A 72089-nucleotide genomic window follows, 5' to 3' on the forward strand; every position below is an offset into this window, starting at 1 on the left:
TGACAGTACTTAAATGTAATTGCCTTAGGAAATTTTTAAAGACAATAGTGTTTTCCCCCTTGATTTTCATTCCCATTACATATAATTTACTACATAGATAGTTTGTCTGTTAGGGTAATAAGGTTAGACTACACATGTCACAAACTAGTTTTTCTTTTCCTGAATACAGGAATATTTTTTTTATTATTATTATTATTTTCACAAGGATCATTACAACTGTATAAGGATTTTGGTTTTCTGTGATCTAGTTACAGTCACTGCCAAAATAACACAAAATGCCCTGTCAAAATCTTTAGTAGGCAATGACTTATACAAATGCTTTTATTTATTTAAAAAGAATAAATAGCCCCATCAATAAAAACTATTGACATTAAATTACTGAAATATTTGTAACAGGTTTATGAAAAGCTCTCCAATGCAATTTTTTTTTTAAAGATACTATTTCATGAAAGAAATTACTTGACAGGGCTGTTTTGAAATTTAATGTTTTCTAATGATGGAAAAAAGTATATTAAGGAAATGTTTCCCATGATAAACAGTTTCCTTTGTCATATTGGCAAGAAAATGACTTTCCATGATTAATTAATTTATTCAATTAATTTAAATAGAAATTCTTCTGGAAAGATAAACACTGATTTTAAAAATTATATGTATTTTCATTGTACATCACTATACACTGTAGTGTAGATTTAAGTCAGTATCTTGTAAGATGTCATGAAGTAGCAGATAAAATTAGATAAATTGTTAAAAAAGATATGTACCATGAAGCTAGTCACCTATGACTACTAAAACGTAAGGCTTGAAAAAACATGCAATTGTTAAAGGAATGTATAATTCCTGTATTTTTATTTCAATACCTCTATTGGAGTCCTTCTGAAGAACAAATTTGCAGTCCAAAAATTATCTATTTTCCTTTACCTGAACATAATTATACAAATAACTAAAATATTTGTGATAATGAAACCATCTCCCCTATGGAATTTACTGTCTTTTAAGTTGACATCAAACTTGTATAATGGCTGAGGTTAGAAGGGTCTCTGATTATCCAGTCCAGCTCTCTTGCAAGTCTGTCTTTGCTCCGGACCTCCCCATAGGTCTCAGAGGCCTAAGGCTTTTGGTGACAAATCTTACCAGTAAAGACCAAGGCAAAGGAACAGGCCAAGATAGTCAATGATTCCAATTCCTCTGTCACCATCTCCTCTGCCTCATTCAGCCAGGGGCCCACATTTTCCAAAGTTCATTTTACTGCTGATAGACCTGTAGAAGCCCTTCTCACTGTCCTTCACAACCCTTGCCAGATTCAATATCAAATGGATTTTAGCCTTCTAAACCTCACCACCACATGGTCAGACAGTGTCTCTGTATTCCTCCTGCTTCCACATCCTGTTTTTTTTTCTTGTATTTGACTTCAATGAGGATGTCTTTTTTCATACATGCAGACCTTCTGCCACCTTCATGTGATAACCTAGTCATCATGATGGACCATTCTTGATCTTGAAAGTAAATCTAAACACACACACATGCAGGCATACACACAAGACCAAAACTTGAAGTCCAGAGCTGTGATACTGCTATTTATCTTTTTCCTTCCTGTCAGGGTTCTGATCTTAGGCCCTTGAGGCTGAGGGGTTTTAGAGAAGATCCAGTCAATCTCTGTAGCACCAGACATGAGACCATCTGCTGATCTCCTCCAGCTTCCTTATTTCCCAACAGAGGTAGTACACCAGTATGCCCACCTCCTGCAGACAAGATATATTCCTCCTTGCCCCAGCAGGAGGCCACAGACACTCCCTACAGCTCTACTGCTGTAGAGCTGTGTTCTCCCCCAGAAATTCTATGCAGGTCAAAGCCTCTGATGTTACAGGCACAGCTGCTTGCAGTGACTGCTCTGCAATACCTCATCACCATCACCAAGTATATATATGCTACCCTGAGCAGAGCCCCTGATCCCTTTCTGCACTGAAGGCTAAATGTTCCACAGATGCTTCCAGGAGCTGTGCTCTAGAGCAGCTCTTATATGGCTCCGTCCCTTGCATCTGCTGCAGGGATGCCTGACTATTCCTTACCAAGGGTCTTCTGGGACAAATCTGACTCCTTTTGTCAAGGACATATGACAGAGCTTGTTAGAAGCTGCTAGAGCTTGGCAGTCACAGCACCCCATGGTAATCCTTTGCTGTCAGCAGCAGGCAGTCTGATGTTTCTCAGAGACCTCCCGTAAGTTTTCCAGTGATCTTGGACAAAGTTCCTGGGAGATCTAGAAGATTGCAAAGCAGAGCCCAGGAACTGCTCCACAAACTGCTGTGCTTGTTGGCTTAAAAGCCTTAATTGCCTTAAATTTAGGATGAAGATATATAATGACCATCGAGATCAGATATGATTCCTGGGATGCACTGCAAAGAGTTGTCATTATTTTTAGAAAATCATATTGGAAACTTAGCCGATGATTTACAACCCTTATTAAATAGTTTTGGTTTTTTACCTCGTGTACTGAAACATAATTAGAAAATAACAAATATTGTTATTCTCATTGTTACGGCCACATGTGAGTATATAACAGAAGTAAATGTCTGGTAAAACATGATGATGATTAGTTTTGGAAATGAAATTATTATTCAAATAAAGGTCAGATTTCTTATCTATTTCCTTCATATAGATGAGAAATGTCAGGTTAAACAATTAGTTGGTTATATGGTATACACCTCAGGTCATAACCTCTAAATGCTGTTTGGAGCCAACACTCAATATTATTAACCACTAATGAGATGACACTTTAAATCTCATAACACATTGTACAGTTAGAGAAAAACAACCAACGCGTACATACAGACATGCACACACACACACACACTGATGCTAGAAAAGCAGACCACTGAATTAGTTTTCTAAGATTTTCTAAGAGACACAGATACACCACTTAATATCACTGTACACACTCCTGAAGAAGAATCACCCTCAGCGTAATTGGATAAAAATTTTGCATTATAAGTTATTTTAAAAATTAAGTATTATAAGTGCAAAGACCCTAATACAATTAGGTAAGATGTAATTACTGGTGGAAAAATAAATATTCTAACTGTAAGTCTAACGCACTAAAGATGGCCTGCAAGACTTCATAAATTAGCCAGGAAAAATAAACCATTCTTTGAAATATCTTATGTTGCTATAGAAAAAGATGATATAGAACATAATATATTTTAGATAAAATCTACTATGTTAGGATGAAAAAAAAAGAGGATACAGAAAAGAATATATTTAAAATAAAATATCTAATTGTTGTTAAAATAATTACATAATACACTTGGAACCACTGACACATTCTCTCCTGACATCATTTCAATAACTGACATCATTTCAATAACTTCCAATGAAGCTAGGGCAGCAGAGAATTTGCTTCTTATAACTCTTATAAAGCAAGGTGAGAATTAATTCCTGCAATGTTTTTGCCAGACATTCAATTTTCAGCTTATATATATATACACCTTAAGAAAACACATCCCTAAAAACTAGAAGACAACTACTAAACACAGCTACATAAACTTAAAAAAACTTAAAATGTAACTTTTGATTTCTAGATATAATTCAATTAAAAGTTGAAGTACAATTAGTTAGTGGTTTTAATAATATTCTACCTATATAGTTTTATCTCTGTTTGGGGTACTTTCTCTGGTTGTTTCTCAGTGAATTCTGTCTAGTAATTTAAATATCATTTGGCAAATTTTTGGTTGGTTGGTTGGTTTTATAGATACTGCACAAGCCTTCCTTTTTTCCTTTTCTAGTACCTATGCCGAAAACTTGACAAAACTTCAAACAGTCTTATGGCTCAACAAGAAAAATAATGAAAAATAACTAAACCCCCTGCAGAGTACTTTTCTTAGCACAAGCCTACCAGCTCTGGAAAGGCAAATTATTCTATACAGAAAGCATTGGTGTCAAAAATATATAAATAATAAATAAAAAATAGTAGTTCATGACATAGATATCTAAAGTCAATAGGGTCTCCCTGATCAGCCCCTCTGCTACCTAGGTTAGACTTCTGATAAGCCTGTAGTTTCTCTACCTGCTTCCTGCCAACATTTTTTCTGAGTGACAGAGACAGGGACAACCTTCTAAATCTTCAGGAGTCCTATCTGACAGCTATTGTTTAAAATCTAGAGAAGTTATCAGAATATTGATTTCACTGAAATAGAGCTGACACATTGGGCTTAATTCAGTTATATAAATATAGTAACTAGTGGCATGTGAGATCCCCTTGGTTGTCCTATCCGGCCTCTAGCTGTCATTCTAGCACAATACAGCTCTCCCGAAGGTTATGAAATTCTGTGAAAAACATGAGATATCTCTGATGATCGACTGCATCTCAAATAATGGTTAGTCTGGTGCTACTAATGCCAAGGTTGTCCCCGTTTACTTAAGAGCTCACAGAAAATGACGTCTCATAAATAAGCATGCTCTCCATTTCCTTTTGTTGAATGAAAATCAGATCAAAGAAAGTCTCTGCAGCCCTAATATAGCATTGATATGAAATTATGAATTTCTAATATCTGAAAAATTTTTACACTTCATGTTAAATAATTTTTTTATTTAAAAAATGAAATATTCTAAAAGACCCATGTGCTGTGCTAACACCTTTGTTCCCTTTTTGGGAACTCAACTCATGAACCTCCAGTCATGTCACATCCTCTTATCCTCCTCTAACTTCTGCATTTGATATCCATGGAATTTATACTACAGTGTTTCCCTCAGTACACAGAGACATCTAATTTTTAATTTCAGGCTCCAGGAGTATCTCTGCTCCGGTGCCTGGAGCACATCCTCCCCTGCTTCTTCACTGACCTTGGTGCCTGCAGAGCTATTTCTTTCAGATATTTTCACACCTGTCCCCAGTTGCTGTTGCACAGCAGTATTTCCCCTTCTTAAATAATTTCAACCGCCTTTGCTCATGGGCTGGGTCTTCTCGGAGCCATCTGATCTATTGGATCTATTGGACATGACAGAAGGTTCTACACAGCTGCCCGATAAACACAGAAGGATGTAGCAGTAAATGCTTTGCTATGGGGAGATTTCCATCCTTTCTTAAAATCAATGCACCTCTTCTCTCTTGGTACCTTATTGAGGTACTGTACTCACATAATATTATGTTTGTTTCCTGCAGAGAATTTTGATTGGGAAAGATCTCAATATGTGGCTACTTCCAAACTTCCTTGCAGCTCTAGACAAGATAAAGTCTCCAATTTTTTTCTTCCTTTATTTTTCTCTTCTTTTTTCTTTTTTTTTTTTTCCTTCCCATGAGTCTGAAAATTATAGAGGGTTGAAATAGCAGATTTGTTACTTACAGGAAGTAGAATGATAACACTACCAAGAAATTCTGTAAAAATTATAGGCAAAATAGCTTATAAAAAGAATACATTAATTATGGACCTTATTTATAGCTTTAATTAGAAAGTCTAATGTTTTAGGATTCAGTGAAATAAATTTTCAGCTATATTTTCTTTATCAGAGGGCAAGTGAGCAATGCTAAATTTTTTAATTAAATTCACACAGAGTGTCTGTTTGTTTGGCTCAGGCTGTCTCATGTTCTGCCCCCAATTTATTTATTTTGACACTTATGTTAAAAGAGACACTGGGAGTTATAACTACTGAATATTCCCTGGATGAAGGAAAATAGTTACGTCCCTGAGGTTTCTTGGTTGGTAACAGAATAGCACATTGAATTATCGTGTCTGTTAAAGATTTTTTTTCGCCTCATTTTCAGTACTTTGTGTTATTACTGTTGTTTTACTGTCATCAAATAGTTTAATATTTTCATTACTTAAGGTGTTAATGCCACTGGTTTGTATTAAAAATACCAAACCTCAGATTTCAGATACGCTATTATGTTGACTTATTTTATATGAATCTCCACTTTTCTCTACCTAGCAATTTTACTTCTGTATTTTTCACTTACTTCCTCAAAATAAAAAACCCAAACAAAACCCCCTTTTTTTGCAAGTGAAAGCCTAATTTAGAGAAAAAAAACAATACTTGCTTGCCTGGAGCATGTTTATATTCCAGCTGTGTAATAGAGTACAATCTGTTTCCATGACCACAATTTCACTAATATTCATTCTGTCGTGTCTTACGAATGTATAGATTAAGTTGATTACTTATTAATGGTAAAAATCAAAAATAACCCCCTTTTTTTTTCTTAAGAATTATAGATTTGAGTACTTTTCTTTATTGGAAAGTTAGCAATGTGTTTTTTTTGTTTCCCCACACATTTTTCAGTATAAAGTTTTGCTGCTGATTGAATACAAGTGTTCCTACTGTTGGTAAAAGAATGCCATGAAACTAAGCTAATGTGGAGAGTCACACAAATTGTTGGAATTTCATGATGAATTTTTAATGTGTTTCTGTTCAGAGAATTTCATGAGTATTATTACCTATAACTAAAACTTCTGAAGAAAATCTGAACTACTTGTGTAATAAGTAGTCAAAACAAATGGTCGTGCCAACACTAGTTAAACATCTCAATGAAGGTATGAATTGCTAAGTGTGGATATATGAAAGATTTCTCTCTCTCTCTCTCTCTTTGGAGTTCTTCCCTGATTAACCAGGTATATTAGGATATTCTGATTTTTAAAACAAGATCTAGCAGTATTAAACTATGAATTAGAGGAAGATAACATAATTTATTCCTTCCTATGTATTTCTGACCTAAATAAATATTTGGACAACTCTTTCAAGTGAATCAATGAGATGATATTCAAACATAAGAAGATGATAAACAGATCAATAAATGAGAGATAAATAGAATAGAATCGTATAATATCCTGAGTTAGAATATTCTGAGTTAGAAGGAACACAAAGGATCATTTAGTCTGACTCCTGAATATTTTAGATATTAGATATTTTAGGTCATACCTCTTCCTTAACCAGAGCTCCTGAAGATAAGTTGCTTATCTGAAAAGTGTTTTCATACTTGCATTGCTGTTTCTTTGGCAGAAGCTACAGCCTGAAAACTGTGTAATTAACCATAAATAAAAAGACAGCAGGGGCTAGATGGAAAAAAGTCTAGGTATCTTTAATGTAATTTGCTGTGGAAGCACCTAAGTCCAAAAATTCTGAAGGAAAATGCCATTCAGTCTCTGCCATTCCTGAGATCAGTTGTCTCCAAAACCTGAGGCCAGAAGCACTTAGAGACCACAGATAATACTTGAGATGATCACAGCTCAAAAAAATAGAAGTGAGATCACTGATATTACAAAAGTCTATATAATAGCTTGTTTCTAGATGCCTGGAGTATTATAAGCCTGAAAGTGACAATCTCTCTGCAACGATTTTCTTTCTTCTGGTGACTGTTTGGAGTGAGGATCTCTATTGAGGGACTCTTTCTGGAAGATTTGCCGGTGTTCAGAAAAGGGTTCAGAACTCTTGGAAACCAAAATAGTTTCCAACCTGAAGCCCTGTGTCTCAGGGTCTAACTGAATTCTGGGTTCTGTTGTAGAAATCAGCATGTCTGAGCAACAGGCTAATGCAACTAGAATCCTTTAGTTTAATTCTTTATATGTATATGAATACAGATATATTTGCTGTCAATTAAATTAGCAGAATATTAAAAAAGCTGCTTTTGTTTACATTTAATTCACTAAATAAATTACATTATATTTTGTTGTTTTTACAGAGACCTTTAGAGCAATTAGATGTAAGATGAAGAAATTTTCTAGAGTAAAATACCCATGGTATTTCTGTCTGGTTTTTTACTCCTGAAATGATTTATGTCAAAATACTCCACAGTTCTTTTGAAGAAGAGACATTTAAGATCTTAAACATGTATTCACAAGTCTCTCATTCAAGAATATTATTTCTCCTTACATTCTCTAGCAAAGACTAACACAACTCAAAAGGGGAGTTTACAACTTATTCACAGAATATTGCTCTGATGTGACTTTGAGAGTGATTATGCTACATTTAAGGTACAAAAAATCAAAGCAGTATACCTGTCATGTTTGAGTGCACCCATAAATAATAAAGTTCTATTCTTGTAGAACTAATTGGTACAAATGTGGGCTTGTTACAAAAGCCAGTACAACATATTCATAATCACCAAGGATTATGGAACTCAAGCATAAGAAATCATATCCGGTATAAAAAAAAAAAGTTAATTGGCTTCTTGTATTTTCTTTCAAGATATGAACCATTAACACTGAATAAGAAGCATCTTATGCTACCTAAATGGTGTTAACTAGTTTTTTTATACTTTTCCTTATGTATTTGTGTCTCTACAAGTTGGTTTATAGATCCTGGGGTGAAATTGCCCTTTCTGGGGTGAAATTCTCAAGTCAAAGCTAGCCACACAAAATCTATATTCCATGAGGGTATAGAATCTTTTGTCTAAAGTTCTCAACAGCCAACTTTCTTCTGCTACATAAATTAACCCTTAGGAAACATAAAAAGAACATTTGTTGTCCTAAATTCTACCTTTCTTCAGAGCTTGTTGGTGTCATTTTTACCCTGTCATAAGTTTCTACAGCCTGACAAACAGGGAGTTGTTTAAAATCGTAAGGGTAAGGCAAGCGTTGATACACACCGTCCAGTGTTCATGTTTGACAGCGAGTGGTTTTCTACTAAGCGGTGTGTGACAGTAATTGCTCCTTTTTCTCCGTGTAAAAAAACCCAACCAAACAAAAAAACCCACCAACCAATTCTCCATTAAAAAAAAGTTTCAAACTGACACTCCCAATCTTACACTCATGTCTAACTTAGGGCTCTGGGAAATACAAATTATGGAGATAATTTCAGCAAATATTTTTTAATAATTTAAAAACTTTGTTTTATGACTTAGTCTTTCTTCCTTCCTGGCTTTTGGGAGCTCCACTTGTATTTACTTACTTTTTTTTCCCTGTGATTCTAAGAGGGTAAGAGTTCTTAGTCATGATTTCTAAGTTATGAAAGTAGTACAAAACAATTCTTTCCTTTTCAAGTTGTCTGTAATTACATGCAAGTTAATAGCTAGAGGTGCAACTTCTTTCAAATTTTCTTCTGAGATGTTATTTGTGACTTTTGGAAGCCATTTATCTTCTGTGTAAATGTTAGAGACAAATATAAACAATTAATTTTTTGTAAAGTAAAATGAATATGTTCACTTATGTTTTTCTTTCCCCCTTTAGTAACTTCTTACAGACTATTAGCTCAAGTAGTATATGCATGTAATCTAAAGAAATGCCAGTTCATTATTATCATTGCTATCAGTCCATTATATCTAAATTTATCATTTTTAATAGCTTTAACAATATAATTATATGGCTATTTCTATATATGAAGCTTATTAATTATATTGTTAATGATAAATGAGTAAATTATACCTCTTATATGTATGAATAAAAGGTCTAATTTAGGTCAGTAATAAAATATTCATACATTTATATTATTGAGAGATACATATCAATTTTTAACTTGCAGAACAAAGCAGTTCACTTTGGTAACAAGGAAAAGGAAATGCACTACATTGACATAAGTAAGTATAGGTAAATTATAAACAGTTTTTAATTAGGTACAAACATAATTTTAAACATTTTACATGTTCTTTTAGCATCTCACTTTCTTTGGTCCACTTGCACAATTCTTTGACAGATTCGGTTGTCTTCTCTATTTAGGTGGAAAGAACAGTATGACTATTGATAATATGGCAACACACCATAGCACTGTATATTGCTTTATTTAGATGATGAAAATTCTTTTCTAAAGAAATACATTTTGGGGGGATTTGGGATAGGTTAATCATTATATTTTTCATGCATAATAGAACAGAGAGAAAACAGATTTTTTTCATGGAACATATATAAGATGAATTTCATGTGAATCTGTTACGATTCATTAGCTAAATTATCTTTTGAATATGAACAAAAAAGTGAGTTAGGGACATTTCTGCCACAAAGATTGTTATGATAATAAATGACCACACAAAAGATGAATATGATTTCAGAACTGAGATATAAGCCTCCTTCAGTTCACTAAACTCAGTGATTCAAATCCAAAATGCACTCACCCTTGAAATGTATCTCAGATTCCATTTTATTCCAAACTGCAAATTTGAGAACAATTGTGGTGCCTTGAATGCTGAAGGAGAAGTAATGAACAGACATTATTTTTTTTGAGTGTATATAGAGGCCTCCGTCAATATAGTACATGTTCATAGTAATTCATTGTTTCAATACATGTATTATAAAAAGGTGCTCCTCAGTGTACCTTCCCTACTTTCCCTTAATGTACATTCAGATGTCTTGATAATATGCCAGAATAATCATATGAGCACATGTAAAATATACTTGGACAGCAATGAGGTTTGCCCATTCTGATCTCCAGTTTAAAAAAAAAAGACACCAACATAAAAAAAAAAACCAAAAAACTGACAAAACCAAAACAACCAACAAAGAAAATCCCCAAAAAACAGAAGAAGAAGTTCCAGATGTCAAACCTTTTCATAAAAAAAAAAAATCAATCCTTTTACATCCAAAAGGCTCACCTCTAGTAGTAAAACTTACTTACTTTAAGGAGGAATTTGGTTTTCTCTCTCCTCTCCCAAAACGTGCACTGCTCTCGAGCTAACTATGGGCAAAGAATTCTCAAGTAAGAAACTCTTTGAAGGAATCTTTGCAGCAAATATTTACTAGATTGTATTACTTGAATTATAGAAACAAGAATCTCTTACAAGGAAGGACATTATTCTGTTTAGTACTACAACGAGAAACCAAGAAACCAACAAATCAAATACACATGAGGGTGTGTCTGGATACTGCAGGTTGTTGATCATAAAAGGAATTTTCTATTCCCTCTCCTGTCTGAGCAAACTGAATATGTAGAACCTTTTTCCTGTCTAAATGATTGGTCACAAGGATTTGTCCAACCTTCATGGTACCTGATACCAGCAAACCTGCTGAGAATGTTGTTATTGAAATCACTGGAATCACTATGGAACTTGCATATTGGAGGACTTTGACTGCTCAAAATTTATCAGGAGAAAAATGGTCATATCTGTGGCAATCTATTTACATGCATCTGCTGTTTAAACAAAATCCTTCTGTTCATCAAGTTTTTGCGTAATTCAGTTAATAAGTAAATTTGTTTTAAATTAAATGTTTTTGAAATCAGCTTATCCCTGACTGTGGTAAACCCTAATATGAAGTTAGTGGAGCTTAGACATCTATTAGAGATCATTCTGACTGGTGTCCTATTCACCAGACACTTCCTTACACCCTAATGTTAATTCAGAATTAATCACTGGAATAACGCACGGTCATCCATTGAGTGAGTTAGTTTAAATGAACGACTAGGATGCTACTTCTAGGTACTCAGCAAGTCTTTGGATGTCCCTTCAGTATGTTAATGCACTGTATTCTATCCTGGTTTCTCTCTCATGGCATACGTCATTATGAAATTCATTCTCTATGGTTTTATATCAACCTTAACTGTACCAGTGAAACTGTCAGCATTGAAAACAATTACCTTTTTGTGTTGTGCTGAAGGTAAGTTAGCAATTGTAATTGACTGGTATTTTGACCAGCTTACCCCATATTGTTAAGCAAAATGGAATTCTATCAGTAATACTGTAATGACTGTTATGATGAATTATTAATTCGATTCTCATCATTTCAGTATTGTCTTTAAAGAAGAATGTGGAAAAAACATGAGAAGAATTATATTGTCTGCTTTGTGAAATATCTGATCAAGGAACTCCTTATCCTTATGCTTTAAGGATAATGAAGCCTCAGGAAGAAGTATAGAGCAAGTTATTTAGGACATGGATCAGAATCGGGCATGGTCTTTTTATTCTGTGTTTCTGTATTGTCACAGGCTCCATGAAGATGGCTTTTATGTGTCAGTTCAGTACCAATGATGAATAACAATTATAACAATATAACATTTTATACATATTCACTGAACAACCCCTTGCCCCAACCCCTCATTATCTTATAAATAACTGACTATCCTTTACCAAATGAAAAGCACAAATTTTTGAACTTTTTTTGAATAGTGGATCATAGTTTACCTGACTTGGTATCACGATTTTCAGAGATCAACTGAAAACACTAACCATACTAGTTAGGCTATTAATGTCCCAGAGAATGAGTAGAGTAGATACTAAACCACAACCTATCTATAAGATTTATTTTGTACTCAAAACTTGTAATTTATTAGCCCATTCATAGGATCTTTGCTTCAACAGCTACTTCTTTTAGAAAATTTGGGATGTACATCTTTCTCATGTAAAGAAAGTAGACAAAACAAAGAAATGTAAAAATTAAAAGGTTCATGTTCTGAGATCCAAAAGTGAGAGTGATTAAAACCACAGGGACAGAAAAAGCAATATATAGAAAAATAATATTCTTAAATTTACATTCACTGTTTATGTCTTCTCACTTATTTTTCTATTTTCTTATTGGCTGTACAATTGTCAGTATTCCTTTGTTTTTCAGACAAGCTTTCAGCCTTTTAGATTTTCTATTTTCTTTTGGTTTAGATTTGCACTTTCTTTATTAGTAGAGCAATTATGCAATTTAAAAGTGACATATTTGATTTTGTGGTATCTTCTTATAGACAAATAAGAAAAAAAAAAAGAAAAACTTTTAAGAGAGAAGAAAAGATTTAACACTTTGTGCAAGTTTATCTATATAGCACTTGGAGGATTCATCTTGCCTAATTTTGTGATCTGAATTAGGAATGTTGCATAAACCAGGCTCCTTCAACAGTTAATGATGTTCCAGTATTCTGATTTTCACTATTTAAGACACAAGAATAAATGGGTTTTTGTGTTACTCAGAGTCAAATATGTTTACTTAAAAGCATAGATTTGAAGTAATGAGACAACATAAAATACCCAAATTCATTACTAAGTTATAATTAACTCTAAATATAGTGGTTGTTTTTTGTGCCTGAATGGGCATTTCTTACCATTCTTCTGGCCTAAAGAGAATATCTTGGTAGTTGAGAAAAGCATTTCTAATTCCTGCTGCTATTTGTTTAATTTTTCCATCACTTTCTTCTAGAAAAAGATGGGAAGGAAGGAAACAAGGAAACTATGTTCTCTTCCATTTGTTTCTCTCTTTCTTTCTTTTGTTCCTCTCTCTCTTTGTTACAGCCTCTTGTTGGTGAAGTTTGTGTAGCAGATTCATAAAATATTTTTGATTGTTACATGAGGGTTAAAAAGAATGCCAGAGAAGGAGGACTGCTTCTCTGGGTGGGTGCTTAAACTGGTCTATACTTTCTCTGCTGTCCTTGAGGATTTTTTTAATTTCACAAGAACATTTTCTGAGAACTCCCCATCTTCTCCTGAAAGAAATGTGTTTGAATTAGCTGTTCTTAGTCACAGTGACAAGACAGGGAGACACAAGACATGGGAAAGTTAGATAAAAGGGTAGTCTGTTTTTATCTAGATCTTTTTTAAAAAGGAAATAAAAGTGAATGTGAAGCCCGATTACCCTTTCTAACAAGGAGTTGAACATTTCAATCTTTGATGAGAATTCTGAATGACAGATCCTGAATTAATAAAGGCTGTAACATATATGCTTCTTTCAGATATCTAAATTCAGACATGAACAGGATTTTAGTTGTTTTGAAACCTAATGTCACCTTTCATTCCCTGATCATGATATAGTCTTTGTCCTAGGTAGTTATGCAATTCCAGCCACTGTAATGACACCTTGTGTCCCAGGAACATATATCCATTGTGGGATATAGACATAGGACTGTATCCATTAATTTGACACGTTAAAGATTATACCAAGGGACATGGTATTAGTTCAGTCTTTCTCAAGATTATATCTTAGCTCTTCCTTTTTTCTTTTTTCCTAGCATCATGCTTAAAAATTTAAGTCTAGACATAAAAATTTAAAATTAATTCTAGTGTCATATTTGCTGTTGCTGTATCTCTTAGTTTTACTTGTGAGGGAGAGAGATAAACTTATAACCATGCATTATCTTTTCTATTTTGCATTTGTGCTACTAGTAGCTGCTTGTGCTGTAAAAGCGTGCCCTGATAAAAGAGATAATACTATACATCTCAGTGGATTTTTTGTATGAATATGTTTACACAAATATTAATATGCATACACATTGTAATTATAGCTCAATAAAGTAAGTTTCATTTTAGAATCTTCATAAACTAAAACTCTAGGACAAAATTATTTTAATAATTGTAGACATTTTTAGATATTGTTTTAAGTGCAGCATGAAACAATGTCATTAGCACAAATACTATCTGTTCTTTACATATCTTGACTCCAATAAATAAATAAATAATGGAGAGTTATCACCAGAATTTAATAGTATTAAATACTATTATTCAGTTGATACTACATAGCTTAAGGAAAAGTACAGTCTTAAGGAAAAACAACAAATCTCCAAAGTTAAAGTAATCCCATGTCACAAAAAGACATTCCTTTGGGAACCCACAGGTATATACATATATATGTACATATGCCTATTCCGATTTCATATAAATTTTACCAAGCAAAGCAAAAATTAAAATAAAGTAAAAAATAGAGAGTTGACCATTGACAGTTGCTATTACAAGCTACAAAAATCTCCAAGCAGCACAAATCCAGAGTAATCCTGAGGTCCTGTGGTCTGCTACAAGCAGTGCCAGCATCTCAATTTCTGCGACTACAAGGGCACACAAACCTACCTATAATCTCTACTCTCTTCATGAAGAAAAATTTGGATTGTTTAAAAAATATCTGGATACCTACAAATTCTTAATTTAATATGGTGCCAAGTAACTTGGTTGGAAGATGCCTAGATTCATAATCACAGACATTTAGGCTGTATCTTGGGTACACTGCTGTCTCCATGACACAAAAAGTCACTAGGGAGAAATCTGTTTGGGTTTCCAATTCACTTTTCTTCTAAAGGGAAAATAGTCATCTACATTTTTCTTTTAAAAATATGCTTTTTACTGCCTTATATTCAAATTTAACAGACCATTCACTATAAAGGCATAAAGACACTTGATTAAAAAGCTGAGCTTCAACAGAACTCTATCAGCTCTGTTGGACAGTTTATCTACAGAGTATCCTGTAATATTTGATAAATGGAAACTGTGATATAAAGTTTTAAAACTTGAAAACAGAGATGGACTTCAGCTGCGAATCTATAAGTTTTTGCTACAGAAATGTCTTTTTGACCCAGTTGAACTACTAAAGCACAAGTTTCAAGCAGTGGTAGCATGCTGCTGCTGCTACTTTGTTCGCTTTTATGGTTAGAGGACATCAAAGCTGTAATTGAGAAAACAGGTCATCCTAATTTTAATGAGAAAGTGATCAGATTGGATGAATGGAGTGTGGATATCAGATGCGTGCACACACACAGAGACTAGAGAATTATTTTGGTTAATTTACTGTTTACATATCTTTAATTAAAATGCTATCTTTGCAAGACAAACACTGTACATAATCCTGGGATTATGTGCTACTGATTTTTAGATTTCTTTCTTAATCCATTTCCTTTATTTATTAAAGACAAATGCTGATCTATTACTTTGTGACCTAATAGTAATTTATTTCAGTAAGATGTTTTTCCTTCTCTAGAATCATAAAAAATAATAAAAAAAAATCTTTTCTGTCTGAAAGAGGATAAGAGATAGATGTAGTATATTTTGCCAGATAATAAGCTTTATAAAACTTTCTTATTAGACATTTTCATAAGCAAATGACTGCCATACAGTGTAGATGGTTCAACAGAAAGAGATGCGCATTTACTGAGAAACCTCTATTCAAAGTGTAAGGAAGAATTATAGGATATGTTATGTGGATTTTTACAGGGATCGGTTTTGGACCAGGCAAATTTAGTTTTTAAATTAGTAATGAGAAAGAATGGATAATACTAAAAATGGAAAGCTTATAAGAACTTCAAAAGACATAACTGGAACTTGTCACCATATTGAAAATTAAAGAAAAATCTGCAATAGTTAGGATACAAATTAACTAGCAGTTCTGTAAGATATCCAGAAGACATGAATCTAGGTTAAAAAAAGCCCAACAATTATTTTTCAGTATAAAGGTCTCAGCTGGGTCACTGTTCTGTACAATTTTATGTTAAAAAAGTTTTTGCCATTGAGAAGTTTAAGCTTCAAAAAATGGTATAATAATAATTTACTTAGAAGTCTAAAGGTCATGGTGTATAAGAAAGAATGAGGGACCTAAATTAGTTTAATACAAAGACTACAGGAACATGTGACAGAAGATTTTTTGTGTGTAGAAAGGGTTAAAACAAACCAAACAAAACCAAACCAGCTCGCTAGATCCACTGGAAATAAAATAGGAAATTATGTGCTTTTGTGCAGTAAAATGGTACTATTACACTTTTTAAAAAATGTTATTGATAAAGGCTTAATGATTCTTAATGATTTGAAGAAATGCTAATTATAAATGTAACAGCTGGAACTTACATAGACTTCATGAACTGATGCCTTTCTATAACAGTGAAAATTCTGAAGTCAAACTTGCAAATCTGAGGGTATGTCTTTACTGAGATATGTATACTGTACTTGTATAAGTACCATATATTTACTCCTTTTATGGAATGATCAGTTGTATTTAAAAAAAAAAAAAAAAGATTGTGTACCTACATTTTCATTCGTGTGGGTAATAGATGAGATGAGATGAGAGCAGACATTGTACATGGTTAGGAAAATTTAGCTTGCAATGACAATGCTAACTGCATCTGGGCTAGCTTAATTCAAGATTACAATTAAAATCTGTTCAATAAAAATTCCCATTCTGTATTAGAATTGAAAATTACTTGAATTACAACCAACTTTTAAAGTTGCATCAGTAAGGAGATATTTTCTCAAAGATAAACACTAAATAACAAGGTGCACAAATATATTAATCCCTGAGTTTTAAGGTCTCCAGATATAACACAATCTTGACTTAATTATATTTTTACAGCAAACAACTGACCTTTACTATAAAAACTGACGTTAGAACACATATTAGTAAAAAGTAATATCTCACCAAATTAGGAAGCAAGTATTTTGATTTCAGTAAAGTCATCAGTTATGTAATAAATATTTCAAAAGAAAAAGTTAAATGTTATTGCTTTTAATCATTATTATAAAATATTTTTTAATGTAATGGCATCAGTTCTTTTTTGCTACTATACAGCCAAAATATTTTATTTTGAGCCTTTAATAACAAACCTTATCTTGTTAAAATGTCATTTTCTACTGAATTAACAGAGTATTTTTTCTATCTTTACATTAAGTTCAGCAGATGTTATTGAGTTCATTCCATTTTTTATATAAGATGATGACAATACAATTAAGATTTTTTTCAAAACTGTAATTGTAAAATTGACCTTATTAAAATTCTACTTCCTCCATAATTAAAAAAAACCTAATTACTCCTAGTAATTGGACCAGAAATGACATTTTCAGTTCATTAATATTCAACAAATTGTTTTTGAAGATGTTCTTGCATGGTTAGTAGTCAGTCTTCAACATTTCTGTTAATTTCTTATTTAAAAGTCATTTGGAATAATAGTTTGCATTTTAATAAGACAAGGTTTTCTGAATTGATTTTATTTATAAGGTTTTTAATTGCTAATTAACGTGTGAAAATATCTGCCTCCTGTAATATTTGTAACACATGAAGTGAAAGGTGAATGTAGTAGAACAATAATTTGCACATGCTGCATCGCTCTAAATAAGCATAAAAGATACCACATTTCTCACTCACAAATTTTCATTATTCTTTCTAGAAATGTCAAAACCAGGTTTAATATGTCATGGTACTGTGCACCTGAATAAAATAGTCAGTTTATCTAACATCATAAAGTAGAGGCAAATCAAAATAATGATGCGTGAACAATTTTATGAACCAGTAAAACACAGCTGAGATCATTTCAAGGTGTATACTGCTTATATTATTTGATGTAATGACATTTGAACTGATATCATAGATGCACTGTAATTCTTCTTATACATTTTTGAATGTATGTGTCTATACATATAACCTTGAAGTGCAACTCCTCTGATGTCCCTGAAAAAGTCAGAGCTCAGACAGGGCTCAATCACAGCTGTGAAGAGATTTCCCTTCTGATAAGCCTGATCCATGAGCTGTAGTGATCACTTTTAAGGGTAAGTGTCAAATTGCCAATAAAAACTGTCAGATGAAGTGAAATGTGAAGTAATTTTGAGTGACATGTCTGCAACGGAGGCTGAACTGAAGTGATTGTGTACTTTCTTTTTGTCAGGCAAAGAATCTTCATGTGATTTTGGAGTTTATATTTCCATAAGTAGATATAAATTTTGAATAACTCTGCTTCTGTTTCTTAAACTTCAAAATCTTCAGATATTTAACCTGAATGTAAGAGTGGAAGACTGCAGGTCTTTCAGGAATTTTGGGAGCTTCTGAAGTTAGGTTGCATCTGAGAAAGAATTTTGAGGATGACAATATTGCACTGAAAGACATTTTTAAAAATATACCCTTCAGAATCACCTCCAAACCTCTTGTTTTCGTGTCTCCTTTTTTTTCCCATGGACCTTTCTTTACTCTAAGAATCCTTCTGTCAGGCCTTCTCAATTCCAGTTAATGCTTTTCCAGATTAAAAATAGATATACTCAGTAGATATAAAAAAAAAAAAAGGTTTTTGATCTGGGGCAACCAATGTTGTATAGAACCTACTACAATTTAAACATCACCAACAGTTATTTAAATTTCTGAGTAATTTCCACTTTAGTCTGCAGTATCATAGAAGCAGAAGCAGAGAGAGTTCACAGCACTCGGGACTAATTACCAGACATTCTGCAATTGAAAGGGAGATTTAGGGCTTGACTACTCTAGTTTCAAAATAGACTGTTTATCACAACTTAAATTCCAAGTGTGGTGATGTCCAGAGTACACACACACATCTTGCTTGAAGCATCGCAATCAACACTCCTGTGCTTTCCAGAAGGAATGTACAGACAAACCCACTCCCACAGAAACATTTTGAGTTTGCAGATGATTAAGATTTATACAGCAGGTTTATCTCTTAGTTTATAGACTGTTGGAAAGCATCAATTTGAAAAAAAAAAAAGTAATACCAAATCAACCTTTTTCAGGAATCTGCTTCTTCATTGCAGTTTCTGAAAAAAAGGATTCAGGAGATTCATGGCTGCAAAACAAGGCCAGTAGTTTCCAGTAGAATATCAGAGAATGAGATGCAGGTATCACCCTTCCACCTTTGAGATTAATGTCCTGTGAAACAGAAGAGAAGTCCCTGTTCATGGAATCATCATCCCCTCATTTCATTCAGGTAGGGATTCATATTCAACTACTACAACTGAAGTTTCTCACTAGCTGACACTCACAGATTTGAATGAGAAAAAAACACCTAGATAGGAAGGAGGCATTCACATTTTTAAAATCAGAACATGATTTGTTTCCTTATTACATATAATTTCCTGGCTGTATCCACTTAACTTTCATGGTAGTTCAAAAGAGCTGTTAAGTAAACAGATGTCATCACTGTATTTCAATGGCTTCTTTTCTTTCTTTCTTTCTTTTTTTTTTTTTTTGTAAAATGCTAAAATTCATTGTTTTTCAAACTTCTGGTGTATGCAGACGCCTCACTTCTTCACAAGCACATCAATATTTTCAGCTCAGTCTGCTTTAGTGGGAATATTTATTAGAATATTCAAACTGATTTGTAGGCATGTATAGTAACTCTGGGGTAAAGGAAAAAAACAAGAGAAAGAAGAAAGAAAAGAAAATGATAGCTTTCTTAGGTCTACAGTTCCATAATAGGTCTAAAATACTAGTTCTGGCATGCAACAAGAGAATTATTTCTATCACAGTTTTGAAATAATAATGATTTTTCTCACACAGTTAATTTCCACAACAATCAATTACATTAATCATGATGTAGTTTATGTACAATATGTATACTTAAAATTTAAACTGCTTGTCGTTTGAATAACATGCTGCAGTAGCTATATATTGCAGGCACCATGTTTGATGGCTAGGAAAAAAAATTAATCTAATGTGTCCTTCATACTCTATCAGGAGAAAGTGGGTAGATTTCATAGTCTTCATACTCTAATATTTATATGACATTCAGAACCACATTTACAACAGGAACATAAAATGGGCATTTTGGAAAAGCAGTCTAATTATAATAATTTAAAATCATTTGAAAAAAAACCAACAAACAAGTAGATACTATGGTCTAGAAGCACTATTTTGTGGAATAAATATTAAAAACTGTGAACTGTGGATATTATGTTCTCCCCCCTTAGTCCAAAGAGATAAAGTAGTGGATTAAATCTTTGAAGGTTTTGAAGGGATATTAGGAAGTCATAGTTCATGATTTTTATAAAATAGCTTGCTATTTTTATTAATTTTATTGAAATCACATGTTAAATTTTCTGGTTGTATTAAAATATATATACATAATATTTACTGCCCAAAAGGCCAAGGCTTGCATGATTTCCAATGCCTGTGACTTTAGATTGCTGAGGAGAGGCCTATTTACTATGTTTACAAAGGTTTCAATAAATTATTAACAATAATAGCAGTAAAGGCATATCTGAAGATGACTGACATTCTACTAAGAAGGCAGAATGGAAGTTACCCTGTGCAAGCCATGTGCTGAGCAAGAATCCAAGTGCCCTCCATGACTGAAGGTGTGCAGCTCATTGCAGCAGACCTCAGAACAGTGTTGCACTGCCTTTATATCAGCGTCCTCAATGCTGCTTCCTTTTGTGCCCCACTGGCAGAGGCCATGATGTTCCTTGTAAATTCTTGTCAGGATGAACAAAGACACCAAACCACGTGTCAGGGGACTCTTGTGACTTTATTGTACAGTCACCATAACTCCAGCAACCAATCCACTGTTTAGATGCACAAGCCCTTAAATTCTTACAATACACTTCTACAAGTGGAGACTAACAAGCCCTTAATTTTGTAAAATATACTTAAATAAGCCCTCAACTCCTCACACGAAACTTAAAGGTATGGCTACTAAGCCACAACACACTGCCACAAGCTCTCCACTCCCACAGCAAACTTCAGTACAGGGTACAGGGTAGAAATGATAGCTGGGCTTTGCCCAGGCAAAACAAGGGTGGAGAGGAATAAAGACAGAAAAGGGAATGAGAAACCAAAGAATATCACCAGTCCTTAGATCCTGAGTTGATCCTGCAGCACAGACAGTCCAGAGTTGAAGTAAACAAGGAGTGATAAAGAGAAGAAAAAAAAAGAAAGTGGGCCCAATTCACTTCTTTTTATAGTTAACCTGGTGCATGCCTCTTATGTAAACTAGATTTTTTGTGCCATTTTGTTCACGCATGCACAGCCAGCCCTTTTAGCCTGCTCCAGGAAGCGAGTTGGGGGGAAGCTGAGCATGAGTCTCAAGGTAGAGTAGGAATTTGGCTCAGAACAGCCCTGCCCATCTCTGTGGGACCCTCTCTTCTGATCATCTTTCCTGTCACAACAGTCAGAATGTTTGATACATGGTCCATCACAGCGACATTATTCTTTGAATCCCTTCCAAAGAACTTTGTAAGTGGGCCTAGTCCATTAGCTTAGTTTTATTCCCACTTCTCTTTCTTAACTAATTTTTTCATGTGTCAAATGCAGTCACAAGCAGATTTTATTCTGGTCAGTAGCTTTATTTTAAAATTCTGCACTATTGCAGAGTAGTTACTGCTCTACATTCTTATGCATTTATATTTTGTCGTGTTATTTACTCTTTCCACATAGCATTTTCATACTGCAACCCCCGGCCTCTGTTCCATGTAGATCTTTTCAGTAATGCCAGATAATACATTTGCTGCTTCTTATGAGTGTTTCCATTAACCAAGATTACTGACTGGAAACTTGCACCCGGCAGTTCCAAACTAACCTGTACAGTGGTAGTTTGCTCTCCCACACAGCTTTGGAAACAGAGCATGTACTCCTCTGTGCTTATATCTACTGCTCTATCAAAGTGAGTGTATCTTTCATGAATCCACCCTTTCTGATCAGCTGATCTTCAGAACCAGCAGGAGGTCCAGGAAGATTATCTGAAATAAAACCTCAACTCATAGTAGCAAATATTTTCCATTACTTATAGGAAACTGACCTGCTTCTGAAAGTCAGGGAAATTAAGTACAGCATAGATCTGTTTTAAGCAATTATAGAATATATAGTGTTTTTCTTCATTACAGTATAATTATAATTTACTGTATAAATTTATATTGTTCAGGTCTTGAATTATCCAAGTTACTCATCCATTTCTGTTACATTGACCCACAAACTTCACTCTAACTGCCTGTGGTGCAGTACTGTGGAGTGCACAAACACACCAACTTTAATAGCTTTCTTCGCTAAGGAGGTCAATAGAAATAGCACACAGTGACCCATAATTGAATGCAAGAGATTTACTGAAAGTGATTAAGCTTTCAGAGTCACGCACAGGTAGCTGTGCTCATACATCTCAACCACGCTGTAAGTGCACATCTTTCCTCATACTGACTTGCAGATTTAGCAGTCATGTCCTAGGTCAAAGAATATACTCACAATAGAGGAACCTGAAAGTGCCTGGATGAATAATAATAATTACAATTAATAAAGTACTTTGCACAAGGGATGGCTGATGGCATTGCCAATCTTTCAAAATATGTTGTGGTTGATAACAATTGCTTAGGTCTGCAAATCTTCTCTTCAGTTAATACTGTAACTTAATTTAAAATGCAAAGTCAAACTCAAAGTATGGGGCCAGATCCCAGGCTGTTGCAAACTATTACACGTTGAGTGACTTTACCACTTAGTAGGAAGCCCAATTTCTACACTAGGCTTTCAGCTTTCATATAAAGTAAAGACAGAAATAAACAAGAAAAGAAACTTTGAGTTTCTTTTTCAAAGTGGGTGTTTTTTTGTCTTTTTTTTTTTTTTTTTTTTTGGACCGAGGAAAACATAAACCACAGAATTTAAATAACTGTAAAACAGAAAGCATTTAAAATGTTTCCATTTTCACTGAGGGAAAAAAATCCACGATGCTGTCTATCTTGAAAAGTCACATTTGAAATAATCAGAAACCAGTAATGACCCTATTCTGAATCAGGTACACGGTAAAAATAATTACCCTTTAACAACATCTAAGCAGTGAGGGTAGAATGGGCTTTGTATAAGCCATGGCCAATTCTAGTGGCTAATGTGTTTTAGATACTGAGATCTTTCTTTTACTCAGATTAAAATCTGTGCTTCCTGTTCCTCTATGTTCTGTTTGTTTGTTTTAATGGATTTGTGATACTTAGATTTAGGTATCTAAAATTCTGATGTCTGTGTCTCCATATGAAGTAGTTGTTTTGTAATTCTTTTTCTTCTTAATGAAAGAAAATTGACATTATTCGTCACACTGATTATCTGACAATTTTTTAATATTTACTTCAAGGTAAGATGGGTCATTCTTGAAACTTTATTGTCTGAATCTTCAGTGATTGCACTGAGACCCTGAGGTGAGAAGTTAAATGCAAATATCCAGACTTAGGAAACCTGTAATAATCTCCCATAGTTTTTCAGATAGGTCATCTATATACTCCTTTCTTGTCATATACCTGTAGAAGTGTGGACTCAGAAAGCAGTTGCACAACAAGTGTCTTGCCCTCTTTTTCTGTCTATACACTTGGACAGTCATAAAGTTTTCTTTAGTTCATTGTTTACCTTTATTTCACCCTGTAGTATCCATTGGGAAGCCTTGAAGATATAAACAACTTTTCAGTTTAAAAGGTAAAAAATATTAGTCACATTTTGCTACGCTTCTATTAGACTGTGTCATAATCAATAGAAGGTCAAATGCTTATAAATAATTTAAATCTAAATCGAAATCTTTTTGCAATCATATGATTGTTGTGGGTTGACCCTGGCTTGATGCCAGGTACTCATTACAGCTGCTCTCTCACTCCCCTCTGCAACTGGACAGAGGAGAGAAAAAAAACCAGCAAAGGACTCATGAGTTAAGAGCTGAGAGAAATTCACTTACTGATCACCATCACAGGCAAAACAGACTCAAAGTGGTGATATTAATTGAATTTATTACAAACAGTATCAGAGCAAAAGAGTGAGAAGTAAAATAATCTTATCCCCTCCTTCCTTCCAAGTTCTCCCTCCTCCACCCCAGTGGTGCAGGGGGACAGGGAATGGGCTCTTAGGGTCACTTGTTGTTTCTGCCGCTGCTCAGGGAGAGGACTCCTTCCCTTGCTCCCATGGGGTCCCTCCCATGGGAGACAGTCCTTGATGAACCCCTCTGATGGGAGTCCACCCCACAGGCAACAATTCTTCCCAAACTGCTGTCCCGTGGGTCACTCCTCCATGGGATGCAGTCCTTCACAATTGAGCTGTACCGATGTAGGTCCTCCACAGGGGCCACAAGTCCTACCCAAGAAAAATCTACTCCACCATGGGCTCCTCTCTCCACGGGCTGCAGGTCCCAGGCAGGACCCTGCTCCATCTTGGGCCTCCCACAGGGTCACAGCCTCCTTTAGATACCCCCCTGCTCCAGCATGGGCTCCTCCATGGGCTGCAGGTGGGTCTCTGCACCCCGATGGTCCTCCATGGGCTGCAGGGGCACAGCTGCTCCACCATGGTCTGCACCACGGGCTGCAGGAGCCACAGCTCTGCCACCTGGAGCACCTCCTGCCCCTCCTTCTGCACTGACCTTGGTGTCTGTATTGTTGTTCCCATGTCCTCACTCCGCTCTTCCCTGGCTGGAATTCTTTCTGCGCAACAAATTTCTGTTCTTAAATATGTTATCACAGAGTCATTACTGTTACTCCTGATTGGCTCGGCCTTGGCCAGCGGCAGGAAGTCCATCCTGGAGCTGGCTGGCATTGGCTCCATGGGACAGGGGAAGCTTTCAGCAGCTTCTAACAGAAGCCACCCCTGTAGGCCCCCTGGCTACAAAAACCTGGCCATAGAAACCCACTACAATGGTATACTGAAAATGTTATGTTAATGTAAATATTAAGAATAACTACTATGTCTTTACACTTTAATCAAGCATTCTGGAAGAATAAGCTTCCTTTCTGCAACAGACTCAAACTGTATATTATTTTACAGTCTCCTAAGAAAGGCATTTGCAAGAAGGATGCATCGTGTCCGAGACATTTGTATAAGCATTTATATAAAAGTTTTCTACACTTTGCAACTTGCTATGGACTTGCAATTTATCTTTGAATTTATGCCTGACAAAATGGGCACAGTAAATGAAATTCTTCTATGAATACATGAATCAGATAACTTACTCTGTTGTCAGTATAAACAAAATTGCCTTTGGGTCTAAATAATCTGAGAGATTAGTAGTTTATTAAGTATCCTTTATTTCTAATCCATAAGTATATTTCTGAATTGTGGTGTATCTTCTAAATTCATACGTATTTTATCACAAAGAAAATTTGCATATATAAGCAAATAGTGACATTAATGAAATAAGCCTATACATCAGAAGAGATAGAAACTAATAGATCGGTTGTTTTTAAACCGAGTTTTGCTCCTGTTAGAAAGAAAAAGTATTAAAAATAAATTACACTGCATCTAACAGGTCTGCCTGAAGTCTCTTTGTATGTATGGGCATATGCTTAGATCTAAAATGTGAGTATCTATGCCTATATATGCTGTGTTATATAGTATAGCATAACACATATTTTATTAAATTAATTTAATAAAATATAGATTATATTGACATCAATATTTAGTAGTCACATATGTTTGCCCTATTCATGTTGAAAACTCATGATATTCTCACAGAACTTTATGGTAAATCTCCTGTTAGAAATGCATTGTGCAGGCAATATGAGAGATTCTTTAATTTATGAAATAAAAAATGCCAAGTGCCTGCTTTTTGCCTAACATTACTGACATAACCAGCATGTACTCTGGAAAAGAGAATTATGAAACCTTCCAACCCTTCTTTCATTGAGATCTTGAGGTACCAAAACACTTCATTGAGTTACACTCAGAGTAGAATATAGAATAAATAGAATAGAGCTTGTGCCCTAGCTATAGAGTGGCAGAAGAAGGTTTTGTTACCATTCTCTGCTTTACTGAATATGTCAATGTGAGTTGTGAGTCACTGCAGATGTTCTGAGATCTTCCAGCACCTTCATGACTTCATTCACAATCAATGAACTGTTAAGGTTAACATCTAAATTTTCATTGCTAGGTTCCAAAGTGACACGCACCTGTGGCATTTCATATAGCTCAAAGCAATAACTACAGATTTAGAAACATTCAAATTCCAGTAGCAGCATTATTACTGGCTACTTATAGGTTCAGAACTGTTGTTTCAAACAGTATTTATGAGAGGCTCCTTTTTTAAAAGATTCCGAATCTCTGGACTCAGCTTTAAGGGGGTTCTGTTTTCTATCAGTCATGTGAGATCTGGAATAAAAGGTCCATTATTATTATCCAGCATAAAATCCTCCCCTTTCTTTTTTTTTTTTTTTTTTCTGGTAAGTAGCATATAGCAGTTTCAATTATAGCTTATTTTTTACTCTGACCTGTACTTTTTATGCTTTTCCTCTTTCAACTCTCTCTCCCCATCCCACTGTCAGGGAGTGATGCTTAGTTGCAAGCTGAGGTTAAACCATGACACTCTAATAACCCTTTCGGTGGTAGCTTATTTTTTATTTTGACCCAGTTAAAGACAGACCCAGAGCTTGCCATACATGTTGTTAGTTTTAATTCAAATAGATATCACATAGAAATGTTTTAGTTGAGTGTACTGTGCTTTTTGTAAAAATTAGGAGCAGGACTTTTGAGGCTCTAGTTTCATATTCTTTGGTAATTTAACCCTATTACTTATGTAACAATACAAGATAAAAAACCACTGGGAAAAAGGAATTCAAGTGTTTGATGCTTAAAACACTTGATGATCTAAATACTGATTATACGGAGTTCTTCATAATTACTATCTATCTTTAATTTAATTTAATTTAATTTAATCTCTTGATCTCCTTGTATAAACAGTTCTTCTAGGTTGTGATTCAGAGCAACAGTTCTGAAGCACCCCCTAGATGAATTGAATTCCAGGGTCCTCTTCTTCCCCTTTTTTTATTTTTGGCCTAAAATTTATGTGAGAAGGTTAAAGTCCAGTATACATGAATGGTTTTTCAGATTTCTAATAACCATTTAGTTCAATGTTTATATTTGACCCTTTTTATTTGATATTAACAAAATGGAATGAGAATGTTATTTCCGTGATCATAGATATCAGAAAGAGCAGTCCTGAAGGATGACCTGTGAAGTGTGAAGATTTGTTAGCAAAACAAACCAGTTGCTTGGTCTTGTTTGTTATTTGACATTTACCAGTCTCCTGAAGTCTTCAGTCAGTTTTTCAAAGAGCAAAAATGCCATGTCACAAAAATTGCCATAAGTCTTAGTGCCTTGCAAGAGTGAGTCTTTAGGGAGGCACCCAAAAGTCAGGGTTTTGTCTGGCTACACTTATTGAACAATGATGCCTTTCAAATATATTTATACAAATCAAAACCTATTTGTGAAATAAACAATTCTGTAACTCCAATATATATAATTCAACCCACCCCAACTAACTGAATTGCCGCCTCACCTTTAGAAGCTGTTCCACCACACCAGTGGTGGGGCACAATGATAGAATCAATTTGAGTGGCTTTCCCTGGTGCTGCTCCTGAGCTATTTGATCAGCAATCAAATATCTAAAATGTTGCTATTATTAATGTTAATTGCATAGCTGTGGAGGCCAAGTTCTACTCTCTGTTTCAATTACATAATCCCCTGACTTTAATGGGCCTTTACAGGTAGGAGCGAGGGTAGCACCATGGGTGGCACAGATTATAAAAGGGTACTCCTTCCACACTTTTAAAATCTGGGCTACTCATAGTCCTGGGGACCTGATCCTCAGCCCCAAGCCACTACTAGGATTAGTCTTCAGACAACCATTAGGCCAACAGCTCCATGGACACTAGGGAGGCAAAATGCATGCCAAGAGGATCATGGCACTGTACCATCATTGCTCCTTCCACAGTTTTTATACTTGTTTTTATTTTATTCCACAGTTTTTATTTTTTTATATAGTGCTGATGCACTATCTCCTCCAAATCTAGAGTTCATTAAGTTTAGGATTAGGGTTCAGAGAACCATGAAGTTTGCACCTCCAGGGACAGCAGGGTTAGGAAAAACATGCAAATGTGTGCACAGCACTTCACTAACATTGTTCCTTCCACACTTTTTTTATCTGGACCATCCATGGTGCTAATGACAGCTCAGATTCTAGCCTTCATTCATTTTAGGATTAGGGTTGGAGTTCAGAGATCTCTCAGAAGCCTTTTGTCTTTATAGGGGTGGAATATGTACTTGTACAGGAGTAGTAGTTGAATAATGTGATTTGATTTGGGTTTTTTTAAATCCTTTTTTCATGAGGTCTATCTTGCAACTGTTAATGAGCTACTGTGGGAGTCTAAATCAGGAAAGCAAGGTAACTCTGGGGAAAATTTGCATGAGGTCTGCAGAAAGCACAAAGAATAACACGGAATGACAGCTTAGTCACTGAAAGACCTGAGTATCACCCTGTTCCTGCTCATTCTACCTTCTGTAGCACTAAGTCTGATGAGAAACTTGTTTGAACATGTTTTAGGATGGCTCTTTGTGGTCCCTTTGTAAACACATGTTTCTTCTTCCCAACACCCCCCACAGCAACTGTTATCTCCCATGCAGGAATGTCCTGGGAAAGGTGTCCTGAGGTGTCCCATTGGTCCTTGTTAACCCCTTCCTGTGATTGGGTGTTCCTGTAAACCCCTTGAGACTTCTAATTGGTTAACCTGTGATTCTCCCTAACCCTATAAATGTGACATCCCCAACAATAAACGCTCTCTCTTGCCTCCTCCCCACGCCCGGTGTGCTGTCTCTGTGCCTGCCATGGGGCCACGTGGGTGCTGGGGGGAGGGGGGAGCACCTCTCCCCTCCAGGCTCGGGGCCTGAAAAAACCCTGTCGCTGGAGTCCCCTTTCCCCGTCCTTTCAAGACGTCGGAATGGTTCTTCAGATGGAGAAGGAACCACAACTGGGCTCTCCCACTTCGAGGGTGGGGAAAGGGATCCAGAACTGGTGCCACCGTGTGAAGAAACGAATTTACTGAACTCTTCTATGAAGATAGGTGATTCCTAAGGCGCAGATGCGACATCTGTGTTCCCCGACGCCCCGAAGTCTTCCCCAATCCCCCTCAATCCGCCGTAATTGGTGCCACGTGGTGAAGGCCAAGATTGTTTGAACTCTTCTGTGAAGATTAGAGCAGTCCTAACGCACAGACTGGGGCGAAGTCGTGCTCAACGGTGGACCGGAGTCTAAGCGTCAAGGTATTAGCAGACGGCATCACCACAAGAGAGCAGCCTGTTTTGAATACCTCAACCTTCCTGAGGACATTCAGGTAAGGAGCAGACCCGGCATATTCCCTTATAAGCAGACTTCGGCATACTCCCTAAACCTCTCCCCCTGTAAACCTGTAACTACAAGAAGCGTGCATGCCTCTTTAAGAGAGAAAAAGAAAGCTTAAAGAACATATCTAATTCCATCCGCAAGTCATCTAATAAGACTGTTTTGCTAACCTGAAAGATAGTCCCGTTTCTAACAAGGGACTTAGACCACGCCAGCATGGCGAAAAAAGGGTTAAAGCTGCTAGAAACAGCTCCGCAGCAATCCCCCTGCGCGGCTCCCGGCCCCGGGTCGGCCCCGCCGTGCCGCGGCTCTGGGGAAGCCCCTACATCAGCCGGCCCCGCTCCCGCCGCTCCAGCTCCCACCGGCCGAGCCGCCCGGGGCGCACCCCGCCCCACGACAGACCGGACCGGACACCCGCGGTACCCCCGCCCCGACGAGACCCCGGCGCTGCTGGCGGCCCCCGCCGATCCCGTCGATCCCGCCTGCGCCCTGCTCCTGCCGCACACAGCACCCCCCGTCCCGCCATGTGGCCGAGGCAGCAGCCGCCGCCGCAGCCCCTCTGGACACCAGGACTGCCTCCGAGAAACAGAAGAAAACAACCATTTGGACTCTAATGAAACTAAAATTAACAGCAATAAGTAGTTTGTTTGGTTCAGCAGTAAATTGGAAGTTTGTGTAAGTGAAAAACTTGTTTATGAATACATCAATAAAAACATTTTTAAATTCTGTTTTATAGGGACACCCTCAGACACTAAGAGAATGGGGTAAATTTAAAATCCATATATCAATAAAGACATATTCATCTTTAAGGAATAAAAAAGGGTGGGATGTAGCACTAAGTCTGATGAGAAACTTGTTTGAACATGTTTTAGGATGGCTCTTTGTGGTCCCTTTGTAAACACATGTTTCTTCTTCCCAACACCCCCCACAGCAACTGTTATCTCCCATGCAGGAATGTCCTGGGAAAGGTGTCCTGAGGTGTCCCATTGGTCCTTGTTAACCCCTTCCTGTGATTGGGTGTTCCTGTAAACCCCTTGAGACTTCTAATTGGTTAACCTGTGATTCTCCCTAACCCTATAAATGTGACATCCCCAACAATAAACGCTCTCTCTTGCCTCCTCCCCACGCCCGGTGTGCTGTCTCTGTGCCTGCCATGGGGCCACGTGGGTGCTGGGGGGAGGGGGGAGCACCTCTCCCCTCCAGGCTCGGGGCCTGAAAAACCCTGTCCCTGGAGTTCCCTTTCCCCGTCCTTTCAAGACGTCGGAATGGTTCTTCAGATGGAGAAGGAACCACAACTGGGCTCCCCCACGTCGAGGGTGGGGAAAGGGATCCAGAACCTTCACCAACACCACCTCCTTCCCATGTGAATATTACCCCAGGGTAGTAGGATCCATTTAAAAATTTTGAGATGGTTAAAAAAGTATTGAATTGCTGTAAGAATTATCGATGCCTATGCAGACAGACACAATATCACTTCCATTTCTCGATAGATGCCTAGCTAGGCATCTACATCTGTTTGAACCTTCTTCAAAACTGACCTTTGTTTTCAGGTTTTTAAGGTGTTTGTTACTGAGTGACAGTTTTAACATTATATTTATTATTAAGTTAATATTATAAAATAATCAGAACCAAGAGGTGGATAAATTAAAAAAAACCAAAAACCAAACCAACCAAACAAAAAAAAACCAACCAACCAACCAAACAAAAAAAAAACCAAAAAAAACAAAACAAAACAAAAAACCGAAAAACAACAAATCTTACAGATATAAACATATGGAGTAGATGCTCAATATGGGAGAGAAATATATTTGATTTGTAAAAATAATCTCTTCTAGGCTTATCCTCTTGTACTAACAGTTGATTTTTGTTGTTTAATTTTCAGATTATTTGCTCTGCTTTTGAGCTAGTTTAACTGCTGATAGAAATTCATCTAAAGAGGATATCATAACGTTGACATGAAAAAAGCTCATTGATAAGGTTAATATGATCACAGCTTTTACACAAGTGATGATTACTAACTGTAGCCAATGTTATAGTCACAAGGATGAGATGAAGAGCTGAGCAGAACCACCTTGAATGAGACATTCAATTAAAAGAACCTAACCTGAAGAAATATCAACTAGTGTAAAATCATGTACGTGACATCAACGATATTTTTGTGTCTTATTCTTGCATTTAGGCACATATGTCGAATCAGTTTCATTTCATCACTGCGTAGTTGGTTAGATAGACATGGCTTTTTTTTGTTGCTGAAAAAGCTCTTTCAAGTAGCAGTAAGAAGGCACATATCCTAGTCATAAGGAACTGAATTTTAAAATGGAGGACCAGAAAATATATTTTGTCAATTTTAACAGGAAAAAGGGTTATCTTATAGAAATATCCTTTTCGTTTTGTTAGTTTTAATACAATATTTCAAAGAATTTCAAGGAACAGTGCTGCACCAGACAGATGAAAAACATTCTGACCCCAAACATTTCAAAAAATTGTATGGCAACTGTTTAAGTTAATATGGCTTTATACCAAACAATGCAATTGAAATTACAGTTTTAAAATATTATAAAAAGGAACACATAAAACTGAGTTTCTGCCAAAAAAAGATAACGAGGGCAGTTGTCTTTGAGTACATAGTATTGTGTGGAAAATACTCATGGAATCTTACCTTTGTGGAGTTCGTTGTAAGAAAAAATAATGAGTTTTGTTTAATGTATTCAGGTACAGGTATCTACCTAGAAGTGGTTAAAAATCATAGAAAGGTGCAAAAAATCTTGGAATCCATAGCAGACTACAGACTGATTTCTCATATTTTTATTTACTTGCAATTTCAGAAACATTGCCCTAGATTTGTTTCCATTACATATATAAAGTTCTTAGACTTTCATTACCGAGGAAAGACATTTTCTCATTGATAGTAGGCTGATATCTTTTTTCCTTCCTTCCTTCCTTCTTGCTGTCTCTGACTTTCCTACCTTCCCTCTTTTCTTCCTTCAGAGTCAGGAACTGGCACTGGAATAGGTTGTCCAGAGAAGTTGCAAATGCCCCATCCCTGGAAGCGTTCAAGGCCAGGATGGATGGGGCTCTGAGCAACCTGATCTAGTGGAAGGTGTCCCTGCCCATGGCAGAGGAACTGGAACTAGATGATCTTTAAGGTCGCTTCCAACCCAAACCATTCTATGATTCTGTGATTCTATGATTCCTCCCTGTCCTAGTTACAGGGGCCAGTACCAGTTTATCACTATGTGGGTATAACCAACACCCTCTATGTCATTTCTGGTGGACTGTTAAGAAATGGATCCTTTGCAGCAGCTGCCCAGGGCACACCTGACACCTCAGGCTACAAGCTAGGCAGCAGAGTGTTTCTTTGTCTTCACACCAATGACCCAGCTGTGATAACTCCCCTCTGGGGAGGCATTAGCACCTTCACACCCAGCCTGAGGGGTCATCTCTGCTAATGGATCATACTGGACTGGCATAAAATAGGAGCTTCAATGACCTAGACCATCAAGGATTCCAAAAATATCCCATGACTCACAGAATGAAATCACCCATTGTGAAACTCCCCGCCCTGGGTGGGGGGCGGTATTGGGCATTCCCACCTGAACCGGAGCATATATAATCTTGGGATTTGGGGACTTCTGGTACCACTGGTCAGATCGAGAGAAGGACCAGAACTCCAGCAGTGCCACTGCCACTCTGGACAAGACTGTGATCATTATCTCAACAGAACTACGACCATCATTTGGACCAACAGGTTTCCTTTCTTTTTACTTTTTTCCCAGGGGGACCACGTGGTGCTCAGCACAGGGGACAACGAACACTGTTCTGTTCTTGTCCCAGGGGGCTGGGTTTTACATCTGTCTTTGAGTGTTAAAACCAGTTTTCTCTATATCATTGTATTTATTGTAATCTTTCTACTAAATCTTTTAATCTTCTTGAGTTGGATTCATTTCTGCTTCCAGTTTACTTTTAAACCAGCACACTCCTGCACTGTTTGGGGTGGGGAATAACAGTGATGGAATGAAGCTGAGCCTGGGAAGGGTGTTATCCTTGTTGCCAAGAGAGAGTTAATTTTTGCAGTACCAAGGGAGGTGGCATGGCTAGGACCTGGAGGTTATTTTCTACTACCTAATGTAATGAGGGTCACCTGCAGGTCAGATAGTGGGACAGAGGGAGTCGTCGGGTATTGTAAGAGAGTGAGTACTCACATGGGAATCGTTTCTGTCTTGTGCAGTTTGTTATTAGCATTTTCACTCTTACTATTAATTTTCTTATTTCATTGCAGTTTGCAGTAAATTGTTCTTATCTGAACCCATGATCTTTACCTTTTGTGCCTCCAGTTCCCCTTTCTATCCTGCCACAGTGGGAGGGGAGGGGAAGGGGGAGTAAACAAGCATCACATGATTTGGAGTGTTTCAGTGGGAACACTAAGTTGGGGAATACCATTCCTAAACCAAGACAGGGTGAATAAAGTTCCTGTTTTATTGTTTGACTTTTTGTTTCCCAACAGTCAAATCTATTTAAATTGGCAAAAATTTGGGGTGTTTTTCCAAGTTCAATCCATTTTACCCAGTTCTCAGTTATAAGCAATCTCCCTGTCTTTATCTCAACCTATGAGATTTCTCATAACTGTTTTTTTCCTATTTTCTCTCCCTTCCTGCTATGTGAAGGGGAGTGAGTGAGTGGCTGGGTGGGAGTCTGTTAGCCAGTGCTGGCCCACCAAGACCGTTTCAATTGTAAACTGAAACTGTAAAACGTGATGCACATATAAAATATATTCACTGCCCCTAAAAGCTTGAAATCTGCAAGAGGAAAATAAGTTTTAACAAAGACATTAGGACTTCAGGGACTATGTTCTCAGTTCCCTGATTGTGAGCAACAGAATCTAAATCTGTATTAGTTCATAGTATAAGCTTAAAAACAATCAGCTTTTGTAAAGCATTGACATTAGTAGTTGCTCATGTAGTCAGTGTCTCATTTTAGCTCCTTTGTTCACTTCTTCTTTTTTATTTCTACAACCATGAGATATGTGTTTTGTTGAAGGTAATTTCAATCTGTTGACCTAAAGGGACCTACCTGGGATATTTATAAACAAAAAAACATATTTTTGAACCTGAAGAACTGAATGCAAGTCATATGTATATGATATACCTATATATATATAAAATATTTTCTGTTTCATTCATTCTCTGTGAGTGTGGCTTTCAAAGGTGCCCTGTGGAGACTGCAACTGTTTTTGTCTGGGTGAAAACTGATATGTGTCAATTCCTTTTCATTTTCTTTTCGGAGTTAATTAAGAAGTATTAAGTATGGAGGAGGGCAGGGGGTAAAGAATTTTATGAGACATATGCCAAACAGTTCTACAGCTACTTTAATTAGATCTAACTTCCAAATGCATATAAAAAAGAGCCATCAGAGAGAGGTTATTAGAAGAACCATACTGAACAATTTAACAGTAAGTTGGAAGTTGAAGAAATAAAATGCATATTCCAGTGGGATTTATTTTAAAAAAATAGCAGGAGTCTGTTTTGACTGATTGTATTTGTAAAGAAAATTAACCAAATGCTTGTTAAGAGTGGGTTGAGGTTTCTTATTTTGTTTTTAATAGAAAACATCTAGGAGACTGAAAAATGCTTAATGTCTAGTACTGGGTGTATATTCCTAGTTTCAAGCTGGCTTGGCAAAGTGCCTTGGAAATTAACACCTAGGTGACACTGCAAAAGAGTAAGCAGAAAAGGATAAGCTGAACCTGAACTCTCTATGGTGCCATGAAGAGTGCAGAGACTCAGCTAGATTTGACCATTAACACCATCATATTTGTGATCTGTTTTGCAGAAGTACTGAAGGAGGCACCCACCAATTCAGCCCCAGATATTGCAACATTTTGAATGGCAGGGATTTGATGAAGACTGACAGAAGTATTAGATTTTTTGCCAAATGCAACAAAATGAATGCAATTTTATTATATGTTTATTAACAAACAAGATAATTTTGAGAGAACATCTGTCCTGGCAGCAGGGAGAAAGGGAAGAGAACAGCTGCTTTGAGCTATTGCCAGCTGTCTCCCCATTTTTAAGCTCACATCCAGAGTCAAATGACTGTGCAGAGCCCTAATGAATTTACAGAGTAGCCTGCTTAGGACAGACTCCTCCCAAGGAGTCTCACCTTAAGACTTTCCCTTAGAAATCACTTCATGAGCCATAATGGTCAGAAAAATTGGAGTCTTGTTAAATTCTGAATGTCCTATGGAAGGGGTGTGGCAGATAGGACTACACATAAAGCTATAAGCCCATATTGAGACTTGCCTCAATTTGGCAAAGCCATGACCACAGAAAAGCAAGGTTAGGCAAGGCAAGGGAAGAGCACATGCTGCTGTATGAAAGAGGGTAGAGGGTAAGGTCTCAATATCATAATTTCTCCATAGGTAAATTTAGATAGCAATGTCAGTTCCAGCTTTATTTAGAATATGCCTGTGTCATGGTTTCATTCAACAAGCAGCTTCACAGGGCCTGCTATTCTCTTATCCAACACAGTCATGCTATAGTTGTGACTTATAAAATATCAAAATATCTGTAAATAATATTTAAGGATAAAATAATGGACAAGCAATGTAAAATATCCTATATTTATCTTACTTGTCCTGATATCCTTTTTTATTGTCTATTGTGATGAGCAAGGCATAAAGAACAGTAAGTTAAGGCTATCTGAAAAGGTCAAAGGCCTGTCTAGCCTTGTATGTAATCTGAGACTCTGGCATGTACTTAGGAAAAACAGACAGCTAAAAGAGCAGTATAACCCCTCAGCTACCAATGAACCTTTTTTGCCATTATTTTTTGAAGATTTTCGATGAGTTCAACAGATTTTTATATCTTGTATGAAAATATAACAACTAAGCCTCCTGCCTAATCCTTTATTCAACTACCTCAGTTCTCTAGCAAAACTAGGTAATAAACCTGTGGAGTTCTTCTTAATGCCATATGTGGCTTTAGAAATCTGTATCTTATTTTTTTTCTGTTTCCGCTTTCCCAGAAGGGTTATAACCTTTTAATCTGTCCTCACACAGCAACTTTTTCATATATTTGATTATTTTCTTTGCTTTCCTTTCTTTCTATTAGAGTTCTGTTCCAGTACTTTTGAGATGGGAGGACGAGACCTGCATACAGTCCCAAAGACAGTGAAAGAACAGGGGGTTTCCACATAATGGAATAATGGCATAATGAAATTTCCGTTTTACTCTTTATTTCTTTCTTTCTTAATAATTTGTGATGTCCAGTTTAACTTTTTGAGCACTTATGTTCGCTTAGCTAATTCAATTCAATTTTATAAATCAATCTGCTTTAACTTCAGGATCTTTGAACCCATCACAGTCTTTGGATAAGTAGAATTATTTTTTCTATGTGAACAACATTTTATTTGACATTTTATTGTACTCGCCCTTTTCTCTGGATCCCTCACTAAACTCAAAGTTTAAATGAAAGCATAAATAAACAACTTCTATCTATACAGAACTAGTGCTTTTATATCCATCTTAAATTCTTTATCAGTTTTCACTCTTCAGTAGGTCAACCTAAAGGCAACCTCTTGCATCTCTCCCACAGTGCTCCTTCTGAGTTTTTTTGTAATCAACGTCCTACACCTGTGGTGGGTCTCCTGCTCTCATCTGTACTCTGTTTTCTCTCACTAATGAACACGTTGTCTGTGTGCTCAATACAGAGCGGTCTCACATTGCATATGCTGAGCCTTTACCTTTCCTGTGTTCAAAAAGTCAGAAGATTCAGATCAACTGTACTCTGGCTGAGTTATGAGGTTCATTCTGAATGGGATTTTGGGTGGCGGCTTGCAGTTTATACTCCTATGCTTCCAACTCAGGTTTCCCCTGACCTGATGTATCATTGTGGTAAAGCAAACAGAACTTTCTGCTCCAAGTTATCTTCTGGATTTCATTAGAGTTTGCACTATAAAACCCAAGGCAGTTCTTTCTGGAATTCTGCAAGGAACAAAGTATCAGAATACAAACATGCAATTATTAGTTCTGACTAGCTGACCTGAGAGTTGTGAAGATCGCTATGATTCTACCGAAACTCTTCTCTCTCAAGCTGCCATTCCTTTGAAGTATCTGCATGCTGCAGCACAAGTGACATTTTAGATTCATAGCAGAGTTTGAAAAAAGTATTCTTTGCGCACAAATCACCCTCTGAGGGCTGCAGAATTCCTATAGTAAGTTGTCTACGACAGAACTAGGAGAACACAACTGTGCTCACCTTTAGTAGACAAAAAATAACATTGTGTTGGAATGAAGAACGGTTTCACTTATTTTTTTCTTAGGTTTGACCATTGCTAAAACCAAATGTCAGGGGGTGGAACGCTATTTTCTATCAGCAGCATCTGTCTTCTTGGCAAATCCCTCAGACAATTGTATTGGCAGCTATGTAGTAGCCTCCAGGTCTGTCATGTAGCTACCCTTGTCCTTGCAACACTGTTTTATAGTGATTCAATTTGTTTCTGAATAATGTCTGCAGTTTTTATGCAATTAAACTGCAACACAAATCACTTCTGAGATCTCCAAGCCAGTGTTTTTATGGAAATATGTAATATTTATTAACTATTGACATTCCCCTACCAAGCATCTATTATAATAAATAAGAATTACAACACAAATTGTTATTTGGCCAGCCTGGAAATATTCCAGCCTTTACATTGATACAGTCCTTTGCCAATATTCCTGGTTTCTTCTTAGAGTTACACAAACATTTTTCAGATTGTTGCACTCAGGTTTAAGTCGTGATAGTTTTATTTATTATTGGTTAATCTACACAGTTAAAAATGCTTGCCACTTGCTGGATGTTGTGACCAGATGACTCTCTGTAAATAGTTACATAATAGTTTTATTCTATATAGCTTTTTATCCAGCATCAACTTATACTTGCAAAAGCTTTACAGTCCAGATTAAAAACTGAATTCTCACTGGTGATAAATATGTAGAAATTAATTTTGTATTCATTCGAGAATCTGACATTTAAATATTAAAACCAATTATAAACTGTTTCCTTGAGTTCACATACAGCAATATATTTAATAAGCAAAATATAGATTTGTGAAAAAATATCATCTTACATAAAGATTTCCTGACAAATCCAGAGGTTTAAAAAGCCACAGGCCTAAATTAACTTTAAAAACCTACCTTCTACTGACAGGTTGATTTGAAACTCTTTTTGTTCTTTTAGCAAATAAATTCACAAATAAAAAAAAACATTTTCCAATAAATACTGACAGATATTTTTATAAACATTTCTCTTTGAGAATAGAAAGAACCCTTTGTCAGCTTCAAATAATTCAACATCTCATCAAAATTCTTACTGATGGAGAATTAGATACTTTATTTCTTTGGAACTCATATTAAACAGCTCTTGCATAGTTAAATACCTGAAAATTTGCAAAGTAGTTGTTCAGATTCTAAAGAGGTTTGAATCAAAATATTTGAAGAGTTAGGAAAAAATATTTATTTTTAAAAATTGACATATTCACAAATCAATTTATTTTTGTCATCAAAAGTGCTGAAGTTACATCTTATTGAAACATGAGCTAAAAATTAAAATATTTTTAAAATTAAAGAATATCCATTTTTCTAATACTATCACCTTTTGTATTAAGGCTCAGAAATAATAGCTATGCAACATGTGTAAAAAGATCAAGTAATGTAAAAAAAATATTGTTTATAAAAGGAATAAGAATAACAACCATATAATAATACCTCAATCATTAAGTGTTAGTTGTAATGTTAAGGAAGGTATATTTATGTTAATTGACTGTTTAGTTCAAACAGTATGTAGGAGCAAAAATTAAGGGTAGCTTAGCATAAAAATATGTAAAATTCTTACAATTTTTTTTGACAGATTATTGAAATACTCATATAAAATCAAAATAAAATTACTCTATCAAGTAACAGATAAACCATAAAAAAATGTATTGAGCGAATACATCATAAAATCATAGAGTCACAGAACCATAGGATCATCTGTGTTGGAAGGGACCTTAAAGATCATCTGTTCCAGCCCCCCTGCCATGGGCAGGGACACCTTCCACTAAATCAGGTTGCTCAAAGCCCCATCCAATGTGGCCTTGAACACATGAATACATCTTGAACGCTTGAATACCTCCTGAGTAATGCTTACAAACATTTAACTGAAGTATTCTCTGGGGATAGGCACATGTAAAATGTCACTACTTCCACAGGTTAAGATGCATGATATATTTGCCTCACTCCTGCTAAGATGGTGAGTTTATGATGATACATGGAAATATCTTTAAGGTACTTAGGTTATGTTACATGATTGATTTTCACAATAAAACATTTTTATTTTTTATTTTTTTTTTACTTTTAGTGGAAGTATTCACTTCTTAATATGTGATCAAAAGAATTGGAGAAAAAAAAAAATCTTAATTATCATAATCAGCTGATCACCAGTGGCCTACAGACTGTATTTTAGGACATTAAAATGTAGGTGTCCCAAATTCAGCTTCTTAGAACAAAATTTAAAAGTTGCCTTTTGCAGTGGATCAGTGGTTGCAGATCAATACATTCTTCATTAAATCCATTGTTGCATTGATTTGAGCTAGCAAAACTTAACCCTAAAGTATTTAAAAATCAACTAGTTAATGGCAGGATGCAATGTCAGTGCATTATTAAGGGTTGAATGCTGACTTTGATCTCATTTGAATTATTGTTTTCACTTTATCCTGCTGCAACTTTTTTCTTTCACCATTCTCAGTCCATCCTATAAGAGTAAACTGCACTTGCTGTGGCACCAGTGAGTCCCTAAGATGGGTGCACTCTAGACGTTTTCTTACCCATGTTTGTCTTCCACTCCTACAATGAAACCCAGATGAGCAAGAGAGCACTTTTCCCCTCATGGATCTTAGGTGTTAAAGTAGTGAAAATATCCAAGGATTTGAAACATTCAGATAGTAGTATTTGCTTACCTGCCATACCTCCTTCAATTTTCACATATGACAACAAAACCTAGGATGACTTAGCTGGAGCACTAAACAGTTGTATAAGAATTTCACAAATGTTTGCTGTTTGTTATTTGGTTAGGCTAACTTTCATATAGTTCAGAATATTCTGCAAATGTTGCAAAAAGGCAGAAAAATAAATGTCTTATTTTCAAAATGTGCAGCAGAAAGCAATTAGTATCTGCTTAAGAGATTAGAAATAAATGATAAAATTTTTATTTCTCTCGCTCCCCCCAAAGTGATGTTTGCAAGGTAACCCTGTTCTTGACCCACTTTATCAAATTCTTCCTAGATACAGAACTTCTCTGTCACAAATGAGAACAGTTTTCAGCAGTGAGAGATCAGTTTCTCACTATTTTTTGAGGTTACGCTTAGGTTGTGTAGAGCAAGAGGCTAACAGCTTGTAACATTGTTAGAAACCACTGATTGCAGATGGCAACTCTTGCGAAGTGCCATTGTATCAGGATGTAATACTTTTAAGTTCTCTACGCTGTTAAAATTGTTTAAGTAGTTTTGCTGTGATTAATCAAACCGATCAAATAAAAGTGCAGTTAAAAAAAAGATTTGGACTACCTATCAAAAAGTGAAAACTGAGCAAAACTAATTCATAGAAATGTGTCTGCATAAGTAGAGAGCAAAAGGAGCTGCATATAGTATGGGAGAAGAAAGGAGGCGGGGGAAGAGAAAGAAAAAACCAGAGAAATTCTCTCTCAAACATTCCATAGACTCACAAAGATATATCGGTACCAGAAAACAATCAATAGCCAACCAATTTGTCTTTCAAGTGACTAGGAACATATCCTTTCCAATTTGTCTGGTTTTTAATGTGAAGAAAAAAGGTTCTGTTACACGTTTTAACTGTGAAAAATGTCTTTTTTGTTGTTGTTGGTAGAGTACTTTTATTTGAGAAAAAAACCATGTTTTTCTGTTTCTAGTTCACAATTTCTATTTCTGACTTCTGATTTGATTTGCTAAGGAAGATTTGTGTGTGTTGGATATGATTTTGCTATAGCTTCCTCATATGTTTGATAAAAGAAGTTAAGAATTACATAGATACTTACCAGCATATAAATGAAGCAGAAGAAAGAGTATATGGAATTTAAATGTGGGCATAAAAAACAAGCCTTTGTGTGCTCATACTCCCAGTAATCACATTAGCAACAGCTTGAATTTAGAAAGTGCTTTATGTAAAAATGTATAAAGGACCACCTTTGTAATGCACTTACAAAGAATAAACAAAATGAAGGACTATAGAGAATTGTCATGGCATGCATTTGGTCAGGCTCTTCTCCCAAACAGGGATTTAATACCTCTTTTTCCTCATTCACCCAGAAGCAATAAATACAATTCAGTGTTCAATCAGACATCCTTTTACTTACATAAGTATTTTTCTTTGCTTTTGTAGACTGTCACAATTAGTACTTCTGGACTGGGAAATGGATATTGGGTAGCCAGTCCTTTCTTTTGTCATCATTTATATAATCTGTGTACTTCCCCAAAGAAAGAAACTGTCCAAAGCATTTAAATACAAAGTTTTTGAAATTTAGTCTAAAGGGAGAAAAAAACCACAAACAAACAACCCCCTCCCCCCCTCAAAAAAAAAAACCACACACAAAAAACCCAAGACAAAACCAAAAAAACAAACCAACAAAACTGAAAACTAACCAACTACAATAATTCTTGATTTATTATTCTCATTTCTGTTCCCACAGTTGAGGTACTGAGGTCCCAGGCCACAAAAGTATTTGAATATATTTGACAAGATTTTCCTCTATCAAAAACAAAACCAGAAATGAAAGCACTTATTATTTGTCTGAGACTTTCACTCAAATATTGCTCCACAGAATCCAAAATCCAAATACAATTTTTTCATTTTTAACTCCAGCAGATAAACCTTATTGATGACGACTGCCTCTGCTGAAAGCGTAATCTTTGGGGTGGCTACGAGTCAGTTTACCTCTCCTCCAACTCACTTTCTTCTCATTTACCTCCCATTCCCGCCCCTGTAATACATGGCCTGGGACAGGTCTGCAGATCACCCATACCACAGGGGTATGGACTCCCTGTATATGGCAATTCTTCATCATTACAGAGAGTGTACTCTAGTCTAGACTTTCCAGTTTAATTTTTGTGACCTTATAACTGCTTTTAACTGTAGATAAATGTTTAAATTCATGTTTATGCTGTAATTTACTGCTTAGTATCACAGAAGAATGCAGTTTGGAAAGAATCTCTGAAGATAACCTAGTTTCTTCATGCTAGAAACTACCCTACATTTGAGCAGAGACTCATCACAGCTTGCAAACTCTTTGGTTTAGGGCAGGAACAGCTTGGAAAAGGGCAGTGGAATCTATGCCTATATGGCATAGGTAGACAAAAGGCACTGAACCTGCCACGTGCTACCTGGGCCAGGTACCAGCTGTGGACCTCAGAGTTCATCTATTTGCCAGCAGTCTTGGCAGTATCAGCTCCTGTCTTACTGAAAACTGTTCTGATCCGCTGATCCAGATCCACTGCAGGAGTGGAGCAGAGTACAAAGGACTGGAGGCAACTTTACTAGCAGAGCCACAGATGTCAGGTACCTGTCTCAGGTGTGAGAACGTGTTGCAAGTTTTCACCCGGAGTCAAACACATGCTATCTGTGATTTAAACTGATCTACTTCACTTTGCCATGGAACACATTGCTGGAGAAATCTTATCCATTTTATTGAATTCATATGTGAAGAAAATTAAAATCAAACCAAATGACCGTGCTTTGTTATTTAGGTACAAGTGTGCCAAACTAAAGTCCGGAGCTCAAGTACTCTCTTATATTCAAAGGCAAATAACTTCTAAAATGATTGTTTCAAACTTTAATTAGAATCCAAGATACTGGGCTGCATTTGGAGGAATGTTACCAGAAGTCAAGGAGGTGATCCTTCCCCTCCGCTCAGCTCTGTTAAGGCTGAATGTGGGGAGCACTGTGTCCAGCTCTGGGCTTCCCACTGTGAGAGACACAGATGATAATACTGCAGAGAACCCAAAGAAGGGCCATTAGGAAGATGAAAGGACTGGAACATCTCTCATATGAGAAAAGGCTGAGAAAGCTGAGACTATTTGGTCTGGAGAAGACTCAAGAGTGGATTACATCAGTGTATATAAATACCTCAAGGAAGGATGCAAAGAAGATGGAGCCAGGCTCTTTTCAATGGTCCCCAGTGACACAACCAGAGACAATGGTCACATAACGAAACACAGAAGACACTATCTGAGCATAAGGAAACACTTTTTTTGCAGTGAGAATGGCTGAGAACTGGTACAGGTTGCCTAACAAGGTTGTGGAATATCCCTCCTTAGAGATATTCAGGGGCCATCTGGCCATGGGCCGGGGTAACTGGATGTAGGCAGCTCTTATTCAGCAGTGGGGCTGTACCAGATGACCTCCAGAGGTCCTTGCCTTCTCAATCATTCTGTGACATAAGAATAAAATCTGTGTCTTTGCTGTATGCAGCAACAACCAGATATTCTTCAAAACTCAGTGTTAACTTACCAAATTGACTGCAGGCTCTTTCATTCCATGTTTGCACTGCTTCCCATCAAGCCCATCAAGTCAGCATGTACCATGTACATCTGATACTTCGGTCTTAACTGTTAGGTCACTGAAATTTTGTCAGATTAAAATTTGAGTTCTGGACTCTTCATCTCTTATGACACAGAAGATGAAAAACTTTTCTGAATTTGACAACCAGTCTCTCCATATACGAGAGCACCTCTACTATGAAGACAAGCAGAGAGATTTGGGGCTGTTTAATATAGAGAAGAGAAGGCTCTGCGAAGACCCTGTAGCAGCCTTCCAGTACCTGAATGGGGCCTCTAAGAAAGACAGGGAGGGACTTTTCATTAGGCCATTTAGTGATGGGAGAGAGGTAATGGTTTTAAACTGAAAGAAAATAGATTTAGATTAGATATTAGAAAGAAATGCTTTACTGTGAGCGTAGTGAGATAAGGAACAGGTTGCCCAGAGAAGCTGTGGATGTCCCATCCCTGGAAGTGCTCAAGGCCAGGTTGAATGGGGCACTGCACAAACAGTTCTAGCGAAAGGTGTCCCTGCTCATGGCAGAGGATTTGAAACTAAAAGATGTTTAAAGTCCCTTCCAACCAAACCATTCTATAATTCTATAAGATATTGCATAGAAAAAAATTCTACATATCATGAAATTGAGAAGATTGAGTTTTATAAGATTAAAGCAGTACTTGTAAGAAACTTCTTTCTTCCCCAACCAAATCAAGATGTTTAATAGTTTCAGCTGTGAACAGGTATTCTACTGTTTCTTCAAAAATTTCTAAAGCCAATCACTGGGCTGATCTATCATTCACAGTTTTGTTTTTGCATATGTTTTTTGGCTACTTTGCTGAATTTTATCTCTAAACATATTTTACCTTCTATGTTTTCACCTTTAGAATAAAACTTATATAGTCAATCAACTCTTGTCAGGCTTTTAGAGACCTTTTTTTATAATTTAAAACAAATCTGCATTTACCATCTATTTTTTTTTTTTTTTTAGCTTTCACTCTTCTATTGTGGATAAAGAAATGAAGCAATTCCTCTCTAATTTATATACTTAAAATAAGTATATACAGGGATTTAGAGCTTTATTTTGCTACCTCTCAAAAATTCCAATATTGGATTAAGATCCTAAACTATTTTATATGAAATAAATCACCCAAACCCTTTTTTTTTATTGAACGAATGATATACACCCATTTTTACAATTGAAGTTGTTAGCCTTTTGATACCTTTTGTGAAATAGAATATTCTATTGGCTGAACCTTAGAGAAAATGTAACATAAATTTCTATGTGTTTCAAACACAATGGAATCATTATGTTCTCACCATAAATACAAATTGTAGTGTAAAACATATGGCAACTGGGAAACTGGTTATAAAAGAGATATATCAAAATGTTTCAAATTTCCTACTTTTCCCCACCACAGTACATATTAATGGAAGACTAACTCAACTGTTTAAAGAAGTGATTTTTATAAAAAAAACAGTTGTGGTGAAAAAGGCCTCTAATTTTACACACCTAATGTGTGAACATTAGGTTCACACCTAATGTGTGAACATTAGGTTGTTTCAACCAGCCTCATTAACAAAATTCTCTGAAACTAGAAAAAAACACTAATGGAAAGATATTTAAATTTACATTGTCAGTAGTACCAAAATAGACCAGACAAAATTAGATGCCCTGCATTAAAAAAAATCAAGAAAATAAAGATATTTTAAAAAAAGCCTATTAAAAATATATATATGCTCAATCCTGTTAATGCAAAACTAATGCTAATTTCAAATCACAAACAATGATTATGCTGATTTCTTTTACTGTGCTGAAACAAAATATTAATATAGACAGGGCGTCATCAAATGGTAATAAATGTTAAGCCAGAGGAAACTAATTCCCTGTAGTATCTTACAGAGGCTTAATTTTTTAACTGAATCTTTAGTGGTAAGGTTATTGTCTATATGACTTTTTCAGAGCAATTAAAACATAATTATCAGATGTGCCCTGCATACTACCTATGACTCAAAATAAATTACAGAAAGATAGTTTTATAATTTTCATTTTGTGTTAAGCATATATATTGAACCTGGAACCATCATAGGGGAATGTGAGTGATGCTTTTTTTCCCAGTGCTGTTTTGTGAGCTGTAGAATTGAGACATTTCATTGGTTATATGTCATCTCCTTGGAACACCTTTGTTGTGAAGGTATTTCAGCTTGATTTAGCTTTTAAATCCAGGATGAAAGCCTAGTTTCTTGATGCAGCTGTAACTGTTCATTGAATTGATGGCAGAGATGTTACTTCCACGTGTATTTCTTTGGTTTGGTTAGTTTTATTACGCTATGATGCTTTGCCTAAGAGGAGTAGTAAAAAGTCTGATGGTATACAACATTGTCTGGGTCAAAGTACAGCAAAAGCACACAGAACATTCTGCAATTTCTTTGAACACACAGTCCTAGAAATACACATAAAAACTACATGAGCATCAGACCAAACATTACATACAGATTAAAAAAAAAAAAAATCTTTCTGCTTTTATTCCTTTCCTAATTAGTTTCAGTCCCAAGGCAACCAATTAATTACATCCTTTGAAAATGAACTTTTCCCCTTCTAAATTCATTCAAGCCTTTCCTTTCCCCAGTCTCCAGGCTCTGCATTTTCCATTTCAAAATTTAAATCACTTGTAAATACTACAAATAAAAATGTCCTTATATTTTTAATGTTCGATTCTTAATTTTGAAAGTTTTAAAACAAACAAAAAAAAAGAATCATTTTTCTTTCAAAGTGCTCTTTCTGTCTAGAGAAATAAGTGTAGATATCTCCCTTATGAAAAAGCAAATTACAGAGAAGTTTGGAGTTGAAAGCAAAGAAAAAGTTTTTTTCTAGGGAATTTTCATGTGTGTGTTTCAGCTTAATAAATAACAGTGAACAAAATATAGCAGGCTTTGATAGAAGTTCATTTCTAGTCAGTTAATAATATTTCACTTTTTTTCATACCTCAGACACTTATATGAACAGAAAAATAGGGAATTGAAGTCCTGTAATGTATTGTCTTCATGCAATCTCCAATTTCATTATTTGCTATTTTTGTTTCTGAAGCATCACTATGTAGAGGCCTGGAGTGGCACAATAGCAGTCAGCTTCAACAACCACACACACAATGCTTTGTGTGTAACCCTCATAAGAACAAGGATACAAATAACTGTAAGATTGGCTGTAAGCAAAGACTGCAGCAACTAAATTGCTACACAACCCAGCATTGGAAAAATATTGGAAATATTGGAATACAGTTTGTGGCTTGACAAAATGCTGAAACGTTTTTTATGAATAAGAAAAAAAATTACAAAGCTTGAAGACTTCAACATTACATAATCATAGCATCATACCTCGGTTTGGGTTGGAAGAGACCTTAAAGGTCATCCAGTTCATAGCTAATGATGCCATACTCTGTGCTATATAATACTAATATACAGGAAGCTTTTTTTTTCATATTTATGAGTCAAAAGAGTACATTTTGTTAAAAGAAAAAAGAAAAAAAAGAACAATTAGGCAATGGAATGTCTAGTATACTTACTAATGGATGAATTTAGGCTGTAGTAATGAAATCAGGAGATAAATAGTCTAGATCTTTGTAGTTTAGACATGGAAAATCTCACAAGTCTTTGTATTTGATTTCCAGCACTTTTTAGTTTGTCTGCAGGAGCAGAACCCTGAAATATCAGTTGTCCAATCTCTAACTAGTTCTGAAACCGAGAAGGAAAGAATTATTTCAGTCCTGCTTGCTTTCTTTCCTTTTTTTTTTCTTTTGTATAAGTAAATCAAATCTAATTGAGAACTCAGTATAAGTCCTACCTTGCAAAACATTTGATACCACATTAATACTGCATCTTTTTTCCTATTATCTTACAAATAGTTTTCATGCAGTTATTAAACTCTGTCACAACAAACAATACGGACAACTCTCCTTGCAAACAGCTTCATCAGAAAAATAACTTTATTTTTCTATCTCATAGATATATTCTTCACAGACTGGTTATTACGGTTAAGATTCATTATTTATTCATACTGACTGTGTGAAAATTACCCAAGATTTATAAATTGCCCTCCGGTAAAGATATTCAAATCTGAATCAAAAGAGTTTTCAAATATTGAATAACACATTTTTTTCATCAGTTCTATCTGAAATTGAATTGAAATTGACTGAACACCAAGAGTATTGAGATTTTAGACCAAGTGCCTGGTCCTGCACTTTGGCCATAACAACCCCCTGCAGCGCTACAGGCTGGGCACAGAGTGGCTGGAGAGCAGCCAGGTGGAAAGGGACCTGGGAGTTTGGATTGACAGGAAGCTGAACATGAGCCAGCAGTGTGCCCAGGGGGCCAAGAAGACCAATGGCATCCTGGCCTGGATCAGGAACAGTGTGGCCAGCAGGACCAGGGAAGTGATTCTTCCCCTGTACTTGGCACTGGTGAGGCCACACCTGGAGTCCTGTGTCCAGTTCTGGAGCCCTCAGTTTAGGAAGAACACTGAGGTGCTGTAGAGTGTCCAAAGAAAGGACAACAAGGATGGTGAAAGGCCTGGAGCACAAGTCCTATGAGGAGAGGCTGAGGGAGCTGGGGTTGTTTAGCCTGGAGAAGAGGAGGCTCAGGGGAGACCTCATCACTCTACAACCACCTGAAAGGAGGTCGTAGCCAGGTAGGTATTGGTCTCTTCTCCCAAAAACCAGCAATAGGACGAGAAGACATAGTCTTAAGCTGTGCCAGGGAAGGTTTAGGTTGGACATTAGGAAGAAGTTCTTCTCAGAAGGGTGATTGGATATTAGAATGGGCTACCCAGGGAGGTGGTGAAGTCACTGTCCCTGGAGGCATTTAAGAAAAGACTGGATGTGGCACTCAGTACCAAGGTGCTGTTAGGTCATAGGTTCGACTTGATGATCTCAGAGGTCTTTTCCAACCTAGCTGATTCAGTGATAGGTTGTTTTAAAAGTCCTCTTAAAAAAAAAAGTTAAACTATTTTGAACTCTTTTTATTCTAATTCTGTAGGGAAATTTACAAAACATTTAGATAGTTAACCTATGGTAACACTGTGTGAAATTCCTTATAGTTTTACTTAAAACTACCAAATAAAGACAAAAAAGACAAATAAATGTGATTCTCCACTGGTTTTAACTCAAACTTCACTGATGCATTAAGAGTACTCTATTATATTTAAACAGAATGGACCAAAACATGCATTAATAGGAAAAAAAAATCCTGTTTTGTTTTCCTTAATTTAATATCAGTATACAATATGCAATGTAATTAATATATTACTTTAGTAGCTCTCTGTGTTTTAATTTTTTGTTCTGGAATAGATGCTTTTACTAAGTATGGGCTCATTCTGGCATGTCAGTGAGGATTTTGGTGTAGCAGAGTACTTGAATTTGTCTGTATAGACACGTGAATGATTAGTCCCATTGAGTAGGGAATTGTAGGAGTTAGTAACATGCAGTGTGAAAAAAAAATACAATTTATATTAAGGTGTCTTTACCAGAGTCTTATTGCATTTAAATGCAACAGAATGTATGAAATATATGAACTCCAGTGAAAATCTTCAGGAATAAAGGATTTAACTACCACTAGATATAGGTAAAACTCTAAAGACTGATAACATTATTCAACAAGTTTAATTTGATGCATTGTGATCTGTTTTAAGACAGAGAAACCCTCTTCTAGTGTCTCTGTTTTATATACCCTAATCAGATCACCTTCCTTTTGCCAGGTCTCAGATTTCCAGTTAATTTAATTTTCTTCTCGTCTGAACATCTTTCCATACTTCTGATCAATTTTTTGAGGACAAGAACAAGACCTAGAAGATTTAAAAGAAAGATGCCTGGTGGATTTATGCAGTGTCATAATGATGTTTTCTATTTTGCTCTCTATGTGTTTCCCGATGATTCCTAATTGATTCAAAAAAATAGAAAGTATAGAACATGAAATTGTAGGTGGATCTGATCTGAACACAAGAAAGATCCCTAAATGTAATTTTCCACATAATAACAATAAATTTTAGCTAAAATGACAATATAAGAGGACATTGCTAATATATAAAAAAATATTATATTTTGTCTGTTTTTTATTTTGTTCAGCTAGGTCTAAATAAGGTGATATAAACAAAAGTACTTATGACTCAAGCAGTGTAATAAAATAAGACCTTTTTAACTGTGAGACAAAATCTCTTCTTAGTTTTAGTCATAATTGTAGGCAGCAAAAATCTAGTCCATTTTCTTTTCACTGAAGTATGAAGATATATATAATCTGGACATTAAATAAATTTATGGCAGTTCTGTGTTCAAACAAAGGAAAGATTATTCAAGGAAAGAAGTTGTACATTAAATCTACTTTTTGGTTCCTAACTGAGATGTGGGAAACATCTATAACAACACCTACACTCCAACTCTAGTTTATATACAGAGATGTGAACTTAAGAAGGTGTTCTATTGATTTCAGATTTGAAACCACACTCTGAATTAGAAAAGCAAGGTTTCTTCATGAAATAACAATCTCAATTTCTCCATGTAAGATTCTTTTTGGTGTTTAGATTGTTCTTAGGATAAGAAAGTCAGTTTGCCTGAGAAGAGATTTGTGTCATCTCAGTAACCAGTATACCTTAAAACTGCACAATGAAAGAATGTTCTGCAAAGACTTTTACTGGAAGGAAGAAGAGCAGGTAGAGAGTAGGAAAGAGAGTGAAGGAAGCTGATCATATTGCTGTAACCAGCATTTGTGATATTAGAGTTGTTGGGTTTTTCTTCTCCTCACCCCCCTTATAATTATATATACACAAGAATTGACAAGAGAAGCTTTCAGACCCAGGATTAAAGGTGGATGTAAATAACTGATTTAGCTTGAGATCAGAAACTGCTGCTTTTCAGTATTTACACACGGCTTTCTACTCTTTAACCTGTTAAAAAAAAGCAGATGCAATTGGTCTGAAAACACAGTTTAAAATACCTTCCAGATTGCCAACAGGATCTAACTGTCAGTTTGCAGATGCACTGATTGCATACACAGAAAAGCGTTACATTCTGCCAAATAATCCCAAACCTATAAAGCTGATTTTTTAATGTAAAAAAATAATACTTTTCCCCTTGAGATAGTGTCATCAAATACCATCTGTGCTGGCTGTAATTTTAGTCGTAAATCCTTGTTGTGTTTATCAGATATTTGTTTTTCAAAATAGCTAATTTTCATCTCAGATTCAGACACACAGTAATTCTTTGCTTCTTTCTTGCTGAAAAGTCTGATATAATATTTTCTTATTGAAAGGATTTGGCATTTGCCCAAAGTAAACTAGGCTCATCTCCTTGCATGGGATTAGTTTCCTTAATAGGGCTAGAACTTAGAATCATTAAATACAGCAATAAAAAAAATTCCCTTCATAAAACAGAAACTATTAAAAAGCCTGTGGGAGATAACATGACAATGTTCACAATGAAATTAATATTAGAACCAATAAAACTCTAAGGACAAAATCATCATGCAACTAGAAAAAAATTAAGTGATTGATATATAAGAATGGAAGCGACATGGTAACATTACTAAGTTTGAGCACCATTTTTTTTTGTCACTGTCTGTTGAAGATGCTTTATCATATTAGTAGAGTCTGGATGACAGAAAACATATATAGATTGACTGTCATTTAGGGCATTGATCATGTATGACAAATTCCCTACATAATTTTTTTGTAAATGAGGTACTTAGAGAGCCCTCAGAAAAAACTGGTACATCACAAAGATAAACAGTAAAAAACATTTTTTCCCCAAATATTTTAAAGGATAATAAAACATAATAGACATATTTGTCTATTCTATTTTGGACAAAAAAACCCCATGTTTTTGAAGACCAGAGTTCGGAAACTCATGAGAAAAATCTAGAATTCACACTAGTTCTATTACTTTTAGAATGTTACTAATTTTTTGCAGTGAAGTATGTTTTACTTACTACCAAAGATGGAACACCTTCAATAGAATGAATGGAGAAATGCCCTAAGGTAGTATTCTCAAGCATACCAGTTTAATCTTTTATCTCACATTCAATTAATGTTTGTGAATTTAGTCAAGCATTCTCATTTTTGTTAAGCCAAACCAAGTTTTCTACACATTTCTTCTTATTGAAGTGACACTTTGGTGAGTTAACATACACAATACCATGTACTGCACTGAAGAAAGCCATTGATCTGGTCAGGAATTATTTGCCTTCATAAATCCATACATGTCCTTTGTCACAAGGTTCCCTGCAGTATTCAGGAGCAGGCCAACATCTTCCTTCAGCTACTGGTTCACCTGTAGAAGCCCTTCTTGTTAACCTTCACTCTATGTTAACCTTCAGGCCATTGAAAGATTCAGTTCCAGGTGGGCTTTAATTCACCTGATCCCAACACTGCATGCTTGGACAGAGCCTACATTCCTCTGGAGCACTTGTTCTTAGTCTACCTCCTGTAAATTACTTTTCATATTGAAGTTTTTCTTTGGAGCTCACTGTTCAGCCATGCTGGCTTTCTGCCACCTTTCCTTGATTTCCTGCTCATTAGCATAAAACATGTTTGGAGTAGGTGATCCTTCAAAATGAACCAGCTTTACAGGATCATCTCCCATGGGATTATTAGAAGTAGAGTCCCAAATGGGTCAAATTATCATCTCAAATCCAAGGCTGAGATCCTTCTATTTGCTAATTTTACCCCTGAACTCTACTATCTCACAGCCACTGCAGCCAAGACTGCTCCCAGATTTCACATGTAAGGCCAGTTCTCCCTTGGTTTTAAGTATCAGGTCCAACAAAACCTTTTTTATTTTTTGCTCCTTGGTCACTCATGTCAGGAAATTATCAGCAGCACTCCTGGAGCATAAAATTACTTCAACCTTATCTCTGAACAGATTTTGTCTTGTAGTTGATTTTGAGCACCAAATAAATTTCATTTGGCTTCAGCACTCATAACTCAGAGACAGAATTCAGTTTAAGACAAGGACAGCAACTGACCTGTCTACCTGTACTTTAAGTATCTAATTTAGGAATAAGTGTATTGCTATGTGTGTATAATTTAATGTATGCAGTATGTTTCCATGGGTTATGACAATATGTTTTACATTTGGAATATATGAAGACTTCCATATGTAAGCGTCTACATTTAGCCATGCTAATCTCAAACTCCTGTCAGACAAGATATGAACTCCCACTATGCCTTTTCCCTCAGCTGACATAACACAGGATATTAGTTTGTATTTTAGACCTGTTGAATACAGCTGGGGAAAAAAAAATCCATGAGAAATCAAAAAATCAATCGGATAAAGACGAATGAAAGAAGCAGATACAAACGTATTAGAGGACAGAATGGTCCAAAAACCTTTACATTAAAAAACCAGGTTAATGATTTTATGAGATGAGTTTATTCATTAAGTAAAAAGTGGGTGCTAAAATCAGATAGAAAAGAATAAAGATAATTTTGATTAAGCAATTAAAACAAAATACAAAGTGACACAAAAAAAAGATACAGAAAAGCTAAACAACTTTTCTTTTTTTTGTGTAATTCACGCACACAAAAGTGTGACAGCACTTTCCTAGATGAAGAGAAAAAAAGGAAAGAGTGATGATCATAAGAATCATGAAAAGTAATCTACAAAAAGTCTTTGGGGCTACCTGATTGTGAACTTCCAGTACCTAAAGGGAGTCTACAAGAAAGCTGAAGAGAAACTTTTTACAAGTGCAAATAAGGAGTCTGGATTCATGTGAGAATACTGGAAGATCAGAATTGTGCACAAGTTTGGCAAAGTGCAGAACAAACAGTGAACAACATTGCACTGAAAATCAAGAACTGTGAAAGAAAATAATAAATTATTCATTACCAACATCACAAAAAGTTACTATTTTTTTTCCTCATTACTGTACCTGATTTGAACTTCTTGAAAGCTAGGCTCCAAATTAGGCAGCTGTTCATAACATGTGGAGAGAGCAAGTGGTTCCAATGGGGATCTCATGAAAGCTCTCAGTACTCCTTTCTGAAGTGATGAACACTTCATTGCAGAGGAAAAAGCATTACCTCCTTGCATGAACAGCAAGTAGACAGGTATATATTACCAATTCCACTGTCCTCTCAAATGGAAAAGTCTCGAAAAGACATGAAGGAAAGTCCTTATTACATTAAAGGATAGGTGCTGATGGTGAGTTTATGCATATTTGTTGCATCTATATGCAGACAGTGCTTCAGATGCTTAAAACAAACAGGAAAAAAAAGTTATAACCTGGATGTTTTACAATGTGAGTTCAGTTTTCTTTGCATGAGAGGCTGAGGAGAACAGAAAAATTGAGACAAATTATATTGCCTATTATTTCCTTCTCCACCATATTCTTTTGTTCTCTGTGTCTTTATGCTGCATTATCTTTATTTTGAACCCTTTGTGTGCATTTCTTATGATAAGTCCTCTGTCATTTTGTTCTACTATTAGTCAATTTAACTGTCAATCTGTAAAGTCATCTTTCAGATTAAAGCTGTATTTTAACCTTCATTTCAGATTTATTGGAACTGAAACATTTTAGTATGAATTATGCCTAAATAATATATATAGATATGCTGTCACTTTCAGAATCCAGTGGAAGACAGTTATTGAGAGATAATTGTTGCTATTTATGGGAAATGGGTTCTCATTAAAAATAAAGGTTAAAGGAAGAAGTTAGTTCCTTCCTGGGAAAGAAATTTACATTTCTTTGTAAAGTGACAGCTTTCAATGATAATAAAATATAAATTCAAATTTGTTATATAATAGACCTTCTTCCTTATTAAACTTTTTTTTTTTGATGCAATAAAACAAATTTCTTAAAGTTTATTCCTGTTCATGCTTGGCTTGCTTCCTAAAGAAAATATTTCTGTAACCTTAGAAGAAAATCCCTTCAGCCATTTCATAATTATAAGATTATGAAATATATATTCCCATATAAATGCTAAATTCTGACTATCAGTTTCTTGATGAAATAGATAATTGAAAACCGGTTGAACTTTGCAACTTCCAACTAGGATATGTAAATGCTCCAAGGGTAAAAGTAAAATAATCAAAAGACCACACAAATCTGTGAAAAAGGTAAAGAGGGGATCTCTCCCAGTAAATATGTCCTACTTTTTTTTTTCTCCAGCTCAGGTAAAAATTGTGATGCTTAGATAGTTTTATAAGGGAAAGGATTAAAGTATACGTTTCAATGAGTCCAGATGATGATGCATTATATTGTGACAGTACCACTGCTGAAGGAAGTTTCTGCTCCTCAGTAACAGAGCAAATCCATATCCATAATGACAGGCTATATATTAGAAAAAAAAAAACATTTTTCTAGATAAAGTTTATTCCCACTAAAGTTGCTAACTTTAAATTGGAATATTTTTGAAAGTAATAACACATTAAGTCTTGATTGGAGATATGCAGAACTTTTATGACAAATATCTTGCAAATGATAAAAGAAAGATTTCCAGTCTAATGGATTTTCTGTTTTAAATATAATTTTCAGCTGATCCTATTTTTTAAATATTTTTTGGATGATAATTTCAAATTGTGTATTCTGAATCAAACTGAGGGTCAACTTTGCAGTGACACTAGTTGTGAGGATAATCTTCATGCAGTTACAAATATCAATTTCTATATTGACAATTCTTGGTACATGGGATATAGAAGCCATGAAAAGAATCACAATGTGGAAGGAAATAAGCATTGATAAAAAGGTCCTGTAGAAAAATGAATGCTTTTACTGAAGTACTTGCTTTGAAAATGCTAGGAGAACTACAAATATAAGCACTACATTAAAAGAGTCTTGAAGAAAGGTTATGATTAAGCTTTTGTCTTTCCCATTGTTTAGTCTTTAAATGAGTACTTGTTTTTCATTATGTGACACTAATATATTTTACTTTTCCGTAGCTGTTTAACTCGAGGTGAAACATTCTGTTTGGATGTTTCTAGACTGTTTTATTTACTTTTTCAAAAACTAGAAAAAAATAAAACAGCTAAAAAAATTCCATGAAAAGTAGCTTACAAATTGGTGACAGCAGGTTGCTTAACATAATGGAGCAAAAGTAACTGAGATAAGGAAAAAATAAAACTCTCCCAACTACAGCAAAGCCAGACCTCCCTGCATGAGATCTACCTGGAGAGCAAATCTTCTAAACCTAGCAATTCTTTCTCTTCTATCTCTCTGAATGCATGTGTTGCCTTCAAAACAATTTTACCCAAGAGAGATAAAATTGCTGTTTTAATTACAACTCACAAAAGAGAAAGCAACAGATGTATAAACATATTTTAAGAATTTATTAAATATCTGCTGAATTGTTATAGTCCTGTTGGCTCATTAGTGAAATCTCCATGGATTAACCACTGATTCCCAACACCTTCATCTACAAAGGCGAAGGAAAGATTTGCAGTTTCACCTTATGTACACTCATTATAATTTCTTTTATACGTTATTAATTATAAACCTTTATATTTCTTTCTGTCTTCTTCTTGTTAAGGGCTCACAGAATTGCTGACTGTATTAAAACCCAAAAGGATCCGTAAAAGAATCCACTGAATAAATATACCTAACTATTAAGTTCTTTTTCAAATTGATCAAGGTTAAGAAGCTTCAACTAACAAATATAGGAAAAAAAAAAGAAAAAAGACGAGGAGGGGGGAAAGCAGAAAAAAAGCACCTCAGTTCTTGGAAAATTAAAATACTTTGGTGATTTTTCTTATGATGTCAAGGTTAATTTTGATCCCACACCATAGAGGTTTAGAATTTCCTGGAAGGATTTTCTTTTTTTATATTATATCTCTGGATATAATTCAAGACTGACAAACAGTTAGAGATGATGATTTCTTAATATGCATAAATCAGGAATAACTGCTGTGTATTTTGCCTAATAATACATAAACTTTTCAGAGGCCACATTTCAAGTTCCACTTTCTGGACTTATGAGAGTTTGCATTAAAAGTGTATGACCCTCAGAAGGGGAAGATGGAGTTTTTCCCATTACTTTTTCCCATCATTTCACAGAATAGACAAAGGTAATAAAAGAATTTAATCCATATTATAATAATCTCTCTCTGTGCTTGATATCAAGAGAAATTAGTGGCTTTATCCCTTAGCTTTCCTCCAAATATTGCAACTAGCCACTATGCTTCCTATTTTCCTCTACTGTTCAAGGATTCCATTCCATAGGTCAGTACTTGAACCGTCAGTGCAGAGACAAGTCCATCCTGAAGAAAATCCTAAGCAGGAATGACGGAGATAGATTGAGACAAGGAAGGATATTCCTTGTGTTAAGCAGCAACTACACAAGGATTCTTTTGCATATGTATTTTTCATTTATGATATAAAATAACTTTCATATCAAGTAAACATGTTGCACAAGTCAATTTTCTAAATATGAATTAAATTTAATTTAGGTGCTGCAAAAGTGTTCTTTCTGGTCTTCACTTGTTGCTGAAGAGGACTGAAAGTAGCTCTAGGTCATCTCAGCTCTACAGAGATGCCTATGACACACAAGGGCATGTCAAATGGTGCTGGTTAGCTTTAGATGGGTAAAAGGAACAAGTCTTAAGGGTGGGATCACTTTTGAGATTAGAACTGGTACACTTAAGGTTTTATGTATAGATATTAACATATATTCAGGAGCCTAAACTTCACTGGAGATCTAATCCGTACAGGTGATGTGGACAAAAGGGAAATGTAGATGCCTTTTCTAATTAAGGGTGAGTGGACACATCCTCTGGGCTACAATGACTAAGCCAAGCAACTTCTAATTATTTTTTTTATTTTTATCTTTTGTTGTGGGTTTAGGTGCTTTGCTTATAAGTAGATGCACAAATAGTTATGTTTTTTTTTAAAGAAAACTAACATAGCAGATGTGACATTTCTAAAGCCTATGGGAAAAATATCCCGGTAGTTACACTGCTGGAATACGCAGGAATTGTCAGAAGACTATATGTAGAGGAACTTGTAATGGACCATAAATACAGTGGTTTTTTGAATCTATGATTTTCAGAACAAAATGGAGCTATGAATTACAATTCCCAGGCTCACCAGCTAAGCTATTTTGCTGATCTCCTTCAAGGATTGAGATATCTAGGTTGCAGTACTTTTTTGTGAAAAGTATTCTTTTAATGGCAACTAGATATTTCTGTCCTTCATTGGTTGCCTGTGTTTCTTCTTGAAGACTTTCCTGAGGGGATCATGAAACTTCCAATAGTGGATTAAAAGTGGATAACTGAGGTTGTTATACCTCCCACCTTTTAGTGTGCTTACACTGAGCACACAATGGGCTGAAAACTGCTGCAGGTTTTGAACTGATTCAGAAGTGGATCAGATTAGTTTTATGTTAGATGTAGTAACAATCGAAGTAAAAAATAAATCGAAAACCCCAGCCAGCAATCCAGCACCACACAGCCGTTTTCTCACCCCCCACCAATGAGATTGGGGAATCGGAAGAGTAAAAGCTAGAAAACTCATGGGTTGAGATAAAGATAGTTTAATAGGAAAAGAAAAAGCTATGAACACAAGCAAAGCAAAATAAGGAATTCATTCACTGCTTCCCGTGGGCAGGCAGGTGTTTAGCCATCCCCAGGAGAGCAGGACCCCATCGTGTGTAATGGTTACTTGGGAAAACAAACGCCATCACTCCAAACAACCTTCCCTTCCTCCTTCTTTGTCTCACTTCTCATCTGTCCTGACTGTCTCCTCTCATCTGTCCATGCACCCCCAGCATCCTTGCCAGTGTGGCAGTAGGAACAGCAGAAAAGGCCTTGGATCTGTGTGAGCTCTGCTCAGCAACAACAGAAACATCTCTATGTTATCAATCCTGTGTTCAGCACAGATTCAAAACATAGCCTCATACTGGCCGTGGTGAAGAAAATTAACTCTCCCCCAGCCAAAATCATCTTAGTTAGATTTTATTCAATATCATGTCTACCATATCTTTTTTTGCTCTTTGTCTTCTACCAAAGTCCATGAATTCCATTGGGTATCTATTCCAACGGATTTCACTATCTTACCAAATGCTTCTAGTCAGAGCTCTATTAAATAAATTTTCATTTCTGCCTAGAAGAATTACTTTCTTTTTTCAAAGAAACTTGGGAGACATAATACCAAGTAAATAAACCACACATTCAAGTAGTTTTGTTCTATATATTTCTGGCCAAATGTAATTGTAAAAAAAATCAGATCTCACCCAGTTTTGCTTCATGATTAAGCTTTAATACCATGATTGATTTTTATTTCCATAAAGGGCACTGTAAGAAATGGTAGACAATTCTAGGACTAAAATTCAGGATTAGTCTCCTTGAATTAAAAAAAAAAAAGGGTGCAGGGGAAGTATTTATTCATTAAAATAACAACAATAAACTACACCATGAATCAATATAAAATCTTAAAAATTCAAAGTATTTTGCATTACTGAATTTGATTAAATTGTTACTTTCAAAGATCCACTATTTCTTTTAAAAAAATGTGGTTCATAAGAAAGCACCTCTGTCAAAGTTTGAGGAATAGCAGCATGTACTTTGCTTATGAGAGGTTAAAATATTTTATTTGCTAGCTGCAGTTGTGTGCAGAATGATAAAGAAGGAAAGCAAAAATTTGGGTTGTTGAAGTGAACAAATATAGGAGACTGTAAAAAAGTAATTTACAATCATCACATTAAATAACAATATAGTATAAACAGCACAGAGAAGAATCTGAGTCAGTCTTCATTGAATTTTAGGTCAAGGCTTCACTGACCAGAACTCAACCACCAGAAAAAGAAAGGGTGAGTGGATTCTGAATCATAAAAAAATAAAAATTGTGTTGAATGAGCAGAAATTATTAATTGCACAGAGAAGATAACTAAGACCTCCAAAAACTGACATGAGTCTACGTAGGTAGCTAATGAAAGATACAGGGAGGGACTTCAGAATGGCTACACTTTTGTTATATTCTGTCTTCTCTCCATATTAGACATTATACTAGAGATATCACAAGACCAATTGTTCCGTGCTGTCAGTGACATTGTACCCATAGAGGAGTTCAGGGCATTTCAGACTACCTTGTAAAGGAATCATCTTAAAGAGGCACAAAGAAGTAGGACTAACACATTTAATCCAGATTTAAAAGTCTTTATATTGATTTTTTCTATCTAGTGAAATTCTGGAATTTCTCTTGTCCTTGGATAGAGAGTAGATTGCAGACAATTTTATCAGAAACCTACTGACAGAAACATTTCCTTCTAGCTTCTGGCTACAAGACTTATAATTTTAAACAAGATTTTAGTCATCAGTTTCTACAAACAAGGATAGTATATGCCAGTCTACCCGAATTAGGTTAAAATGTTTTAGTTTTCATACTACATAGTTCTGTGAAGTGGGGAAAATTGTTTAAGACAACAAATGTAACAATAGAAACTATTAGGCTTTTTTGGTATATCAACTGTTTTTGAACTTCAGACATAATTTTATATAAAATTTATATTTTTAAAAAGCAAAACAAAATTTGAAGTTAAATAGTTACAGTAGTTTAACATTATAACTTGTGGGCAGCTAAGCCCCACACAACCACTTGGTCACCATCTCACAGTGAGATGGAGGAGAGGATCAGAAGGGTAAAAGCTAGAAAACTCATGTGTTGAGACAAAGACAGTTTAATGGGAAAGCAAATGCTATGCAGAGAAGAAAAGCAAAACAAGGAATTCATTCGCCACTTCCTATATGCAGACAGGAGTTCAATCATCCCGAGGAAAGCGGGGCTCCATCACATGCAATAGTTACTTGGGAAGACTAATACCATCACTCTTCCCCTTCTTCCCCCACCTTCATATGCTGAGCATGACACCATGTGGTCTGGAATATCTTTTTAGTCAGCTGTGTTCAGTTGTCCCAGATGTGTCCCCTCCCAACATCTTGTACATTCTCAGTCTACTCGCTGGTGGGGTGAGCAGTAGAAATGACCTTGACTGTGTAAATGCTGCTCAACAGTATTGAAACCATCTCCATGATACCCACACCATTTCCAGCACAAATCCAAAACATAGCTCCTACTGGCTGCTCCAGTGTGGGGTCCTCAACAGGCTGCAGGGGAATCTCTGCTCCAGTGCCTGGAGCACTTCCTCTCCCTTCTTCGCAGACCTTGGTGTCTTCAAGGTTGTTTCTCTCACACGTTCTCACTCCTCTCTTTGGCTTCTGCTTTGCAGTAAATTGTTTTTGTCTTTATCAACAGGCCATCCCAGAGGCACTACCACTGTCGCTGATGGGTTTAGCTTTGTCTGGGGGGGTCCGCCTTGGAGCCAGATAGCATTGGCTCTATTGAACACAGGGGAAACTTCTGGTGTCTTTTCATGGAATTCACTCCTGTAGCTGAACTGCTGCCAAAATCTTCTATTGCAAACACAATACAGAGACTTATATTGAATCACACTCCTTTGATGTCAGGAAAAACTATACTAGAATGAAATTTCATAATCATACCTGAAGACCATATTTGTACGTTGATGTCTATGGCACAAAACTATGATTATTTTGTGAGTCAAAATCAGAATTTTAGGGTATTTCCATATAGCTATTATGATCTAAAGCAGTGTAAAATCAATTTCAAACATTAAGACTAAAAGGAATAAATATTTCCTTTATCCAGTGAAAGGCTAAGACTTGATCACAATCAAGACACACAGAAGGCAAGATTTCTGGTAAAAAGCAGCTCTTTAATTGTCGTCTAGAAGACATAACAGTTTTCAGCGTTTATAGAGTAAAGGAAGTTCTTTCAGATGATGAAACAAAACATACAATTTTGGCAGTATAGGTGAATGATCAGTAGGGCAATATGCCTTCTGATTTAATAGCTTCTCCAGTTACTCAAAAATTACCAAGCCCTTGCTGTTTTTTCCTAAATCAAATACTCTCAATCCACCAGAAGTTACAATTTCATAAAGAAATCACTTTGCAATTCACAGTCTTTCCCACTGAGGAGGACATGCTGCCAAAACAGTGCTGCATTCCAGTCATCTCTGTCTAGTAAAACATTTCATTGTGCTCCATTACTGAGCAGCATAACTCAGAGCAGCCACGTGGGTGCCCTGGTAGACACTGCAGGATACACTGGCCCCCAGGTGTTATGACTAGTGAAATACTCAGCTAAGCTATGTATCAGTGAGTAAGTAATTAAAAATGGTCAACTTCCTTGGGCTTAGTAAATTAAATTAATCTGGGAAGATGGGAAAAAGTTAAGAGTTTCAAATACTTTTTTTATCACAGGACTCATTTTTACTGTCCATCACACAGGATGATACATCACTGCTTCATCAATATTCAGCAAAACTGGCAAAGGACTCAGTCATTTTATCACCAGAAGTACTGATTCATTTTCTGCAGAGTGGCAATCTGAGTTGTATTGTTTACTGCAGGAATTGCTTTGGGAAATAATTTTAATAATGACATGATGTGTTGCTAGGGGACAAACATAACCAGATAGGCAGAAAAAATTTATACTCAACAATCCAAAACAATTGTGGCTAATGAATTGTAAATGTAAGCAAAAATAGGCCTGATCCTGATCCTCTGCTGCTTGGTAATTGTATGTGGCAGTGCAAGCACAGAAGTCCTTCCCAGTTTGACATGTTTTAGATTTCCAGAGGTTAGAAACTACACAAAACAGCAGAGGGAATATTGCCCTCTAACATGGAGAGCAGGAGAATACACACTAATCTGAATTAATGGCTATCACATTTCTACAAGAGAATGTTTAAGGACAAAAAATCTGCTGGTTGTGCACGATTCTTGGATGACATCCCAAAGAACAGTTGGGAAAAAACAGCAAAAATATTCTAAAACAAATACTATATAATTTTTTTCAAACAAATGATCTATAAGAAGTTTGCAGGGTAATCTTGTAAAGATCTCAGATGACAATTTGGATATAAACCAATCTTTCAAATAAGTCAAATCCACCACAGAGAAGCCAAATGACTTTTTTGCATCAGTGTTCACTGTGGAAAAATCAAGGAGGTTCTTCCACTGGAACTCTTTTTTATTGGAGACTCAGCAGTTGTACCTGAAATTGGCTGTAAAAGGGGTTATGAAGCAGACTGACAAAATAAGCAGTAACAAATTGGTACGACTACATGGCATTCACTCAAGTGTTCTAAGATAACTCAAGGATGAAATAGCTAAATTACTAATGGTAGGGTGTAACTTCTGTCTTCAAAATTGCTGTTGTATCTTAGGACTGGGAAATGATAAATGTGATGCCAGAGGAGTTCCACAAAATTTCTCTCTGTGATGACTTGACTATGGCTGGCTGCCTGGTGACCAACAAGTCTCTCTGTCACTTCTCAAGAGAACAGGAGGAGAAAAATACAAGTAAATGCTTGTGGGTTGAGATAAGGACAGGGAAACCACTCAGCAATTACCTCTGTGAGCAAAACAGACTCGACTTGGTGAAATTAATTTAATTTATTGCCAATTAAGCAGTCTAGGATAAAAAAAATAAGAACAAATCTTAAAACACCTTCCCTTCTTCCCAAGCCCTACTTTACTTCTCTGACTCATCCTCCTGACCAGTGCAGGGGAATGGGGAGTTGGGACTGTGGTCTGTTATCACACTTCATCGCAGCTCCTTCTTCCTGTTCACACTCTTCCTCTGCCCAAACATGGGGTTCCTCCCATGAGAGAGTCCCCCATGAATTTGTCCATCACGGGTCCTTCCCATGGGCTGCAGTTCTTCAAGAACTGGGGGACTTCAACTTGCTAGATGTTAATTGGGAACACCATGCAGCTGGCAGAAACAGGTCCAGAAGTCTCCTAAAAGACCTGGATGCTAACTTCATGGTACAGGTACTAAAGGAGCTGACTAGAAAAGATGTCAGCCTTGACTTTTTTTGCTTGTTAACAGAGAGGGTGTAGGGAAAGAAGGTTAAACACAGAAGATTTATTTGAGGAGGGAAAACGATTTTCGCTCAAGGAGGTTTTCGCTGCTGGGAAAAATAGGCGTAGAAAAAACCCTTCATGGAAGAAATGCTTTCACATGAACCTGGTTTTGCTTGTTTTGAGAAGTTAACTGCCCTGTTGCAAGAGGAGATAAAAGTTCTCACACTTGTTGGAGGCCTCTCAGGGACAGAAAGAAACAATAAAAGCACAGAGGAGATTATTGCTTTGAAGTTCTGGACATGCGAAAGATGTTGTTACAAAAGCACCAGAACTGGTCTGCTGGGGCTGTTCTTTTGCCTGCTGCATGATCTGTATCCAGGGTTTCCAACTTTGAAATAAACTTTTCCTTAACACCTTAGCCATGGTTTTGTCCTCTGGGTTTACCTGTATGCATGTCACTTTTAACAATCTCATGAGTGAAATGGTGATTGGTAGCTATCTTAGCCACAGCAACTATAAAGCAACTGAGTTTAAAATCTCTGTTGACAGGAAGAAAAGCGTCAACAAAACTTCAACCCTGGACATGAGGAGAGCAAACTTCAGGCTGCTCAGGGACTACTAACTAGTAGTCCCCTGGGAAAATGCTTTTGAAAGTGCTGGGGTCAATCAATGCTGGTCACTTTTTAAGCACCACCTCCTAAGGGCACAGGAACAGGCAGTTCCAAAATGTTGGAAGTCAAGCAGATGAGGTAGAAGGCTGAGTATGGATTTTCTCTTGGAGTTAAGGTAAAAAAGTAGTATGTCCAGTGGAAGCAAGGTCAGGTGACATGGGAGGAATATAGAGATGCTGCTTGTTGATGTAGGGACAAAATTTGTGCAGCCAAAGCTCAGCTGGGGTTAAAGCTGGTGAGTACTGTGGGGGACAACAAAATACATTAATAACAAAAGGCAGTACAGAAATATAATTGGTCTGTTACAGGATGAAGATGGTCACCTCACAGACAGGGACAAGGCAGGGATATTTAATATTTTCTTTGCCTCTGTCTTCACTACCGATGATGGGCTAAGGGGGTCCCAGTTCCCTGAGCTAGAGGACCATGGCTGTGAGAATGACAAACTCCCAGTCAACCCTGAATTTATTGGCATCTGCTGCTCCAGCTGGATTGCTATAAATCTATGGGGCCTAATGGGGTTCACCTGAGAATACTCAAAGAGCTGCCTGATATCCCCACTAGACCTGAGAGAGGTCTAGTGGGGATATCAGGCAGCTCTTTGAGTATGATTTTTGAACAGTCTTGGGAATCTGGAGAAATTTCAAGTGACAGGAAGCTGGCTAATGTTGTCCCAGTCTTCAAGAAGAGCATGAAGGATGACCCCAGCAACTACAGGCCTGTCAGTCTCACTTCAGTGACTGGTATAGTTATGAAGAAGATTATTCTGGGAGTTACTGAAAAATACCTGAAGGACAATGCAGTCATCAGTCCCAGCCAGCACAGGCTCATGAGGGGAAACTCCTGCTTGACAAACTTAATTTCCTTTTATGGCAATGTAATCCACTTAGTTGATGAAGGAAAGCCAGTTGATGTAATCTTTTCAGATTCCAGTAAAGCTTCTGATACTGTCTCTCACAGCATCCTTCTGGACAAAATGTCCAGCACACATCTGGATAAACACATCATGATGACATGTGAGCAGCTTCTAGTATCTTCTCACAGTAGCCAGTACCTGGGCACAGACACTCATTATGCCTGAATATACAAATGAATAAATAATTGGAAAGAGGAGACAAAAGTAAGCACCCTTCTATTGCAGAGTAGTGAGTTTAGTGTAGATTTGTGTTGGCAGAATATTTTTTTACTTTCATTTGTAAATAACCTGAGAAAAAGGATCATGAGTCGAGTGACAAAGTCTTCAGGAGTGTGAAGTGCAGTGAGGATGGAGTTTGGATTTGAAAATTTTGATGAAGTTGGTAAGAATATGAATGAATATGCAAAAAAATGGCAGACAAAATATAGTATTGATATGTATGATATATATGTTGAAATATAATGTTGATAAAACACATGGGAAACCAATGAAGGGCCATGAGGTGTCCATATTATACGGGAGAAGATCTTAGGTTTATGACAGTCTCTTCTAATACCCAGTGATTGTGAAAAAAAGAAATCAGTTGTCAGAAAGTAATACAGAAATAGAGAATGACACAGGAAATGTCATTATACCACTGTGTAGGTTCATGTTTCTCATACATTTTGATATTTATACAACTCTAGTCCCCACACCTCAAAGGGATATAGTAGAATTGGAAAAAGTTCAAGAAGGAGTAAAGCCTTGTGATTAGAATTGTGTAAACATTTCCATACAAGTAATGATTTAACAAGGTGGTACTGAACAGGAACCCTTGTGGAAGAAATGAGGTGGATATGATAAACTTCCACAAAATCATGAGTGCCATAGGCAGTTTAACAGGGATCAGTCATTCCTGTTTCATTCTTATCTACTATCAAATAAAGCTAGTGGGAGGTAGGTTTAGAATAAAAAGATGGCCTTTTGGTTTTTTGGTTTTTTTTTTCCTTCTATGTAATATGTAGTAGAATAATGAAACTCTTTATCAAATAATGAAACTCTTTGTCAAAGAATGCTAGGGACTGTAAAAATGTAAATAGGTACAAGGGCTTATTTGATAGTTTTGAGAAAGAAAAGTTTATTAAGCATTAATAAATAAGAAGAACAAATCTGATTCAGGTTATTTCCTGAAATTAAAAAAAAAAAAATTAACAATAGAGGCAGTGAAGTAATTCAGGAAATTTCATATATTCTTGCTCCATTCTTCCTCCTGTAGTGTCTCCTTACTCCCTTTGCTAGGGGAAAGATATGGGGAGTGTTCTTTTGGTCTGACTTAATGCCATCAGTCTTGTATTCTGTTAAGTCATTTCTTGAAATTCACCAGAACAAAATTATTTTCTTCTCCTGGTGCTATATAAAACATACAAATTTTCCTAGACCTTTTCTGTGTGTTTGAGAGCTTTTTGATTAGTTTGGAAGAATGGCTGATGATTTATCTTGGCACTGACAGCAATCAAACCATAGGAGGGAAAGATGAACATGGCGAGACAATTTCTGATACTAGTTATATTAGGATAAATCTAGACTAGTCACCTTGATTTCTTTCACTGTTTTACATCTAAATCTGTTTCAGTAGGTTGATTTTTTTTAGAAAATGATTTTTAAAAAAAGATACGAAATTATCTTACTCTTTCAGCTCTTTTCTCATTAAAGTCAATCTGAGTATCTTCTGCCTCTTCCAAGATATTAGAGTCAGACATAATCACACCCAAAAGACCAACATATCCATCGTTGTTCAGCTGCTCTAGTCTTCTTCACTCTGTGGGGTAAGATTACTTTATCAGCAGGAGGTTTTCTGCTAAATCCATTGGAAAGCTGACATTCTTGAGGAATCTTTTATATGATTATACCGAAGAATCAACAGAGGCAAATGTCAGCAGAGCTAGCAGCATTATACCGGGTTACAAACTGAAGAACTTGGGTCATACTGAAAGGGTTGTCAATCTCAAGGAGTGCTGATAGATTTGAAGGTTTCAGTTAAAGAACTGTTATTTATATTTTCCAGTTCCTCTTGATTTATTTTTCTAATGATCACTCTGTGAAATTTTTAGATATAAATTATATGCATGTTGTACACCGCTAGGTGACCTACTTGGCCATGTTTTGATTTGCATTCTATAAATAAAGGACATAAATTCAATGTAAAGAGTATATTGTCTTCTATTTTCCAGTCCTATACTTTTTTTCCCAGTGATTCCTATGATGAAAACAAGTCCCATCACCTCTTATAAGCCATATGCATATTCCATAACTTAGTCTAGGCACTTTTTTCAGAAAGTTTTTCCTTGATTCTCTGCTAAAAGCAGATCCAAGCTCGACAAAGTTTCATGAACAAGCAGAATAATTAAGATTTTAGCAGATATATCTTGATCTGGTAGATGGAGATTACTATCAGTGTTAGAGAGATTAAGGCAAATCTATCACTGCATGCCTATGACCAATATTCAGAATTTCTGTTTGGGATTTCATACAGATGGATGTTTAAAATAATGAAGGTATTGAGTAAAATACTCTTATGTTGGGTTGGTTCTTTTTTTAAGTAGCAGACACAGTGCCAATTTTAAAAAATGTCCATTCTTATTCATGTAAGGAAAACAATCTAATTACAGTTTCCAGCAGAAACCATAAGTAAACCGATTCTAAATATCCACTAGAAAACAAAGTCTCTTTACCAAATCTATATTTTTGCTAGGTTTCAGATAGCTTTGTTTTCTATAACAAATAAGAAAAGACAAATCTTTTTAGAACACAGTCTTAATGAGAAAAGAAGGTTTTAAAACTGGTTTTTTTCAGCCATTATTGGGCAAAAATGTTTTCTTAAGTCACGAAGATATAAAGATAACAATGTGAAGAATGTTCTAAAGAGAATAAACATATTGGGCAAACCCCAAATTTTAAGGCTTAAATAATATTTTACCCTGAATCCTAAAGAAGCACCCATACAGATTTCTTAATTTAAAAAAAAAAAAGCTTGAAATAATAATAATAAAAAACCTCTCACATATTTTTGAATGCTAGTTTTTTTAAACTGACTTCAATTTTTTGCCATCTTTAAGTAGATTCATTTAAAGCCCTGGATTCTTACCCAATTAAAATATCTCTCATATTTTCAAAGTGCCTTACAGAACTATTTTAAATGTCTGGTTTCTCTTAAGCATTAACGATTGACATTAAAGAGAATAAAAAGCAGAGTAAACAAAGTCGAAAATAAAAAAAATCTTATGTCTTGATTATAGATTACATGCTGATTTGAACCACTTCCATTTTGTTGTGCTATGAAGGAAACTCTCCATGAAGATTTTAGTTGGTGTAAAGTTGAATAATATGAATGCATGAAAAAGGAACTTCTCAAAATCACTGGCTGTGGAGTATCTCTGAATCTCCATCTGTATGGAGCAGACCAGGCAACTGACAGGAAATATGTAGACTTCTGACTAGGAAGACTTCTAGTTAGTGAGCTGACCCGTGCCAGTGAATGCTGTAGTCACCATAAAGAAAGGGACAAACACAAAAGATCTTAAAGAGAGATTGCCATTCTTGGGAGAAGCAAACTTTCAGATCTTCTCAACTCCATCATGGAACAGCATCTTTAGGATTTTTATTTAAAAGAATTTTTAAAATATTTTTTCATCAGTATTTTCATCAGTATACATTAAATAAGTATTTTTTTATCAGTCTAAACAATCTTTTAAGACAATAGAAATAATAATTTTTATTCTAAGATTTTGACAGTCATGATCTTGAAATAAGCATTGAAAATTTTTAAAGCATTTATATTTTATCTCTGGGTCTCTTTTTATTTATATTTTTATTAAAATATTCACCAAATGAACTAGCTCTAATAAATAGTTGCAATAATTTATCAGACATTTTATTAATATTAATTCTAAATTCTTTTATTTCATCACTGGGTAAAAAAAAAAGAATTTTCTTTCATTGGAATTCCATTAATCATGAAGAGACATCTTGTCTTATTACAGTTTGTTATTAATGACCAGATTTCATTTAATTTCACTTTCAACTGACTGTGGCAATTAAATAATTGATTTAATCTGACATTACATTGTGGTGAGGTGATAGGGTTAAAGAATGTCAGCAGTCCATGAACAAAGTTCATGGATGTCAGTGAGAGAAATAACAGATTCAAAAATCTCCATACAAAACACACAGGACGTAGCTTCTTATTTTTGTTTTGTTTTTCATTTTCTTTTCCAAGTGTTTGTTATTTTGTTGGGTTGATTTTTTTTTTTCCACCTCAGATTCTGTGGGCCTCACTTTCCAGTTCATCAACTTTTAAATTAAGTAATAATTTTGTAAATAGGGATTTCAACCATAAGGAAAAACAAAATTTATGGACAAAATCAAACAAATGAACAAAGCTAAAGCCCTGGTAACACTGCAGAAAGATAGTCATTGCAGCCATAAATTTAGGACTTATTCTGAAACCACTCAGCATACAAAGCTCAAGTAAGCTTCATTATTTAATTAAATAGAAAACTACTTGGACCTTATTTTCAGAAATATAACTGAAAATAGAAGGTGTTAAAATATAACAGAACCAGTGTGGCTGCTGAGGATTAGGCTTTAATATCTGATTCCTAATTATATATGTTTTTGATTGTTGGTGGTTTTTTTGTTTCCTTTCCAAAATTTCATGTTTTACTATAGGTTGCTGATGCCTTATTGAATGATTTAGTCCACAGGAAACAAACTAAGCTAAAATACCGATGTCAAGAGGAAAACTTCTTTCATTTTTTTCTGGGTATAGCCATTTGATAACATTAATTTAATATTCTTCAGTACACATTCTAAAAATATATACTGCGTTCTTTTAATTGTTTTGTATACTCATAGCATTTAAAAATGTTTTGAAGTACAGAGGATGCTCTTTTAACATGGGCCTGTTAGTTTGGAAATTCACTTTTCACTTTAGTTATATGAGCATGAAGTTATTGAGTGGTGGAGTTACTGCCTTTGGCAATGAGTAATCTCTGCCGCCAATAACATCCTCTGAACATGGACATGTATGAGGGCTGCAAGGCAGAAAAGGTACTCAAGCTTTTTGGCTACTGACTAATTTCTTTTTAAAATAAGGTGATTTAAAGACAAAGAATTATACAGTACTTTGTACATTGACAATCAAATCCCAGTAATGTATAGGAATTGCCACCTCAGAGGATATGGACATTACAAATAGATTTCTTGCAAATTTTTTTAAAACAATTTTTATTGAACTTTCTTCAATCTTAGAATATCATACATGTTTTTATTTGGAGAAATTAATTATTACCTGCTACACTGCATAGTTGATAATTATCAGATGTTTTTCAAAGCTCATTACATGTAGGAACCTGAAAGAAACAGCTCTTCCTTCCTACATCTTTGAAAGAGACTACTAGTTTGTATCTGTTTGTTTACAATCTCATACTTTAGAAAACATGTTTCTTCTGACACTTTAGCTAAAATTTTACACTATAATCTTATTAGAGAGTATTGCAAAACCTAGATGCAAATATAAAATGTTATTGAGATTTATATGTGTATTCTTCATTGTTTATTTATTGACAGAAATTCTTTCTGAAGTTCCAGAGGTATGTGATAAGAGCAATTGCCTCTTTCAAGGTGACTTACAAGAGAGTGCTAGGACACAATATTTTGCAACTTATAACACTAACATAAATCTGAAGCCAGAAGATGGTGGCCACTCATTAGCCTTATAAATCTAAGATGTTTTAACCAGGTGAGAGTTAAGGCCTAGGTGAGTGATATTAGATACTCTAAACACATACCATCACCATGTTAATTTTTTTTGGTAGTATATATAACAAATTAAATCAAATAGGTAAGTCAGGTAGCTTTTGAAATACATAATTTAAAAAATGAAGAGTTCTTAAACAATCAGAATATAACTCACTAGAAATTTCAATTTCCCTGTGTTATTGTTTAAAGATTTCCTAGTAATGTTATTCCAAGTAGAACAATACTGTATTATTTTCAGGTTTGTATTTTTCAATTGTTTTACTATACATTTGTAGTATTCACAGCTTGATGCAGTTCTGCAGTTTGTTAAGGACCTTGAAGTGTGATCTCTCTCTTCCTCCGTTCTTTTAAAAGATTAAATTTATTCTCAAAAGCAGCTCGTGAATTATCAGTAATTTTCATGTGCTTGAAAGTGATTGAATCAACACAATCACATGCTACAAATGAACAGGTGCTGGAAACATGCCTTCAGATATCTCAGAAAAAGACCAAACCAGGCTGCATAAGCTCAGTTACAAAAGTTCCTTTTGGAACTCCACCAGTTTCAAAATACCAGGGCATTCTGAAAATGATTTTATTCAAAGCATGAAGAATTGGTTACCCTCAATCAAGTTCTTCGTAAATCTCCCTGCAGCATACAGTATTCACAGAGGACTGGTGGGTTTATCCCAACTGTATACTCTCTAGAAACACCGATGAGAGAAAATTCAGGGGGTGTGATTTATGAAGGTACTTTTTGAGATATTTACTGTACCTCTATGTCTTTGTTTGTTTCAAAACCTAGTAGTATTATGAATTTTAAAATAATTTTACAAGGCTATGCAAAGCTGTCATTGGAACTTCTTATTTCCTGTTATATCTTAACACTGAGGTTACAA

Source organism: Pseudopipra pipra, chromosome 5 (assembly GCF_036250125.1).
Source record: "Pseudopipra pipra isolate bDixPip1 chromosome 5, bDixPip1.hap1, whole genome shotgun sequence".
In the NCBI taxonomy this organism is placed as follows: Eukaryota; Metazoa; Chordata; class Aves; order Passeriformes; family Pipridae; genus Pseudopipra; species Pseudopipra pipra.